Source organism: Ictalurus furcatus, chromosome 25, assembly GCF_023375685.1.
Source record: "Ictalurus furcatus strain D&B chromosome 25, Billie_1.0, whole genome shotgun sequence".
Classification (NCBI taxonomy): domain Eukaryota; kingdom Metazoa; phylum Chordata; class Actinopteri; order Siluriformes; family Ictaluridae; genus Ictalurus; species Ictalurus furcatus.
In genome coordinates, this window is record NC_071279.1 from 17861501 (window position 1) to 17933589 (window position 72089).

At 42.7% G+C, this 72089-nt stretch overlaps 2 protein-coding genes across 2 annotated transcripts in view; both read right to left on the reverse strand.

Annotated features, from left to right (window-relative positions):
* Positions 1-2277: 2277 nt before the first annotated feature.
* On the reverse strand, positions 2278-49115 carry mthfd1l (methylenetetrahydrofolate dehydrogenase (NADP+ dependent) 1 like). Its single transcript, XM_053613722.1, has 28 exons — positions 48367-49115; positions 43886-43970; positions 42975-43025; positions 42795-42848; positions 42426-42550; positions 41213-41313; positions 40365-40501; positions 39646-39757; positions 39279-39349; positions 38906-39003; positions 38340-38513; positions 36472-36608; positions 36323-36369; positions 35719-35826; positions 34720-34794; positions 32148-32250; positions 29448-29524; positions 28349-28489; positions 28159-28227; positions 23740-23851; positions 18818-18957; positions 18302-18343; positions 16127-16227; positions 15561-15738; positions 12418-12525; positions 12052-12204; positions 3089-3214; positions 2278-2993 (listed from the first exon to the last, which is right to left on the reverse strand). Exons 1-27 carry the CDS (start codon positions 48600-48602, stop codon positions 3125-3127), a joined length of 2925 nt encoding a protein of 974 aa, XP_053469697.1. The 5' UTR covers positions 48603-49115; the 3' UTR covers positions 2278-2993; positions 3089-3124.
* A 12408-nt stretch (positions 49116-61523) lies between these two features.
* gpr176 (G protein-coupled receptor 176) overlaps positions 61524-72089 on the reverse strand; it is a 15322-nt gene continuing 4756 nt past the window's right edge. Inside the window, exons 2-3 of the mRNA XM_053613730.1 lie at positions 63503-63755; positions 61524-63122 (exon numbers count right to left, since the gene is read on the reverse strand). Coding sequence (XP_053469705.1) covers positions 61988-63122; positions 63503-63755 — 1388 coding nt within the window. The 3' untranslated portion in view covers positions 61524-61987. The remainder of the gene's footprint in view (positions 63123-63502; positions 63756-72089) is intronic.

Sequence of the window (72089 nt, forward strand, 5' to 3'; positions counted from 1 at the left end):
GATGAATTCTCTACAACGGCAGCTCTGACAGTAGTTTATATTTATATTTACGGGCTTGTTCTTAGAAACAACTCATTCACACGGACCGAACACGTGAGATCACTGATAAGGAGATGTTTACATATCACGAGGTAAAGCTGTAACTTTCAGCTTTCCGACGATCTTCGGGACAGGAGTTTTTCCTTATTAACTTCAAGAAAGAGAAGAAAAAAGAAAGAAAGAAAGAAAGAAAAAAAAACGATCGCAAAGTGATAACAGGAAGCGACTTGTTTCGCGAACATTAAATGTAACTGTAAATGGATAAAAAGTAAGGGACACTAATGATAAATTACGTTCGCAGATTGCTGGTATACGAGGAATGAAACACTTCGGGACATGCTGTTATAGGAAAATAATCAACTTCAAGGCGGTGACCGTAACTCTACACCACACCACGCCGTCGTTGATTAGTTTCCTATAACACCCCCCCCCCCCCCCCCCCCCCCCCCGCTAAGTGTATATAATGCTAAGTCTAGAATTATACCCAAGTGTACCCCAAGCCTCACCCAGAAGGAAGTCTAAAAAATGTAGGGCCCCCCCCCCCCTCAAAGAACACGAAAAAGTTAACACACACACACACACACACACACTTGTTAGAACCACTTCCTACAGCCATATTATTTTTCCACACTGTACAACTTCTCCGAAATGAACGAAACCCCCGCTCGCCTCGCCCGTCCTCCTCCTCCTCCTCCTCCTCCTCCTCTTCACGTCGATGAATCGCGGCTCTCCAGTAGCACAGCAGGAAGTTCAGGATGTGGGTTTCGTGCTTGCGGAAACAAAAAGTCTGTGCTAGAGCGGAGGACGGTTCCGCCGGTCAGCTCATTACAGCCGAGTGCGGCGACGGAAGCAGCGGGTGCCTGCTGAAAAGGTGTGAAAAGGTGTGTGTCTGCTCTCCTGCGTGGGGTTTTTAAAAGGTGTGTGTCTGCTCTCCTGCGTGGGGTTTTTAAAAGGTGTGTGTCTGCTCTCCTGCGTGGGGTTTTTAAAAGGTGTGTGTCTGCTCTCCTGCGTGGGGTTTTTAAAAGGTGTGTGTCTGCTCTCCTGCGTGGGGTTTTTAAAAGGTGTGTGTCTGCTCTCCTGCGTGGGGTTTTTAAAAGGTGTGTGTCTGCTCTCCTGCGTGGGGTTTCAAGAGGAATCAGGATTTCTCCTCAAACAACCAACAGACCTCAGCGCTTTCTTTTTTTTAAGAAACTGAGATCGTGCCACCCCCCCGCCCCCGAACCCCCACTCCTTTCACGTTGAGTGAGGTGTTCTTGTTCGGTGTGTAAACAGTCGGTTAGTCATCACGTGTACTTTTCACTCAACACGTACGTCTAATCACACTTCTCTTACACCAACGTGATAAGTGAATGAAGTTCCTCTTGGCTTGTTTGTGTAACCCACTGAGCTTCAGAATAAGCACGTAAACCCCGTACTGTAATTAATATGAACCGAAACGAACTTCTATTGGACGGTGCGGTCAGTCAGTCCGCTGTTTAACCGATTATGACGCAGAGTCTGTACAGGACTGTGCGAGTTTTTTTTTTTTTTTTACGTGATCGTTGCGGCCAAATTCTGCTCGATTTTGCGGCGGATTTTTTTCTAAATCCGGCGTGTTTTTCGTGCGGAAAATGACTTTAATATACTTCAATAGCGATCGCAAGAAATAGTTTCGCACGGTGTTTCGCAGCGATGTTTGTTGGTAAACGAGACCTTTAAGCTGTACTCGTGTTGAAGTCACACGCCCGAATCCGCCGTGATTGTGAAAAGCTCCTCCTCTGAACATCGCGGGGTTTGCTTGATTTTGCGTTCATTTCCACGATCGCAAAATCGAGAAATCCTGGAGACACGGATCCATTTGATTCTTTCCATATATACACAACGTTTTCAGTCTTTTCAGGACGAGGCGTCCTGTGGTGTGCCTCAAGGTTCCATTCTGGGCCCCATTTTATTTTCCCTTTATATGCTCCTCCAGCTCTGTATTGTAATTTATTCAAATCTATTTTTTTTCCCCTTACACATCTCTACACAAGTCTCGTCATTTTCTTACATCACCGGCAAATTTAAAAAAAAATGGACTTTTTTTTTCGCCCTTACACTTTATAAATTCTCTCCTGCTTGATCTGGAGAAACACCCGTCCGTTTCCTGTACCGCTCTTCCTACACAGGGTCACGGGGAGCCTGAGCTCGTCCCAGAGAACTCGGGGCACGAGGACGAAGGGACAAGCTTTAAACACACATCCCAAAAATAAAGCCAGCTCGAGCAAGTGGTTATTCCAATTTATTACATGACATACAAAAGCACGTCATGGCACGGGCAGACGTCATGGCAGCGGTTACGTAAAAAAAGGCAGTCCCGTAAATAAATAAACGTCCAGACTGAATTCAAAGAACAAAAACACAGATGATTACACATTCAGACAGGAACTCCAGTTTGTTTTGGGGGTTTTTTTTTTCCCCGGCTCTCTCAAAAGCCTATAAAATCTGATCAGCTCTATAAACTGGATTTAAAAACACAAAACCCGGTCAAAATAAACTTCATCCCAGGGTGAAATCTGAACTCGTTTACTTTCTGAACTAAACTAAAGAACGGCAAACCAAGATCGCATGGAGTTCTCGCTGTCTGGATTTCACTCCAATCTCTCTCCAAAAAAAAAAAAAAAGGATGAAAAATGATTTTTTAAAAAGGTTTAAAAAAAAAAAGAAACTGCCGTGAAGTGTGAAATCTGAAGAAAAGATTTAGTTTCTAAAGGACAAAAAGAAAGAAAGAAAAAAAGACACTAGAGTTCTCTCTGTCGTTGCAATGTTTGTATAATGAAATGAGTAAATAATGCATTAAAAATGACAGACGGTGTATAGGTGCGTCTGAGGGGACGCTCGGTTCACGATTAGCCCTGAAGGCGGGGTCGGTACGTCTGCTCCAGGCCGCTCGAACCGTCACCGTCCCCATCGCCGTCACCCTGAGACAGCTACAGCTACATGAGGAGAGACGCAGGTATAGGTGACATTAAATAAGTGAACCTACAGCATTCGGAAATGATGTTTGTAGTGTATTTCCTGCACATCTTACCTGTTCAGAGTGTGCGCGCGTGCGTCACACGGACGGTTAAAAGAGCCCCGATATCTCCTCGGTTACCGGATCGAGATCGATGTCATAGAAACAGGGTCGTGTAGGAAGACCGGGCATGGTGCTCATCTGCAGGACACAAATCAGAACATCAAGAGGGGATTTCGCATCGTACGACCTCTCGGGGATCCACACGCACGGGGCGTGGTGTGATGAATCCAGGTGACTGTTACCACCCTGAACTTCATGTTCCCGTACGAGTTTTACTCCTCCTAAACCACAGGGAGTTATTCGTTAAAAAGAACGTCACATCATAGCTTTTATCCATTTATAGTTACAGTTACAGTCCCCCCCCCACCCCTTTTAACCCCTCCTCTCTTATTTAATTAAATTAATAAAGTTTAAAAAAAAAACCACACACACACACACACACACACACACACACACACACACACACACACACCCCACCACCATGACACGATCACATGGATCTGGTGTGGACTGGAATAAAAACGGTCACCGGTGCCAGGCGCGTGTACAGCGCAGACCGAACATCGCAGCGCGATTCAAAGAACTCGCACCACAATATCGCAGTCTTCGCTAATAATCCCCTTCGTCAATTCAGACGCGTTACCTGGAACACTTTATATTTATTCATTCGTACAGGTCTGACGCAAGAAGCCTGGCGAGTCAATAACCTTTTAATGTAATTTCCTCCAGAGAGCATAAGAGCTCAAGTTGTTCCAACAAGACAAGAAAGGTCTGAAGCACACAGCGAGCCGGACTGAGGACAAGCGCTCGTTCATCATCGATTTCACTACTACGCCGCGAGAATCTATTCAGCACCACCGATAATCCCTGACTAATGAGCATCGAAAGGTCTCAGATCTCCAGATTTATGTAAATGAAGACTTTGCTTTAAGACATCTCCAAACTTCACAATCTCAAAGCAAAAAAATAAAATAAAAAAACAAAGTTTGAACCCAAATAAAAGTATATTACATGAACATGCTCATTAAAATGTTTTCGGTATTTTCTGAACCATCTTTCTAATCGTTTAATTGGACCCATTGACAATTTTGTTTATGTTATAATCCATTGTGTTCACACCGATCAGCCAGAACATTAAAACCACCTGCCTAATGTGGTGTAGGTCCCCCTCTCCCTGTACCACCAAAACAGCTCTGACCCATCAAGGCGTGGCCTCCACAAGACCTCTGAAGGCGTGCTGTGGTATCTGGCACCAAGATGTTACACACACACACACACACACACACACACACCTGGCCGTCCACATGATGTAAAAGAAAACGTGATTCATCAGACCCGGCCACTTTCTTCCGTTCCTCCATGGTCCAGTTCTGATGCTCACGTGCCCATTGTCGGCTCTTTCGGTGGTGTACAGGGGGTCAGCATGGGTTCTCTGACCGGTCTGCAGCTACGCAGCTCCATACACACCAAGCTGTGATGCTCTGTGTGTTCTGACTCCTTTCTATCAGAACCAGCGTTAACTTTTTCAGCAATTTTTACTACAGTAGATCTTCTGTGGGATCGGTCCAGACGTGCACATCAGTGAGCCTCGGGCGCCTATGACCCTGTCGCCGGGTCACCGGTTCTCCTTCCTCGGACCATTTTGTTAGGTACTAAACCACTGCATCCCGGGAAACCCCCCCCCCGCCTCCATAAGACCTGCTGTTTTAGAGACGCTCTGACCCGGTCGTCTAGCCATCACAGTTTGTCCCTTGTCAACGTCGCTCGGATCCTTACGCTTGCCCATTTTTCCTGCTTCCAACACGTCGACTTTCAGAACTGACCGATCACTTCCTGCCTAATAAACATACCCCGCCCCTCGACAGGTGCCACCGTAACGATGTAACCAATGCTATTCCCGTCACCAGTCAGAGGTTGGAATGTTAAGATCGGTGTATACGTGACATTATAAACAGTGTATTTCAGCAGAGCTCACGTGGTCCCCTGGGAAACCAACTTAAAATCAACATAAACTGGATATGCCTAGGTCACATGACGAGAGAAGGTGAAGACCAGCCATAGCATGCAGTCAAGCTTCAAAAATCAGAATCCGGCTTACTGCTTGTTTTCGTAGGAACTCGATTCTCTACATACCCACCCCCCCCACCCCCACCACCCCACCCCTTAATTTCTCAAAAACAGCTATTTTGAAGTAATTTGTCATTTTTCTAATGTGATTATAAAGACGAGATCACAATACCACAAATTAAAATCAACTGACTGGCAGCGTGGGTACAGACATGACTGTAATTCAATTTTGATTAAATAAGAAATAGAAGCTTTTGCTATGAGAAATCACGGGTCTACAAAATGAGCCTCCTCCTCCTCCTCCTCCTCCTCCTCCTCCAGGAAATCTTCCTCATTGACCAGTGATACTGTTGGTCAGCCCAAACATGATAAAGGTCATCAGATGTGTTCTTTAAATCAATCAAGGACGATGGTTTACAGAAACACTCGGGTGTGTGGTGGTCTTGGGCAGATTCGGACTTTTTCTACTGTAGGTAGTAATACGCTTCTCTTTTGGTTGTAAATCAGCCAGAAGTTCAAAACGTCGTTTTGGTGACATATACTCTCAAATAGACGGCCAAAAGTTTGTAGACACCTGACCATCGCACCCATACGTGGTTTCCACACCCATACGTGGTTCTTCACCAAACTGATTCCACGACGTTGGAAGCACGCGGTTGTATAGAACCCAGGCGAGCTCCGTGAAGACGTGGTTTGCAAAGGATGGAGAGGGAGAACTGTCCCACTCGGTCCTCAACCCCACTGAACAGCTTTTGTTTTTGCTCCCCAGACCTCCTCGCCAAAAATCAGTGTCTGATCTCACGAATGCGCTTGTGGCTGAATGAACACGAATCCCCGCAGCCACGCTCCAAAATCTAGCGCCAAGCCTTCGCGTTAAGTGATTAGATATGCTATTAGACCAACCAAAAGTGCCCAGGGCCGCCCAATTTCTCTCTCCTCAACCGAGAATCCTCTTTCATTCCCCGTCAAGTCTCTGAACGACAGGAATGACATTTATTTATTTATTTATTTATTTCTGTCTCAGCACTAACAGAAACCGAGAAGCGGAATTATCTTCAGAAAGGGTTCTCTCTCATTCCTAATGACATGGAGACCGTTTACAGGCTTATTAGTGTAAACGAGCTCGGAGAAGGGGCCGGGTTAATGACCGATTTCCTGTCAGGAGTTACAGCGTTACAACCTCCACCATTCGTCCAGGACAAGAGCGAGAGACACACGACCGAGAACCACGTCCGATCCTGGACGCTCATGCGCTTCCCCAACGGACCGGAAATCATTTGGAGCTGAAGTATGCGGGAGGAGCCCAGCATGTCGGGTCGGAGACAATGAACGTAAAGCGAAAAGTACAAATAAAACAAATGGTGGAACTCTTCGTAAACTTTGAGCTCGATGTCTAATCTGGAAGACGTAAACACGCGGAAAAGATCTTATCATGCCTGAGACAATGCGTCATTGTGGGGATACATAAATAAGGAGACGATGTTAAAATAATAAATCATTTGGCACACGAGGGCTACTAGAAAGACAGGATGGAGTAGATCTGTACTTAGAAACAGATATACAACTTTTTTAAATACAGGTCCAAGCACTGAAGGTTTGTAGGCACCCTATTGTTATTCTACCCTTTCTCCTTATTATTATTATTATTATTATTATTCTGCTTCTTAGGGTGTCTAAAGCAGGCCAAAAACGGTCTAATAAATAAAAATAAAAAGTTGGCATACTGATTGTGGAGGGTCTAAGAAACATTCTGACCAAATTTGGGCCAAGTGCTGCCAACGCTCTAGCGCCACCACTGGGTCAAATTTGGTCCTAATTTGGAAGTACATGTATGGTCATTTGAAACTTTTGAACCGGGTGTCCTAAATCTCAAAGCCAGACACCGCTGGATTCCCTGGGTCGAGACGAGCGCGACGCACCATATGACCATCGATTCCTGCCGAGTTAGATTTTCCGCCATCTTGGATATTTTCGAAAACGGCTTTTCGTCACCCCTCCAACAAACTGTGTCCAATCATCACCAAATCTGGTTCGTGTCATCTTCAGAGTAAGCCCCACAAAAGCTATCAAAAGAATTTTGAATACTCCAAACAGCGATATGATAACAGGCCGACGTACCTGGCGGCGAAGCCGTCCGAAAATAAAAACAACTCTGTGTAAATTACAGTGAGTAAACTCGATGTCCATCTCCAGCCATTTAAATCTAATTAAAGAGGTCTGTTTTGTAACAGAATAACACTTTATCACATTAACACTAAACGCTGGACGATTACACACACACACACACACACACACACACACACACACACACACACTGCTTACCACATGATTACTGGCAAAAAAATAAGATTTGGGAAGAAATTCTGCTCTTTAGCTCCTATCCACTAAACAGAGACGCACAAAAAGTATGAAAACATTAATAATAAGTGATTTTACGAGCTTAAATACTGCATGTAGGAAATTGTAGTTAAAAAAAACAAAAACAAAACAAGACTGAGATTAAAAAGTAGGTGAATATGATAGAAAAAAAGCTGCACTTATTAACGGGACATGACAGCTGATGTTCGAGTGAACCCAGAATCTTAAACACACTATAAAATACAGCGTTCTATAATAAACCGCTACTTCTGAAGGTCATTATTGCTTCAGGGGGGTTTTGGGGGGGGGTTTATTTGTTTGTTACTCCTCCTACAAATTGGGTCCAATCATCACCAAATCCGGTTCGTGTCATCTATAGAGTAAGCCTCACAAAAGCTACCAAAAGAATTTTGAATACTCCAAACGGTAATATAACAACAGGCCGACGTACCTGACGGCGAAGCCAACAAACAGGAAGTGAGGGTGTATCTCAACAATGACTTTATGGCAGTGACTGTAAAGTGATGGCTCTGCTTTCCTGCGTTTGCGTAGGGAACGACTGTAGCGCATGTATGAATGTGCGGCTCTGGGTGCTTGGCCCCCGAAATTGCTGCTTGCAGCTTTAATTAGAATTATTACTGCCCGTTTTTTTAAAAGTGTATGAGTTTTATAATAATACTGACAGATTTAAACTCATTCAACCTATTTTTCGAGATTTAAACTCCAGCATTCAGTTCATGAAGCTAAATTATTTCCAGATCAAACAGATTTAATCTTATAGACTGAACCATTGTGTTATAATACTCCGAGGAACGTTAGCTGTATTTCTAAAGATCTTTCACTGCTTTTCTATGGAGGGTTTTTTTTTCTCTCTCTTTTACCAGCTTTTCGTTAAGTAAACAATCAAACGATGAAAAATATGACGAAATAATTCGATTAAATACCAGGAAATCAGGGCATGTTTTGTTTGCTATTTAACGATTTATTTTACTGTGCATGTAAAATCAAACACTATCTATTAATCCAGTGAATTAAAAAAAAAAATGTTGTTTTTTTTAAACATGAATGTGTGTGTATAGTTTTTTTTGTTGTTGTTGTTGTTGTCATGAACAGAAATTGAGGTGATGTGAAACGGGTAGAATACAATCCAAGTGTTGTCGGTGATTCGGGCGTGTCCCTGGACGTCTGTTCTAGTGTACAGAGATGGAAGCGGAGGTCCTCGAGTCGCTCATTGTTCTCCGTCTCGACCCTCCCTCACATATCTGAGGCATGACATCATCATCATCATCCACTTCCTAAAGCTTGGGCCTCGCTTCTCTCTCTCTCTCTCTCTCTCTCTCTCTCTCTGATACACACAAACACTATACTGCCCCACACACTACTATGCTTTTTAAATATATATAAATAAATAAATAAAACACAGTTACCTTCCTAACCTTACTGTATAGAAAACAACGTGTAAATTACAGTGAGTAAAGCTCCATGTCCATTTCCAGCCATTTAAATCTAATTAAAGAGGTCCGTTTTGTAACAGAATTACACTTTATCACATTAACACTAAACGCTGGATGATTACACACACACACAATGCTTACCACATGATTACTGGCACACACACACACAAAAAAAAAAGATTCGGGAAATAATTCGAGTTGTTTTCTTTAGCTCCTATCCACTAAACAGAGACGCACAAAAAGTATGAAAACGTTAATAATAAGTGATTTTACGAGCTTAAATACTGCATACAGGAAATTGTAGTTTAATACAATTTTTAAAAATAAACTAACAAAAAACAAACAAAAACAAGAGTGGGTTTAAAAAGTAGGTGAATATGATAGAAAAAAAGCTGCACTTATTAACGGGACATGACAGCTGATGGTCGAGTGAACCCAGAATCTTAAACACACTATAAAATACAGCGTTCTATAATAAACCGCTACTTCTGAAGGTCGTTATTGCTTCAGGGGGTTTTTTGGGGTTTTTTTTTTTTAAAGCAGTGCATTTCGTCATGCAGAATCTGGATTTCAAAACTCCTATTCTATTTCCGCAAAACATTTACAGTTGAAAGCAGTATCTGTGAGCGAGTCCTAACCTCCTGGCAGAGGCAAGCAGGTTAATGGCTAAATTATTCTGGTATTGGGGGCAGCGGTGGCTTGACGGTTAAGGCTCTGGGTTACTGATCAGAAGGTCGGGGGTTCAAGCCCCTGCGCTGCCAGGCTGCCACTGTTGGACCCTTAACCCTCTCTGCTCCAGGGGGCGCTGTATCATGGCTGACCCTGCGCTCTGACCCCAACTTCCTGACATGCTGGGGTATGTGAAGAAAAGAATTTCACTCTGCTGTAATGTATACGTGACCAGTAAAGACTCGTTATCATTATCATCACTTCACAAAAGCTACTATCACCCCTTCTTCCTAATACCAATCTGCTCTTATGACGGATAATATTGTGGAAAGCTGTTTTGAACAGTCGGTAAAATATATTTTATTTAAAAGTATAAATAAAGCTGGCTTCAAACTCAAGAGTCAGTGACAGCATTTAAAAGGTGCAGTGGTCACTTTTTATCGATTCTAATTAGTACAAATAAGGTAAAAAATGATTTAGAAATGATTTTAAAAATAACAGTTTAAGCCATTGTTTCAGAGCAAGCGTACTGCGTGGCTGGGGGGGAAAAAAAACGTTGGGAAACGTGTCTTCCTGTCCGGGATGTACGTTGGTATTCAGATCGGCATCTTGATGGTCATTTTACAGACACGCCCCTTGACGCCGCTTCACGTTCTCGTCAATCATTACGAGAGGTTACACGTCGCAGTTGAACGTCCGAGCACGCTTCAGAGTGATGTCCCGAAAGTCCGTGCTAACGCTAAGTCTAGCTACACGGCCGTACATTGTGGAGGCGGAGCTTTGTGTACGTGGGTGGAACCCCGAACAGAAGGACGGAGACCCCCGAGGCCTTTCAGCTGCGGTTGGGTAAACAGGAGGGAGATGGAGCTCACAGGAGCTCAGGAGAGCAGTGAACAGATATATTAAAATGTTATAAACGTACACACTCGAAGGTCACGGGATTCGAACCGTACAGAGAAAATACAGAACACTGTTTTCACAAGCGTTGCTGATCCTTTCAGCCTCCTGACCCTTAATACGGCTTAATAAAGCTTCATTACAAAGTCATAACCTGAAGGCTGAAGCTGGACCGGTCCGTGTGCTAGTCGAGGCCAGGTAATATCTCTCCTATCAGCAGCAAAAACACACAAGCTCAGGAAAGTTCAATTCCAGATCACAAGCACAACCTGGAACCTGGAACCAATTAACAAGAGCAACAATAACAACCGACTTCGGTTACTGACCAATAAAAAGAGCCGAATGAGAGCACCGTTCTGATAACATGGACATTTTTAAAAGGCGGGATGAAGGACAGGGGGAAGAAAAAAAAAACACTGAATAATGGAGTCTAAAAACATTATCATTCAAAATCATCAGTTCGAAGTGCTGAAAATTTATATTGGGCTTACTTTACTGGAAAAGAAAAACAGATCTGATTGGTTAGAAGGTGCCGTCACTTTAAAGTACACCTATTATGGTTTTTCTAATACTACCTGCTATAGAGCTGTGTGCGAATGTAAAAAAGTCTGCAAAGTTTCAACGATCAAAGCGCACGACAAACGGAGTAATCGACTCCCAAAAGAAGGAATCGATTCCGAACAGCTGAGTCGAGTCGTTACTGATTCCAGACTTTACTTCCTGTACTAATCTACGTAGGTTTGTAACAAAAAGCCCCGCCTCTGGTCTTCATCGCCTGCTCGCTGACAGCGGTAGACCAATCACGACAGACTGGGACGTATGACCGATCAGAGCAGAGTATGCTCTCTGAAAGGAGGAGTTTCGAACGAATCCTTTAGAACGGATCATTTAACGAGTCGTTTGTGATACTGCGGGGAAAAAGGTAACGCTGCAGTTTAAATGACGAGCACGTTAAAGTGTTTTTTGACCTCGGATGCGTGTGAATCTATCGTATGAGAGCTTTAAAACAAAATTAGGCACGTTTCAGAACCATAATAGCTGCGCTTTAAGTTTTCCGACATCTTCAGGACAGAAGTTGCTGGTGAGGGAACGACCGTTTACAGCTGCTATAACGCAAGTGAGAATAAAAGTGAGAACTTTTTCGTTTATGTTCAACAACATTACATGTCACCACAAACAAATGAAATGGAAGATGCTTCATTCTTCAAATAAATAAAAAATAATTAAATATCGAATCAGCAAACTGACGTGGTCTAAGAGGAATGAGAAATACGAGTTGATTATCGGTGTCAGTAAAGTTCTTTCCCGTCTTCGCTCTCGGTGTCTCACGGTGAATATTTATTTGCGATCTTAGTAAATCAGGTCTTTTTGCTATAAATGACGCTTCGATTTTGTTAAACGCTCAACGGTATATTGTGGGGGGTGGGGGGGGGGGGACTTCCACGATGAAGAAAGTAAAGTAACAACAAACTAGTTGTAAAAAAATATACAAAAATAAACAACTGCTCAGCTATAGAGTCGGATACTCACTGTTCCAACCAGCGGATAAATAAACCCCGCCCCTACGCTGGCACGGACGTCTCTGATTGGCAGGATGAAGCCGGTGGGCACGCCCTTTTTCTCTGGCATGTGAGAGAGAGACAGGTGGGTTTTGGCCATGCAGATGGGTAGCGCGTCAAAGCCCTGTGAAACAACACAATTGATTTCATTACTGAAATGAACACCGCTGACGCCGAATCGGAGTAGGAATTAGCATCGCGGAGTGTATAGGAATTACGAAGTAACTTTTAAATAAAAACATTTTTCTGCGTTCCTTTCATAAAATATACATTTTTTTTTTTTGTTTTCGCTTTACTCTCTAAAGAAATCGCGATTACTTTCTGGAACTCATCTCACCTGTCGCGTGTAATACTCGATTTTAGCTCGTGCTTCAGACGATACCTCGATGTCATCGGCGCCGTAAACCTTCTGCGCGATAGTGCGGATTTTCTCCACGATGGGGGTCTGCGAGGGGGGAGAAAAACACAACAAAACAAGCGTTTATTAGAAACAGTATCCGATATCATGCTCGTTCGCTCATTCTTGTAAAAACACCGACATCCAATGCTACCCGATATGTAACTCCAGTCTAACGCACGTCGCGGTGCTAAGGAACAGATAACGGAATGATTCCGATCCGGATTTGGATTTCGGGATTAATGACACCGATCGGAGCAAAGCGGGCCGCGAACCGCCTCTTCCTACAATAGCGGTCACCTGGTAAACAACATGTATAACGGAGAGTACAGAGCGAGATTAGCGAGCGTCGTCGTTCCCAGCAAGCGTGGAATATTTGCGAGTGTGGAGGAGTGAACTGCGCGTGACGAGAGACGCCGCTTCACTTCAGCGAGCACTGAGACACGTGCACGGGAGGCCATTCGGGGCGAAACACAATGACTTGAAACGCTACTACTACTTGTGCTTACTTATTAGCACTTGTGTATATATACACAATATATATGTATATGTATACACACACACACACACAATAGTAAAAGTTCACGCCTCCTTTTGAAAGCCGGGGCCCGTCGAAAAAAAAATACGAGTCCCCGAGTTGTGATTACAACATCGCCGTGGCGTTCGAGTGCACGTCGTGATGACGCCATTCCCGTCAGGACACTGCTCTCCTCGCTCGCTCCGTTAATGACTGCCAGGAGTTCATTACTAGCAGCACGGTGACAGAAACAAACCAAAAACAGAGGTAAATAAAAGGTTCCGTGAAGCCCCGCCCCTGAGCGATTAACACGCTTCGTTATCAGGATCGGCATCGACGCGTATCAAAAACACAACACGGTCTCATACACAGATAAATAAATAAATAAATAAATAAATAAACAAATAAAGGATGTATCTCTGATTAGAAACACTCCATGCGCTGAGAATATCTAATCTCTCCAACAGCACACATCTTTCTCCGCTCGTATCTCGGCGCTCCCTCAGGCCAGACGTGTACAGCGTGTGGAATGTAAATCGGCTCGCGGGGACGAGCAGCAGACGGACGTGAAACGCTGCGTTTAATGAGATCTCTTAATCACTGTCACGACTTCCCCAAGCCCCGGAGTCTAACTGAAACCAGCTGACTGTTTCACAGTCGGCCGCAGAGGTTCCGTCCTGACCCGACAGGTGGACGCGAGTCTGCCGTACGGCTCGTTTAACAGCTCGCTAATCAAACTGGCTAATGCTTTTATTTACATAATATTACACTTAGCATGTTTGCTAACTTGCTAGTGAACCTGGCTACCGGTATTAGTTACATAACATCGTTAACATGTTCGCTAACTCTTTAACAAAGATGCTAACTACCCTGGTTACTGATTTTCATTGGCAGTGCCTGCTGTTAAACAACTTTCTAACATGTTTCACTTACACTAATATAATAGTTAGCGTTGCGGCTAACTCGCTAGCCAACCTGGCTAATGGTTTAATTTACACAACATAAATGGGTCTTAGCTAACTTTGCAGCTAATTTGCTTACTGTAAAAACAAACAAACAAACAAAAAAAAACCCTGTTTACACAACTTGGTTAGCATTGATGCTAACCTATAGGACACCAGTTGCTGGTTTTAATTACAGCATATACAGTTCCTACTGTTAGCTAACATTCTAAAAACCTGGCTACTTGTTTTAGTTAAACAGCACGACTGTTAGCACAAATGCTAACTCACTAGCGAACATGGTTGGACAATAATTACACGATATAATTGTTCACCAGGTATTACCTTACGTTCGATCGAATCTAGCTGCACAACACAACAGTTAGCGTGTTTGTTAACTTGCTAGCAAACCTGTCCACTTGTTTAAGTTACAATACGTCAATATTAGCATGTTCTAGCAAATTCCGGCTACCGGGTTTTAACTACATAATGTAATAGCAGTGTGCCTGGTGTTCAATGATGTTAGCTAGCATGCTCACAAACGTGGTTAATCGTTTTAATAAACCGTTACAAGAGTCGGCTGTGAGCTAGCTTGCTAGCACGTGGTAGTAATTATTACGGTTAGTAATGAATAGCTTGTTACAGAGTGACCAGAATGTTCCAGAATGACCTTTTAACGTGTGATTTTTACGCAACAAACGAAACACGTTCATTTTTAGCAGCTAAACTGCTATTTATTTAAAAACCGTTAAAGTGACGATCGAGCGGACGCGACGTGTTCGGAGACGGCGGTCAAGCTTCGGTGCTTAAACCGGGAACGGGAAAACCCCCCGACGTTCCCGAACACCACGAGACTTCAATCTGAGTGCGAGCGCTAAATCGCATTACAGCACAAACACGTTTAAAAATAAAAAATAAAAAAACAAAACGATTAAAGCTAGCTGATTATACAAGCAGATATAATATAAATTCCCTGATCCTTGTAAATCCAGTTGATTTAATAGCCACCGTGTGTTCGATATGATGCACGTCCAGACACTCCTGACCTTCTCTCATTTCTCCCGGAATTGTGACTTGTAGGAAAAGTGGCTTGTGAAAGGAAAAGTTGAACCTGCAGCTGTATGCAGAGGCGAGATGATGGAGGTGTGAGCGTGAGAGCGCTACACGAATAAAGCGACTAAAGGTAGAGATGAAGCCACGGATAAAACCCTCCGCACCACTATCAGCAGGTACAATGGCATTGTGGGTAACGTCGGAAAACGTTCACCCAAGTGTTAATGAAAGAAAAGTAAAAGCATCGCGTATTGATTAGAAAGGAGTTGATACGGGTGAATTTGCCCTTTAAGTTTTTCAGAAGGACGCGATTAGGATACGCCCCGCCGAAACGCCCCGCCGACGGTGCTGAGATTTCACACGCCTCCTCGACGGGACGATAACCGTTTAACACGTACCACACAACTGAAGTCGCGCCAGCGTGCTACATATTCGACATTTTCTCTCGCGCGACCGTGAAACCGGATCAGCTGATGTTGTGTTAGAGCAGATATCTTTAGACCAGAACTATTAATACACAGGAAATAAAAAACAAAACAAAACAAACAAAAAAAAACACACAGTAGCTTCACCTGAAGGCTGTACAGGAAGTGGAAATCGCTCTTCTGTGCTGTTGCTTCCCTCACGGTGTGCGCCAGCTCCACGGTGCCACGTCCGCCCCGCCCCCAGTGATGACACGGCACGGCCGCCGACGCCCCTGAAGCCTCGGCCGTACGACACACCAGCTCGATCTCGGCCGCCGTGTCGGTCCTTCAAGAACGACAAAATGATGTAAGGATGCGATTCTGGATTCCGATATGTTGGACGCCGATTACTTTCCTACGATAGCACAATCCTACCGAATCATCCGAAGACTAATTTTAAGGCATCCTAAGCCACAATTTATTTATATGAGTAATTATTGAAAGCGTTTTAATAATAATAAAACAGGATGTTAAAACTTCACCATGGCAAAAACGATCAATAACAGTGACAATTCAAGCGGTCAGAGCGCCCCCTTGTAGACCTTCATAACACATTCATAAAGCAATACTGGAGGATTTAACCATGTTCACGCCAAATCCTGTGAGACGACAGGATATTTTATTACGTGTATTGCTTAATAAAAAAACGCCCAGTTAGGATTAAGGGTCCTTACTTAAAGGCGTTGAGAGCCACCACCACGGGGACTCCAAACAGACGAGCGATCTGGATCTGTTTCTTCAGATTGCTGCAGCCTTCCGAGACCAACTTTAGATTCTGAACAAGAAAAGACAGACGTTTCGAAAATAAATAAATGAATGAATAAATAAATAAATAAATAAATAAGGAAATATCTTGCAGCTCCAGTGTAAAACTAAAATAAATATAGCATGATGTCAAAATAGCATGATGTATCAAATATGATTCAACAAGAGCAGCACATTTTTATTTTATTTTTACATGCTATCGTTTAAAGGGTTAAAAAGCTCGATTCAGATCCCAAATAGTTGTAGTGTAATCAACTATATTGGGAATAATGGAGGAAATGGCGGTTGTTTTTCTTTCTTTCTATTTGGCTGAACCACCAGTTTAACCCATTTATGCTCGGTTTTAAGGTGATGTTAATACTCTTGGAGTAGACCGTCCTCCGTCTGGAGTGAAGGAGAGACAGATCTGCGATTTGAATAACAGCAGAACCAGGATTAACTACTAATCTTCTTCCATATGACGTCCTGAACCAAGCGCGCCGATGGAATTCCTCGATGAGGTTCTCCAGGAGTCAAGGGGTTTTAGATCTTCTGCGTGAACCATGTGCAGCCCCACCCCGGAGCGAATTCAGGCTAAAGGGGCAGTCGGGGACAGAACCCATAGCTGGGTCTTGTGACCACCGGGCCGCCACCACCCACTGTCCACTTCTAACCAAGCGCCTTCATCAAAAGAGGAGTCCAGTGAAGGACAGATGTCCTGTGCTGGTGTTTGGAAAGGGTCACCTCCTCCTCCCACGGGGCCTTCCGGGAGGAACTTCCTGCTCTGTTTAACAGCTCGAGTGTCGTTCGATGCACAGAGCCAGACGGGGTCCTCCAGAGCCCAGGATCCCGGCATGGTGCCTTCTGCTTCTTGTTAAAGAACCGTACAATTAGCTTAAGCGCTCAAGTTATTTGCTCAGCTGAGGCTGTTTTAGGGAGGCTGATAGAAAGCAGACGCAGCATCTCTCGGCCGTTACAGCTCCCGCCGGGCTGCGGCCTCCACCTTCAACAAAACCAGGTTATATTTGCGCTGTTAATTCAATCACATCAAACCACGTTAGGGAGGACAAGCGCAAGGGAGGTCTGGAGGGGGTCAAACAGTCATTTACACGATTCGGGCCAATTCTTTATTATTCTCAAGGAACCTCCTGCTGGCGACGAAAAGGGCTCGTCTTTCTGTGTCCACCTCAATAGTTCCTTGTCAGCAGCACCAAGCAGTTCCTGAAGCAGGAACTAACAGATTTGCTGCAGAGTCAGTCCAGGAGCTAAAAATCAGCCCCGGGTCCTCTGGTGGAAAAACATAGCTAAAGTTCCTGAAGATTCTCTCCAGGGAACCTCTGCCTAGAGTTGCTGGGGGGAAAAAATCAAAAAAGTTCCTCCATGGAAACATGGTGAGAGTTCCTGAAAAACGTTTCACTGGTTCCTGAAAAAGATTCCTCCAGTGGAAACTGTAGAAAAGTGTCCATGAAGACCAGGAGTAAAGGCCCGGTTTCTCCAGTAAAACAAAACTGAGTAGAGTTCCTTTTAAAAACTCCTCAGGTTCCTGTAACGGTTCCTCCAATAAAAAAGTAGCTGTAGTGGTTAGCGTGTTCGCCTCACGCCTCCAGGGTCGGGGGTTCGATTCCCGTCGTGGCTCTGTGTGTGTGGAGAACAGCATGTTCTCCCCGTGCCACGGGGGTTTCCTCCGGGTACTCCGGTTTCCTCCCCCAGTACTAGACACGCCTCCTTCCGTTTCGGGATTCAAATCCGGCTTTAAACCCAACCTCTACACGCCGGCATGCGATCGGGATCGACAGCCGTCACACCTAACGCAAGAGGCGCTATTTCTTCTACAATTTTATTCGATATACATCACTTAGGTTGACGCACGCCGTTTTAAACGTGTTTTATGAATACATCTTGAGCAGAAGATCTCTGTATATCAGTGTGTTTTCTGATGGACGTCAACAGGACTGTCCTTGCGAGCGTGTCAGCAGATGCCGTCTCGGATTTTAATCACGCGATCATCACGCTGACATGGACGTGCTAAATAAATACCGCCACCATGATGACTAAATACCTCAAATTCTCACAGGATTCAAAGTATGACACGATGAAGTGTTTACCTCCTCGGTGTATTCTTTTGGGAGCGGCACTCCTGCTGTTACCTGTGGGGGGAAAAAAACAAAACAAAACCACGACATTTTAGCTACCGAGAACAAATCTGGACCACGCCTACGATCAGGACTGGTGTAGGAATATGCTGTACATAATGACTTGCATTAGGAAAACATTTCTCCACAGACTCATTACAAACGAGTCTACAGAGCTACAGTACTCGAGCCTAACGAAAATTCATTCAAACAGGAAGTGCGCAGCGGATTCGAATCAATGATGTCGCTCAGCGAATGTTTGTTTATTATTTACCAGAGTGGGAATTTTGAAACCCGAAGCCTTGGTTACTCCACGTGAGCTTCTGCAAGTGGTCCTTCGAAGCTTAACAGAACAGTTTCCTTGCTTTGAACTGATACACAGTATTAAAACAAAAATTCATTCGAAAAGAGCGCCCCCTTGTGGAGACTCGTTAGACTGCTAGCTGAAAGTTTAGTACGCGAGCGAGTGAATGAGGTTGTCGGTCTTACATTCGGACCTCCTCCGTGCATCTTCAGAGCCCTGATGGTGGCGACCAACACCACGGCGTCAGGCGTGAGTCCGGAGGCACGGCACTTAATGTTGAAGAACTTCTCCATGCCGATGTCTGCTCCGAAACCTGCCTCCGTCACTGAGGGAGAGAGACAGAGAGAGAGACAGAGAGAGAGACAGAGAGATAGACAGAGAGATAGACAGAGAGAGACAGAGAAAAAGAGAGAGACCCAGAGAGAGACACAGAGAGAGACAGAGACAGACAAACAGAGAGACACAGAGAGAGACAGACAGAGAGAGACAGAGACACAAAGAGAGACACAAAGAGAGACAGAGACACAAAGAGACACAGACAGAGAGAAAGAGCGAGACACACAGAGAAAGACAGAGAGACACAGAGACAGACAGAGAGAAAGACAGAGAGACACAGAGAGAGACAGAGAGACACAGAGAGAGACAGAGAGAAAGAGGGAGACACAGAGAGACAGAGACAGACACAGAGAGAAAGACAGAGAGACACAGAGAGAGACAGAGAGAAAGAGGGAGACACAGAGAGACAGAGACAGACACAGAGAGAAAGACAGAGAGAGACACAGAGAGACAGAGAGAAAGAGGGAGACAGAGAGAGACAGAGAGAAAGAGGGAGACACAGAGACAAAGACAGAGACTTGAATATCTTGAATAAAGGAATAAAAGAGGACTGAGTGTGCTAAGTTTTCATTTAAAAATGATATCATGATATAAATTTAACTTTATATATTTACCCCTAGTGTGTGTGTGTATGCGCGTGTGTGTGTGTGTGTGTGCGTGTGTGTGTGTGCACATTACTGTCTCATTACTTCCGGGACTATATGAGTCCTGAATGTTTACACATCAGTGAATGCAACTTGGGTCCATGTGATTACACTCATAACCAGAGTCCGCAAAACAATTAAGAGCGAGCGAGTGAGTGAGAGTGTGTGTGTGTGTGTGTGTGTGTGTGTGTGTGTGTGGTATTTCCACATACCCACCACCCTCAGTGCCCTTTGGGTTTCCTGCACTATTTCCCAGGCTCTGAAGTGAGATGGGAATGTAGTAGAGGGGCAGGAATTCGGGAACTCGTGTTTTTATTTCCACAGAAGAGCTCTGGCATACTTTGGTCCTGAGTGTGTGTGTGTGTGTGTGTGTGTGTGTGTGTGTGTATGTATGTATATGTGTGTGTGTAATGGTCAAGGTTTAGTAACATGTTTTGAACTGAAGTAACCCTTTACACTATGTCTACTCTCTGTTCTACATACCCCAGTGTTTAACATCAAATCAAAACTCAGACAAGAAATAGGAGCATTTATTTTGGCTAGACCTGTGTGTGTGTGTGTGTGTGTGTGTGTGTGTGTGTGTGTGTGTGTGTGTGTGTGTGCGCGCGAGTGTGTGCGCTGGTATGTTAAAGAGGCACAGAGGGAGAAATTCTTCATCTACGCTCAGTTTATTAAGACGTTCGATGATGAAATGAAACACACAAACCCCCGAGCGACTAAACCCCGCTCTTATAAAGCTTCTCCTTATCTAGAAAGGAGGGCTGAATTCTTGGCCTTGACCACAACAGCTGGCTCTGTGTGTGTGTGTGTGTGTGTGTGTGTGTGTGTGTGTGACAGAGCAAAAATCACTAACTCCCCAGCGAAACGTTTTAAGAGAAAGTCCTCTTGTTTCGGCATCACGTCGTCCAAAATGGAGGCTCGCCGCAGGACTCGGCGCCGAGTCACGCAGTTAACAAAGCAGAAAATACGCCGCTTTTACAGGAACTTCCCCCAATGTACTCTCAGCACAGTCCAGAGGATGTTTATAAACGCCATCCCGCTTTGCTCTCCGTTCACACCACCATCGAAAGCTCGACTGTACATCTCGACCATTTGTGTGTGTGTGTGTGTGTGTGTGTGTGTGTGTGTGTGTGTGTGTGTTTATACTGAATCCCAAACACCTGTATGCATTTATTTATCTATTAATTTTCTTTTTACTCACTCTGTACACTTTTTTCTGAGTTTTCTGAGGGACTCGAATAATACTTAGCGAGTAAACCAAAGCAGAAATATATTTGCATACGTATTTGACCGTAATGTTCGCCATCAGTTATGCATTTATTATTCAGAGCAAAAACAACAACAACAACAACAACAACAACAACAACAACAAATAATAAAGTTTAGGAAATGTATGTGCATTAAAGGTCGCTTTGCTCGGTATTCAATACTAAAATTTTCCGAACAGTTGCTGCGTTTGAAACATGACATCATATCACTCCATCCATCATCATTATTATTATTATTATCATTGTTATTATCATTGTTATTATCATTGTGATGGACGGGAATGAACACCGTCGGCGTAGTGAAGATAATCAGCGTGGAGACGAGGAAGACGTAGATGACGTTAACGTTCTAACCCACAGGTTTTCATCGTTTTCCTCTAACGTGGCATGTCCGGGACCTCTTTAACCCTCTCTACAAGAGCAATCAGCTGTTATTTTCATTTCTTAAACAAATAAATACGCAGTAGTATCCATTTACGGCTGCAGTTAACGGCGTAGAACGTCCACGAAACAAGTGACTTCCTGTTCTTTCTTACTGACGTCATACAGCAGCAGCTAGAACACGTCGTCCCCTCAGACAGCTTCTAGTTCTCTCGCAAAGGTAACAATACCAAACAAAAACAAAAACAAAACTCCAAAATATTACCGTACGTTGCACTATTACGGAAATTGTTCGTTTTACATATTCAAAATAGGGCAACAATAACAACAACAACAACAAAGCACAATAAAGTGTTCTATATTTAACGCAGATGTACACGCGCACACACACACACACACACTCCCTCACACTCACACACTCCCTCACACTCCCTCACACTCCCTCACACTCCCTCACACTCCCTCACACTCTCCCTCCCTCACACACACTCACACTAACCCTAACGCTTGCTCGTTAAGGACGAATGTGTACGTTTAATAATGAATATCCCGAACGTAGTTATTTCTGCAAAGCTAATCTGGGACAAAGTCCGTGTTAAAAGCGCTACACAAATAAAAGCGAAGCGAATTTGCGGTGAGTGTTACTGGAGTCGCTCTGTGCCTGACGGACATGGTGTTATTACCCGATGTAGTAAATATACAGAGCGAGTAACAACGTCTTTTTGGGATTCAGCATGAATGATTTACAGACGGTTTACGAGTGTTTACCCGGGTCTCGATCTGAATATTGAGCGAGTCTCGATCTGAGGAAGACGATATTATGAGTAAATAAAAATTTAAAAAAACGACCCACGACTTGTTTGGAGGGTTTTCTTTTTGTTTTTTTGTATAGGCTCATGAATATTCAAATATATAGCCCATTAAATCCATTTTTTTTCAATATTTATTACTGCAATGTATTACGTCTGTGTAAAAGTCTGATTGGCATTTGATGTATCAAGGAAAAATTGTGATTGATTAAAAAAAATAAAAATAAATTACACCCCCCCCCCATTATTTTTATTATTATTATTATTATTATTATTATTATTATTTTCCCATCACCAATAATGGAACACTAATACGCAACGAGAGCGCTCCGAGTGTCTGTTACTCCAAATCCCTCCGACTTCTCTCTAAAGCTGCTCTGTAAAGTCAGAATCGGCTGTTCACACTTTCCTCTCCTCCTAATCCGCCTTCAAAAACAACATACCTGAGCGTCGGGTAACGCACACGCGCTCCTTTATCTCCATCTTCACTGTTATTCTGCGAAACCCGAACTCAAGTCCCCGCATTCCTGCTGTCCGTCAAAGCCCGCGGCGCGAGAAACGCCTGCGCTCCGGAAACCTCTAAAGCAGCTCAGTTTGCACCGTTCGCCCACTGACTCCGAACGCGCTCGATCGGCCGAGACGTACCGTATTTCGCCGTCTGGAGTTTCCTTCCGCAGGTTTCCGCTGGAGCTACGAGGCTAAAACAAACGCGTCATCCGCCGGCCATTCGCACAGGAATAAATATATGAATAAATAATTTAACCGCGATACGTCTACGAGAAACGATCGCAATATACGCGTGGTGACGTACATAAGCTTCGCCAACAACTTGCCAGCAGAACAGCGGCGGCACGTTTATTTATTTATTTATTAATGTACCGTCATGTATGTAAAAATATATTTCTTTAAACTGAAAAGGATTTTAAAAAAAATAAAAGAAAAGAAATTCTAATTATTCATAAAATAAAAGTCCTACCACCAAATCTGTTTTTTTAAATCAAATTGTAATTGCTTTTTTTATTTATTTGTTTACGTTAACGGTACTTGTGATATCTCAGACAGGTGTATCGCGACGTCGATAATTAATCACGATGTCGATATTATAGCCATGTCGTAGATGACCAGCACTGTCATCTATAAACAAAAATAAACAAACAAACAAATAAATCAATAAAAACCTCACCACGTAGCTGAACGCTGGATTGTTATACGGACGGCCATCTTGGATTTCGGACAATCGGATTTATTTGGCCTCTGGTAGCGCGCCATCGTCTAGGCTAGTACGACACCGTTAATCTTCAGTCCGAACCGTGATGGTGTCTGATAGACGACTACAAACCAAGAGTCCATGTTTAGAGAGTGTATACACGGAGCACGGTCGATTATACCGAGATAAACCGAGAATCATCTACCAGAAGAGTAAGACGCGTTCGAGTAAATACGGCTACAGACAGGCTTCATGGTGTCACGTTGGTTATAATAAATTCCTGATGAGAAATATTAGCTAACTTTCCCGTTTTTCACTTGCTCGGACGTTATTATTATTATGATGATTATTATTTTGTTTGTTTTTTCCCCAGCCATGGCTGCACTGAGATCTTTATCTTTCCTTTGTGTGTTTGCTTCATCTGTGTCCGAGTTCACGCGAGTGTTGTGAACTTTCCCTCACCCACGTAGCCGTCCTCTCCGACCAGTTTGAGAGCCAGCTGGTCCGCCAGCACTGACGAGTTTCCGTGGGCGATGTTGGCGAACGGTCCGGCGTGCACGAACACCGGCGTGCCCTGAAACACAAAAAAAAACACATCACGGAGCTCGACCGGCACGACGGCGAAAACACACGCGGAGACACAATAAATATGTTTACAGTTCAAGGTCTGCGACGCGTTTAGGGATTGTGGTGCAGAGGCTAGTTGATCTATTATGAGTATAGAGGACTATATACAGACTAAAGGACTAAAGCGCCGCTGCATCACTAGAGACGAAGTGAAGGCTAAATCCCACTGCGCCACCATCAGCTGGTAGAACGGCACTGTGGGTAACGGGGGACACCGTTAACCGATAAAACTTTTAGAATTACATTATAAAAGAAATCTTGGACGCCGCTGAAGATCGTGTGTTAATTATAACAGGCTGTTCAGAGTGGACTCCCCCCCCCTCACCCTTTAACTGTTTGAGCATCCGTGTTGCTCAATCGTCCAGATGTAGAGCCTGAAAACATGGAAAACTTCATTCCATCCTATCAGCCAGTCGCAGCCCGAACATCTGGGATTTGAACCAAGAGCCCTGTGGTTCAGAGTTCACTTCCACAAAGCAGCAGGTCACCGAGAGCACGGCGCGTGCAGAGAGGACAGGAAGGACGAGGAGAGGACAGGAGGATGGAAAAGCAAGCAGACGGGTGGTGAAGTCACACGAATTAAGGAAGGGGACCGAAAATCGGGGTGAGGAGTTCTCGTCGTTCCAGGATGGAGACACAAGCGTACGTCATTTGAATTTAATAAACATCCCCCCCCCCCCGGTAATTAAAAAAGTGCAGAGAAGTGTCATTGTGGTTTATTTTTAAAAAAGAAAAAAGAAACTGGGAGGCAAAAATTCTACTGGAAAAATCGTCGCTGGACGAGGAACAAGCAAGTAAGGGTTATTACATCCTAAAAAATCAGAGCGAATCAGGTTTAAATATGCAAATACAGGACTTTGAAGAAGATTGCTTATATTGTGTTGTTACACCGGATTACCAGAAGAAAGGGGCAGGGCATATAGGGCTGGCGGTGTTTTTCAATTTATACAATTCTAAATAAAATCCAGTTTCAACAAGGGGAGGGGAACGTAGCATTCAGGCTTTTCCAATTTACATGTTCATTAAAAAAAAATTCCAGGTTTGGCAAGGGGCGGGGCATGTAGCATTCGGGCGTTTCCAATTTACATATTCATTTTTTAAAATCCAGTTTTGACAAGGGGCGGGGCATGTAGGATTCGGGCTTTTTTAATTTACATATTCATTTTTAAAAATCCAGTTTTGACAAGGGGCGGGGCATGTAGCATTCGGGCGTTTCCAATTTACATATTCATTTTAAAAATCCAGTTTTGACAAGGGGCGGGGCATGTAGGATTCTGCTTTCTTAATTTACATATTCATTTTTAAAAATCCAGTTTTGACAAGGGGCGGGGCATGTAGGATTCGGGCTTTTTAAATTTACATATTCATTTTTAAAAATCCAGTTTTGACAAGGGGCGGGGCATGTAGCATTCGGGCGTTTCCAATTTACATATTCATTTTAAAAATCCAGTTTTGACAAGGGGCGGGGCATGTAGGATTCGGGCTTTTTAAATTTACATATTCATTTTTAAAAATCCAGTTTTGACAAGGGGCGGGGCATGTAGCATTTGGGCGTTTCCAATTTACATATTCATTTTAAAAATCCAGTTTTGACAAGGGGCGGGGCGTGTAGGATTCGGCTTTCTTAATTTACATATTCATTTTAAAAATCCAGTTTTGACAAGGGGCGGGGCGTGTAGGATTCGGCTTTCTTAATTTACATATTAATTTTAAAAATCCAGTTTTGACAAGGGGCGGGGCGTGTAGGAGTCGGGCTTTTTTAAAATTTACATATTCATTTTTAAAAATCCAGTTTTGACAAGGGGCGGGGCATGTAGGATTGTGGAAGTCTTCAATTTCCATTAAAATCAGATTCTCTTGAAAATAGTGCAGGGCAGGTACTCTTGATAGCATTTTCGATATGTATATTTATGAAATCCAGAATATTTTGATTACAGGTGGGGCATATAGGTCTGACGGAGTTTCCCCAGTTGCATATTTAAACCAAACAAGCAAAAAAAAAAGGATTTTCTCGCTCTGTGGGCGTGGATCATGGGCGGGTTTCTAATTCTAGAAAAGATCACAGACTTCCTAATAGATTTAAGGGTATTTGCTATTTGCATATCCATATATATATATATATATAGTCGAAATATGGTAAGACATGATGAGGTGTGCAGATTTGGGGGTGTTTCTGATTTGTGTACGCATAGCATGTATATAAGAGGGATGTTTCACATTTGCATATTCATAAAATCTCGATTTCTATGTTATGGGTGGGTGGGTGGGTGGAGCTGAAGTATGTTCCCAGTTCTAGAATATTCTAAGGATTCCAATGCAATATTTTTGTGGCAGTTGTTTTCCCAAATGAAATATTCACAGGCGTGTGAGGAGTGAAGTGTGAAGGTTTAGGGGTGTTTTACAATCTGCATATTTCGAATGCAGATTCGACGAGGGGCGGGGCCTGTATACTCACGGACAAATCGAATCCAAATTTTGTCCTGATGGTGGAGGAGTGTGTGTGGTTCTTAACGCTGTCATATAAAACGTTATTTATTTATTTTATTCAGGAAAACGTTGTCTTTCTTTTGGCAGCGTTTGGAGTTCAGCATAAGGACGCCGTTTTCTCACGTACCCTTTTGGGCGGCGGGGTCACATGGGTCCTTTTTCAATTTTAATTCAGAATTTTGCTTAAAGAACGTGAAATCTTCGGGCATGCGAAGCAAACAAACAAACAAGCAAACGAAACAAATAAAGATCAAAGATTTCTATTAAAATGACCAGCTGGAAAAGCGAGTACAGGAAGTTAAGACAACAAAACAGCATGTTAAACAGGAAATAAAGTTAGGCCACCTCTGCTCTGCGAGGAGAAAAGACGAGAACGCACAGTCAGAGAAAACAGGAAGACGGAGACGAGCAGATGCTATCGCTGTTCACTGGTAAAAAAAAAAAAAGCCACAGTGTACACACATCCTCACACTTATCTTTCAGCACTCTCTCTCTCATACACACACACACACACACACACACACACACACAATCTCTTTTTCCTTTCTGTCCATCACACACACACACGGATCCATCTCGGAAAACACGGGTGCCATAACATACACTCCAATCCCCAACACGCCAAGCAAACAAAATATTCCCATGATCCTCTGCTGCCTGGTTCATCCTGATACATGATTCCACTCAGGAAAGATTGGACTGAAGGGTTTCCTCTCTGAATACACACACACACACACCCCCCGCCCCCCCCCCCCCCCAAAACATTTCACTTACACCACAGCGCTGTTGAGTTCTGGATTCTGATTGGCCAGAAGGTGTTGATTAGTTTTCTACTGTATAACAGCAGCTCTGACGGTAGCGCAGCTCTCGTTTCTATAGTGACGGCTCATTACAAGGTCTTCTCTGTAAGAAGGTGTTTGTTTAACATTATTTACGGAAGGAGTCTCCGGTGTCGGCGCTTTATAAACGAGGACGTCCCTGAACACGCGCGATGAAGAAATCACTTCGGGACGTGCCGTTATAGGAAAATAAAATCGGCGGTAATGGAAGGTAACCCCGCGCCTTCACACCACCCCGGCGTTGATTACTTTCCTATAACAGCACACCACTCGAGCGTTTCAATCCGCACATCGCATTTCACATCACGCTTCAACTTTCTAATATCTATTATCATATAGAAGTTTCCGGAATTATCCTCGACACGCCTTTCTATGGGCGGGGTTTACCACGTCGCCACGTCATAACCTATACGGTGAGCATCTATAGTGGATAGCGAATACACCCGAGACCAGCAGAGGGTCGGCCTTGTGTGTGCGTAGCCGATGAAACGTCAAACTAAGTAATCAACTCCGACGTAAAATTCGAGCTTGATTTATAATTCGTTTCAAACGCAGCGTTTAAAAGAGCAGCTCGGGTCACTACAGACAAATTCTTTTTGCAAAGTTAATTTCCAGTCCTCCTGTACGATATGGACGGTGAGACACACTCGCACAGCTGTAAGACAAAAGCCAGATGTGTGTCCAAGTGCGTGCGTGCGCGCTTGTGTGTGTGTGCGTGTGTGTGTGTGTGTGTGTTCTGTATTCCCATCACTCATATAACTTCAGCGCCAATGAGACTATCAGGTTTTGCATTCTCTTTCAAAACCGCACCTTTACGGGTCATACTAGTGTTCCCTGTGTGTGTGTGTGTGTGTGTGTGTGTGTGTGTGTGTGTGTGTGTGTGTGTGTGTGTGAACGTAAAGACAGAGACAGAAAAGGAAAGTCAAACCTCGAGCGTCTGCATCAGGGTGGGTTTGATGGCATCTTTCATCAGCACAGCCAGAGCTCCAGTCACACCCTACAGCAAAAACCGAGGATGAAGAACGGCCAAAATATACTGTACATGAGACAAAAATCACACACACACACACACACACACACACACACACACACACACACACAAAATCCCCTTCACATACGAGATCATCAGCTGTTACTGGCTGCCCTTTCCTGCTGCTGCCCACCACCATGCGGCCCAGACGGCTCTTCATATCAGCCAGACCGTCAGTCAGAGCCAGAATCGCCATGATCTCACTCGCCACCGCGATATCGAACTGAGTCTGAGAGAGAAAAACAAAAGCACGCACACACACACACACACACACACACACACACACACACAGGCTGATGAGGGAACAACTGATTATACCTGCGATAACGTCAGTGAGAACAGGATCGGACTTGTTTCTCAGACATTAAAAGTGACTACAATCAGACAAATTAATTAATTAATTGATTGATTAAAAGTCTGATCAGATGCAGGTGGGGTAACAGTCACTCCGCTTCATCATGCCGTTGATTATTTTACCAAAACGGCACGACTGCAAGAGTTTTATTCCTTATTGATAAAACCCCGAGAAGTCGCGAGACGCACGTTCGCAAGCGGGTTGCCAGGTTCAGTCCTCTTTATCGCATGCGGTAAACGAGCTCGCCTCGGATAAACAATCAGACTCGTAAAGCGATCGGACCACCTTAACGGCGACGACTCCGGGAACGTGACCGTTATCAAAGTTTAACTGTGACTAGGTATTAATCTTTTTTTAGTTTGTTTTTAAGACTGTTAAACAGACGTTGTTTCGATTCAAACATCTTCATCTTACCAAATTAGGAGACTGTCATTTCTAAACGCACGGATTCTGCCAAATTGTAACGGAACGTAAAGATACACTCTCAAAACGCGCGCGTGTGTGTGTGTGTTGGTGGTTCAGGCGACTTCAATGGAGAGTTGCTAAATGTAAGCATGTGCTTGGCCAGAGACAAGTGTTTGCAAGCAGACTGCAGCCCCTTCCCCTCCCCCCTCCATTTTAAACATTTGCTTTCACTCAGGCTGGATCCCATTGAAGCGTGCACTGTTTATTTGTGGGATTTGGCGTAGGAGCCATTACTTCTGACAGCCGCTGACACGCCGCCAAGAGAGCGAGAACTGGCCGAGCGAGAGAGAGTGACCCTGCTGTACGCGTCGCACCGAATTCAAGACGTTTCGCAGGGACAGGGTGGAGTCGTGGCGCGAACACGTACCTGCCGGCTGTGTCCTCTCTCGGTGCTCGCCTGGCCGACCGTGACCTTCCTCAGGAAACGATCGTTGGTGTCCACCACTGCGGAAACCAGATGTGAAAAATGGGCTTGGAACGTTGACAAAGTTCAACGAGAATACACGTCAACATAGCGCTGGAGAGCTACTGTACGATATTGTCGGGGGAGGGGGGGAAAAAAAGCAACTTCAGACGTCCAATTTGGTGGTCACTTTGGGAAGTTTCCTGTCATCTAGCACAAAGTGGTGGTTCTCAAAGTCATGTCCACAAACCACATGGAGGTCTAGGATTTCATCATTTAAAAAAAAAATTAAATAAAATAGACTTTACAATTGTGGAACTCAACCACTACCCAAGTGATTACAGTTGTTATAAATATGTTATTACACTTATAAACCTAACAGACTGAGTGCTTAAAAGGTTTAATAACAATAATATAACTCATTATTGAAGCGAGTGTGTGTATGTTGGGGGTGGGGGTGGGGGGTAATTGTCAATTTAGGGGGATCAACCCCAATTAGTCGCCATCAGAAGCCACACAATCAGTTGAATGGTGCTGACCTGTGTCACATGACCTCAGTATCTCAAACGGACGTCCTGCAGAGACAAAACACTCTTACTTTTCATAAATGAATGCCAGAAGAATATGGCACATCTCTGACTACCTTAAGGAGGCCTTAAACCAAAAGCTGGTAAATATCTAAGGAGGGCGTTAGTCAGAGAAGCGACCAAGATGGCACGGGTAACGCTAAACCTGATGCTACCACCACCATGCTTCAGTGGGATGGGATTCAGCACTGTGCCGAAGCAATAGTATGGACTACGTTGTGTAGAGTCATGAGATTTTATTAAAAACTAAAGTGGTGTGTGTGTGTGTGTGAGAGAGAGATGCATTCATTTAACAACAATCAATAAACGACCTTACAAATCACATAGGAACGGCCGCCTCGGCGCCTTCCTTCGTATCTGCATCGTCGTTATTCACTGGAAATGAACGACCTCTGGCTGTTTTTGTTGCACTGCATCATTGCTGGTGCGAACAGAGAGTTAGTGATTGAAAGCGATGCTATCTTTACTGATAACATCAACAAAATGCCTTACACTCGAGCGGTGCAGACGAACATTAAGTGTCTTGCGCAGATGTCCCGACAACGAGCTGTTTAGCGATACTAGGACTTGAACTCATGACCTACACCATCACTACACAAGCCCAAAGACAGCTTAGATACATTTCAGAGACGGCACGTGAATTCCAAGCGCGGCGTTAAAACAGATGTGGTGGTGTAGCATTTCAATCACGCTTGTGAAAGACTCCCTTCTGAGCGATGGCGTGGAAAGGCAGTATCAAAAAGCTTCGAGTCAAGTCTGTCCGCTTGGCGGCCATCTTGGAAAACCCCTCAGGCTGTTATTTTCAGTCACTCAAGACTATCTGCTCGAATGGGGAGTGAGCTATAAAACAGGAAACGGATTGAAAACGATATCGATCCCTACGATATCGTTTCTCCGTGCCGCTATCGTTATAGTTGTGGTGTGGACCCTGCGATTTTTACAACTTTTTAAATCTTTATCGTGATAGTAGATAGGTGTGAACGGGCCTTAGGAACCGGATAGGCCACGCTTTTTCTATTAATGCCTTGACCAAAAAGGTGATTGGCTCTTTTTTTAGTGGAATGGTGGGACTTATCATAGTTCGAAAGAGCGTATTAAAATAAACCTGATTTGCAGCTGCACTGCCGTCAGGGCTGACCAATCAGAATGGAGAATTCAGCAGCACTGTGATTATACGCTAAAGACAACAGGTGGTGCCTGGTCCAGCTGCGTCCCGCAGCTTAAACCAAGCAGACCGTAAATCCGGTAAGCGCTAAGCGGGCGTAGTTGATCGTAAATACACCACTTCTCCAGCAGATGTGGCGATTCTGCACGTGTTCATCATCAACCATTAGAAGGGAAGAAAAATAAAAAGTTCTCCATGCACTTCTTCCTCGATTGTTTTGTAAAAGCAGGATTTGGAGGCTTTAGGGACATTTCTGACGCGAGGCGATCACCTATACTACGCCGCTGAGCCGTATTTTCCGGATTAATCCGTTCTCTTAGAGCTGGAATCAATCAGGTCAAGCCCACAGCTCTCCAAAGCTCTCCTGAGCAAAGCTGGTGGATTTGAGGTTCACTTTCTTGGAAATCTTCAGTTCTTTACAATGCGCAAAGGGGGGCCCTCGGGGAACGGGAAGGGGTCGGTTATTGCTCGGGTACTCGGGCACAAAGCGAGAGGATGACGAAAGAACATTCCAATGTCCATATATACAGGACCAGCGAGTGTAAGACGCGCCAGCTGCCATCTTCAGACTCCAAGGAGGCCAGATCAGAGATCTAATATCGGGGTCACTTATTTGGGGGGATTATCAGGAGACCTCGACTGGGTGACGCTCAGGAGTGTACCATTCAAACGATATTTCATGAGGATGCACATGTTTGTATTTACCGTGAAGGTCCTGGTATACAGGGTGTGAAAAAGTAAAAAAAAGGATTCTGCTCAATTTGAAATTTATTCATGAAGTTCATCCTGGAGAAAAGAAAAACCTATTCCTATCTATTATTCCTAACTGCCAGTGCTTAGTTTTTTCATTTCAAGGATTTAATTTCAAAGCTGTTCGTGGACGCTGTCTGAGACAAGAGCGACTGTTCCTACCTCGCTGCCAAGTGACCTTTGCGGGGTCAAGGTCGAGCCGGACGAAGGCGTGGACCTCCTCAGGTGTGAGGGTGCCGGGGTCGGATTTGTTGATTCCGAGATGCTGGGATGAAGGAAGAAAGGAGAAATAAACAGAGGGATTTTTTAAAGATATTTGTCTAATACTGCAACATTTCAATCATGAAATAGTTCAGATTCAGATCAAATTTACAGGTTGTTTTTTTCCAAAAATATTTTTATTGAGAAAGAAAACATACTTCCTGTCACATAGCAACAATACCATTCTCATTTTTCGTTATACTTATATATATATACACACACACACACACACACACATGCACACAGACAAAGTGTAGAAAAGAAAAACAACATCAAAGAGTACAATCAAACAAACAGCGTTGGAAGGGGGCGGGGCCTAAGCGTGCATGGGTTGTCCAACATGGCCGCACTCCTATATGCTGAGGCAGAAATTTTTTTTTTGGAATGTTTGGGTGACATAGACTTTGATTAGCTGCATCAGCCTTGTAGATCATAGATCATAGATGTACATCACACTTTGGGCACCAGACATGTCTCAGATGATCAAGATTTATTCAAGAGGGAAACTGTACTAACTTCAATTCTTTGGGACAGTTCTCATACTGTTCAGAAATAACATGAGATGATTCACTTAAAGCAGTCAGATAATTCAATTAAAAGATACTCAAGAGTTGGTTAAGGAACCACGAGATGATTCGGTTAAAGCGCCACGAGACGATTCGGTTAAAAGCGCCACAAGACAGTCCGGTTAAAAGCGTCACGAGACGGTCCGGTTACAGCGCCACGAGACGGTCCTGTTACAGCGCCACGAGATGGTCCGGTTAAAAGCGTCACGAGACGGTCCGGTTACAGCGCCACGAAACGGTCCTGTTACAGCGCCACAAGACGATCCGGTTAAAAGCGCCACGAGACGATCCGGTTAAAGCGCCACGAGACGATCCGGTTAAAAGCGCCACGAGATGATTCGGTTAAAGCACCAATATCATAAATCTAGCTTTGTTTTAAAATGTCGTTACTGGAGAATACCTTCAGAACACACACCCATGTTGTATTATGAGAAATCAGACCACATTTCATTTCTCGCTCTTGATCTCTGGCTCTCGCTTTCCGAGAACTGGCCAAATCTCAGCCGAATCTAAATAAGCTCTGTGTTCTTGTGTATTTTCCTAAGCCTCTTGTCTGTGCCATCGACCTCATGATGCTAAATACCTTTACGGAGAGTAAGAGAGGAAGGCAACGTGCAAAGTGAACCGAACACAAGCAAATGTAGAGCGTCAGTGTGAAGCAAACCCTCGTGATTGGAGTCTTAGAGTTGGGTTATTAGGACTCCTAGTGGAGGAGCAGAGAACTGCACTTACTGTGTGCTCTCTCTCAAGATAAACTAAAGCCTTGCAGAATGTCTGCTGTTTGAGGTGAAAGTGCCCGAGTCTTCAAATAATGCTACAGATTCATCAGCAGAGTTCATTGGGACATTTAGGGTCATCATTTACCTCAGGCAAGAACTGATTCAGGCCTGGGAAGTCACGGAAAATGCTGGAACATACTCGTTCATGCTTAAAAAAAACGGCATAAAACCTGGGACACTTGTGAAGCTTTGTCTATTGTTGGCTGGTACTGTAGACACTTATGGATGTGCACTGTCCAGCTTCTAAAACTATCTAGTTAGAAGCGGTTTGATTTACACGTTGACGTACTCCAGTTTGGACTAGCTTCACTGGCTAATTAGCAAAGCAATCTAGTTTTACTAGCTACGTACACATGGGTACCAGAGGCAACGACGATCTCGGTTACTTCCTTCCAAGCTTTATTTTATTTCCTAATGCGTATATACGCGTTTAACGAAAGGTTATACGTGATCGGATAAGACGAAAACCCTGTTTATACGTTTTTCTTCCAAACCGTGAACGGGAACGAATTGCAGGGAGGAACTAAAGTTGTGAGTGGGGAACTGAAGAACGGATAGACCACACGCTCACAAAGGATTGGTCCGAGGAATAACCAATTTGCACCGAATTGATAAATTATACAGAAAATAAACGATCGAGATGACGCGTTCCCTTCCGAGTCTTGCCGTTTCTTCCTTGTGTTTTCCAGAAAGTTTTCCCTCGACCGCTCTCACACCTCTGGCTTTCTCATCCGGGATCTAAACCTACATCCGAATTCCCGGCAAGCTGCTTCGTGACGCAATATTTCACGAGGTAAAGCGGGGAAGAAAATTAAGCAAATAACAAAGTCAGGTTATTTAGAGTTGGGTTATTAGGACTCCTAGTGGAGGAGCAGAGTACTGCACTTACTGTATGCTCTTTCAAGATAAACTAAAGCCTTGGAGAATGTCTGCTGTTTGAGTTTACACAACAGTAAACTGTCAAGCGCTAACAGGCCATTGTTCCAAAATTGAGAAATAAAGGGTTAAGTTAGAGGGACAAACGAGCAAAGTGCAGGAGAACAGATTGGGGGAAAGGAAAGAAGAAAAAAAAAAACACAGAGATTAGGTTATCTGTATGGATCGTGAAAATGAAATGTCTGGACTCACCCTGAGTCGCCCCAGCTGGATGGCAGAGAAGCGTCTCACTCCATTAACGGATGGCACGAGTCTGTTATACAGGGCCTGAGAGAGAGAGAGAGAGAGAGAGAGAGATTGCGGGTTCAAGTGTTCGTTCAGGACTTTCAAGTCCCCATGAAATCAAAATGGAGGTTTTGTGGTGTTAGGTATGAAAAGGTCCGCCTTAAAGTTTTCTATAAGCTAGTGCTGCTCCAAAACAACGACAAAATTCACATTGTTCGAAATGTACACTCTCTCTACCACCGATACGGATCGACAGTTTCCATGACATCATTCTGCACTTCAGCTTCTCATCAGATTTCCTGCCCAATCAAACGCTCTCGAGAATCTGAAGCGTCCCGCCTCCGACGTTATAAAAATCCCGTCGAGTACGGTTTAGCCCCAGGGGGCTGCGAGGTAAGCTGAACATTATTGACTATTTCAAAAGGGGGAGGAGCCACTCCGTATGTCCCGCCCTGACTTCCTGTTTCAGTGGAAATCACGTCAGCACATCGAAGAACTCTGCGCGTTTCAAGGCACGTCACGAGGACTCGGTGCTGACACTGGAGACTCCTTCCATAAATGTTAAATAATCTCCTCACATGGTTTGTTAAATAAGAGCATCAAAGTACTACTATCAGTGCTGCTGTTCTAGAGAATTAACCAACACCTTCTGACCAATCAGATTCCAGAATCCAGCCGTTTAAGGAATGCGGGTTTACTCGGTGCTAAACTGGAAGCTATAGACGTCCGTTACTTTACTTCAGCACCAAACTGGGAAGCTAAAAAAAAAAAAACCATCAGAAACTTCGGAACGCGTCTTAGCCGATCTCCTAAATCTGAGAAAGCTGAACGTGTATACATTTCATTTGCAGTCTCTTTGAATAAAAGTGCTAAACGGTTCAACAATCACTTGGACATCTGAAGTGTCCTTTCAGAGATCTTCACACACATCATATATCATATCATATCATCGTGCTACATGAGTACCTTATCAGTCTGGGTGGCTTCGTGCAGGATTCGGGCATCCACGGCTGCTGCCACCAGGTTATTCGCCGCCGTTATGGCGTGAATGTCACCGGTCAAGTGGAGATTAAACTGAGGGCAGAGAAACACATCTGGATTTAGCTGAATCTGTACATTCCTGTCCTGACCTCTGTTCTTACACACTCACTGAACCTTAAAATGTTGAAATCTTGATCGATCCACAGCGCAAATATATTAGACGTATAACGATGCAACATCTGGATCTGTTCGCTGCTATGAATATCCGTAGCTGTATTCGGGTTTTTAAACCTGAAGTGGGTGGGGCTTAACATAAAAGTTTTTTTTTTTGTTTTTTTTTAAATAAAGATTTGTTCGGGACTCCCTGAATTTTCGCCTTAATTTAGTCTTATCGTACGGCAGCTGCCAATCGGTGAGGGTGAAGGCTGACGCGTTCTTGCTTCGAGACACGTGAAGCCAGCCTTTCACACCGCTGAACGCACCCGGCTATCGGAAAGCGCTCTCCGCCCTCTTCCGCATACATGAGCTCATGTACATACGTACGAAGCTCTGTGTAGTTCTCAAACACTCCACGCATGAGATTTCTCACCTCCTCCATAGGGATGACCTGAGCGTATCCTCCACCTGCTGCTCCACCTAGACAGAGAATTAACCTCATGGATCAATATACAGAGATATAATTACAAAAACAGCTGGAGCATAACACACACACACACACACACACACACACCCACACACCTTTGACTCCGAACGTAGGACCCTGAGACGGCTGTCTGAGGCAGGCAAAGGAGTTGAGTTTGAGATGAGCAGAGAGAGCCTGGACCAGACCGATCGTCACTGTGCTCTTCCCTTCACCAAGGGGAGTCGGCGTGATGCTACAACACACACACACACACACACACATCTAGACACATTCCTCATGAAAAGGCCAAATTATTTCACTACAATAATGTTTATATTATACAGTCCCCTCTGAAAGTACTGGAACAGCAAGGCCAATTCTTTGGTTTTTGCTATACACGACACTGAAGACATGCGGGTTTGAGATCTGAAGATGGATACGAGATGATATTTACTTCTAGATGTGCTAAACAACTTCGACCCTGGCACATTTTGTTTGAGCCCACCCACTGTTCAAGAGTCAAAAATATTGGAACGTGACTGACAGGTGTTTCTTGTTGCCCGGGTGTGCCCTGTCAGATTGACCGTTTAAACAATGAACAGCTCTGATCTACTCTTTAATCTCCTCTTGATATCTGCCGTTAGTTTCAGCTGTGAAGACTGCATTTGTTGTTAAAAAGGATAAACCACCATGAAGATCAGAGAGCTGCCTATGGGAGAAAAGCGAGCCATTTTGGAGCTGAGAAAAAAGGGAAAGTCAATGAGAGGCATCGCAGAAACTTCGGGCGTGGCCGATACGACAATTTGGAATGTCCTGAAAAAGAAATAAACCACCGGTGTACTGAGGAACAGACACCGAACGGGTCGGATAAGGAAAAGGGGTGAAGGTGTCACAATCCACCGTTCGAAGAAGACTTCGAGAGCAGAAATATAGCGGTCATACCACAAGATACAAACCGCTCATCAGCAGTGAGAGTCAGGAAGATCAGACTGGAATCTGCAAAGAAATACTGAGATGATCCACAAAAGTTCAGGAACCAAGATGAACCTCTACCAAAGTGATGGAAAGGCCAAAGTGTGGAGAAAGAAAGGATCTGCTCATGATCCAAAACATACACGCTCCTCTGTGAAGCATGGTGGAGGTAGCGTCATGGCTTGGGCTTGCATGGCTGCTTCTGGAACATTCTCACTAGAGGAGAAACTGAAGCTTCTCCTCCGGGTAGATATTTTATTGAATCTGCCAGGAATATTTGTCAAATATTACACGCAGTGTTCTGACCTGAAATTGCAGACCACCTTTAATATAGATTTTTAAAAAAGGTAGGAATTACCCATCGTCCCTTTAAAATACATTTAAAAAAAAAAAAAAAGGAGGAACTGCAGACTGCACCTTTAATTTAAACCAAGAAAGTAGGAATTGCCCATCGCACCTTTAATACACACCCAAAAAGTAGGAATTGCCCATCGCACCTTTAAAACACACCCAAAAAGTAGGAATTGCCCATCGCACCTTTAATACACACCCAAAAAGTAGGAATTGCCCATCGCACCTTTAATACACACCCAAAAAGTAGGAATTGCCCATCGCACCTTTAATACACACCCAAAAAGTAGGAATTGTCCATCGCACCTTTAATACACACCCAAAAAGTAGGAATTGTCCATCGCACCTTTAATACACACCCAAAAATTAGGAATTGCCCATCGCACCTTTAATACACACCCAAAAAGTAGGAAATGCCCATCGCACCTTTAATACACACCCAAAAATTAGGAATTGCCCATCGCACCTTTAATACACACCCAAAAAGTAGGAATTGCCCATCGCACCTTTAATACACACCCAAAAATTAGGAATTGCCCATCGCACCTTTAATACACACCCAAAAAGTAGGAATTGCCCATCGCACCTTTAATACACACCCAAAAAGTAGGAATTGCATCAAAGTACAACAGAAAGAAGATCAGAAATAGAGCAGCCTCACCCTGCCACGAGGACGTATTTGCCGTTAGGTTGCTGCTGCAGGCGTTTGAGTACCGAGAGCCGAACCTTGGCTTTGGAGCGGCCGTACGCCTCCAATTCTTCCGGCAACAAGCCGATTTCCTCGGCCAGCTGCACTATGGGCTTCGGAGTCTGAGCCCGGGAGATCTCAATGTCACTGCGGACACAACAAACACAAAACAGATTCATGATTACTGAGCCATATGACAAAAAACAAACAAACAAAAAAACACACACACACAAAAAATCCACACTTCTTTCCCGTATTTGTCTGGTTATATAATATCGCAAGCAGAATAAGAAGGTACGCGTGGAAATTAAAATGATTCCCACTGATTTTTCACCTTGTTATCGTTCACCATATTTAAATATTCATTAAGTCTTCACATCGGTAATTTTACATTTAACAAGCAAGGAATATAAAACACTCATGCTGTTATAGGAACATTGTGTAACTATGATTTACGACACAGGGATTAGAGGAGGCAGTGAGATGAATAGAGGATCATGGGAACGAGCGGAGGCTGAGGGGCTTTACTGCACTCCTACTTGGGCACGGGAGACAGCGGCTGGAGCTTCAGGGGGCGGAGCGTCCACGGCCGATACTGCCGTCCTTCCACCCACCTCCTACTGCTTCTCACCACGTTCTGTTAGAGAAAACGTAAAAAAAAACAACAACTGTAAAAACTAAAGCCAAACCCAAATCAGTTAAGAGCATGGACATGTATTATTGTATTTAATGGTTTTGACATATAGGTGTAGTCCTGACTGCTGGCTGATTGTGCAGGGGGTATAAGCTTTGCTATAAGGACTTCTTTCCATCATCTTGTAAAAGCCAACATCAAAACATCACTATAGACATTTCTCCGGAAATTTCTCTGGAAGCTGTAATGCCAGCACAAACCAGCGGGTGGCATCTGACCTGCATCCTGAGAGCCGCACTTATACGTCCAACATCTGGCCAGGATTCAGCCTCCGGCTTCTTCTCACGGGCTGAGAACGATGTGAGACAGAGCAGACAAAAGCACTATAAGATTAGTTTTAATATACAATAAAGAAAAAACAAACAAACAAACACACACGAGAGCATGAGAGGAGTGTGCAGAAAAATGAGAAGAGTGTGAGAAACCAGAGTGAGGAGAGAGCGAGAAAAGTAGGAATTGTGCCGAGAGAGAAAAGAGTGTAACAAGAGAGTGAGAAGAGTGTGTGACAGAATGAGAAGGGCATGACGGGGGGAAAAAGAAAAAGAAAAAAAAAAACGCGTGAGAAAACGTGAGAAGAGCACACACCTGGTGTTAACGCAGGGCCACAGTTAATGGGAGTTACTCCGGGTTTGCAGCACAGGTTTGGGAGTGCGGTGTGTTCGGCTCCCATCACCACAACCACGTCAGCCTGCTTCAACTGAGGAACAATAAAGAAATAAAACTGTCTGAATATCCTCTGTGGGGAAAAAACCAGTAGAAGACCCTGCCAACAGGTCTAGACCTCCTTCTTACTCATTTGTACACCTGAAAGTTCTTTCTTTCTTTTTTTTTTTTAAAAAATGATGAAATTTCCATGATCTGCAACACTTGCAGCAAAATAAACCTTGAACATGATTTATCATTAATCTATCATACATGGCCAGAGCCGCATCTCCATGCGGTTCTCACCTGGTGTCCCACTGAAGCTAAGCAGGGTTGAGTCTGGTCAGTACCTGGATGGGAGACCTCCTGGAGGAAACTAAAGTGCTGGAAGTGATATCAGTGAGGCCAGCAGGGGGCGCTCACCCTGTGGTCTGTGTGGGCCACAATAAAGCCAGGAGGCCCAAGTGTAGTGACGGATAGTATACTGTTCAAACAGCAGGGTCTTTTGGAGGAGACGTTAAACAGAGGTCCTGATTCTCCGTGGTCGTTAAAAATCCCAGCACACTTATCATAAAAGAGTAGGGGTAGAACTCCCAGTCCTGTTTCTAATCATCCTGTACCAAACTGTATGTCTAATCTCGTATCTAATAATCACACGCTACCTGCTTCTGCAGCCTGTCTGAGCTCCAGCGGCCCGTCTGCACCTCCATACCCTCGCTCTGCAGCAGGCACTGGAGGATGGTGTTCAGTGGCCTGTCCAGACCGACCAGCACCGCCTTCTTCTCAGCCAGAGGAGCATCTGAACACAGACACATTAACATAGTCGATTGTTAGAAGGTTTTTTTTTTTTTTTGTTCGGAGATCCAGTCTTTAAATCGGAACAAACTCCTAGAACCTTAATCCGAAAAGAACGTATTTCATGTAATTTTTAATTAAAAAATAATCTCTTTTATAGTCGATCAGCCTACGAGGATAACCTACGTAGATAAGTAATGGAAGCACATCGTTACCAGTTTAGCATCACGTAAGTAACACGCTCAGTGTCTCAAACAGAGCCGTAGCTACATCAGGAAGCTGAAAACACCTTCTTTACACACACACTAGGGGGCGTGGCCAATTACTGGGCTTCTGTACAGTACTTTTGTCCTCAGACCTAATATTTCACAGTCTTGGTCGTGGCCTGGACATTTTGGCTCCCAAATCACATGATTCCACTAATGAGCTAATGGACAAGGATAAAATCGGCTAAACTGGATCAATTAAAGGAGAGAAAGAACGTTATATTGGCAAGTTACATTAGACTTCAGAAAAATTCCATATCACGCTCCAAAGACTAAAGACATTTTATCATTTTCCAAAATCAACTCCATATTTCCAAGACCTTTTTTCCTCCCAGACTGCAGAAACTGGTGTATCTGTTCAGATTCAGCAACATCAAACTATCAAACTATAAATATAATGCAGGTGTGTGTGTGTGTGTGTGTGTGCATGAGAAACACCATACACTCACCGTGTCTGCCCAGCAGCTCCAGAACTGCTCCTGTTACAGGTGAGAGAAAGCCTTCAGACAGAGCTCCTGACACCAGACGGCCCACGTTCAGATCTGAAACCCTGAAAAACACACACACACACACACACACACACACACACACACACACACACTTTACTAGGCTTTCCATATCCACTATATTATTAATTTAAGTGCAGAATTACTGAGTGTATGGATCACCATAGCAACATCACTGAGCCAATATTAATTACGTGGTTTATTGTCAGAAGAGCAACAACACGGACACAGTACTGTGTTTTGTGTGTGTGTGTGTGTGTGTGTGGTGTGCAGGTAAAGGCGATCAGCTACAGCAGTGGTTCTATAGTGGCCTTTTTGCACTGATGGATGGACTAAAGGGGGCCAATACTTTATGCAACACAACAGATGGGTTTCAATCAGGTGACATCATTTATCAAGCCGGATACGAATGAATTTGCCCGCAAGTTGTTCGAAGGTGCGCTCGTGAACTAAGGTTCACTCCTGAGTTGGTGTAAATTTAGGACTAATCTGCATAGAATTTACATAAATTTACATATTCAAACATTTGAACACGTACTACTACAGCCGTCACGGCTACATCGCTTATTTATTTCATTCTATAACAATATTATCTCCTTTCATAACATTCTGTGTGACTCTGTCGTTACATATTGAAGGGAAAGCAATTCTAAAACGAATTTAAAGAAATAAGTCTAGCCGTTTATTTAGGACAAAAGTAATGGCTCCCTACGAAAGACGGAAGAGTCGGCGTGTGACCCGACGGGCCACACGGGACCCGACGCGCCACAACAGCTGAGATTTAGCACATGCCGCGCTTAAGACGTGCTCCTTCACCTTTTAGCTGTCGCTTTGTTGTTTTCAGTTCTCTGTGAGCTTTGCCTTTTACGGAGTTCTGTAGGCGTGGCTACATGTAAATCAGCCGTGCCACGAAAACACTTGGAAATGAATCCGGCATTCGTCGACACCAACGCACGCGCGCGCGAGAAAACCGGTGAACGCTTTGTACATTTTCCGTTCGGATTGACCACGAAAACATTTCCACACGGATTTATTCGACCATGAATAAACACGGCCCAGAGATCGTACATCTGTACGGAAGGTGGAGCTGAGAAAATGGAGACGTCGAATACGTCAACACACAACACAACACCACACAACACAAGTTGTAAAATACCCGTCCACATCTTTCTCGGGATTGATGGAGTCGAGCACTCTGCGGGAGAGGGACGAAGGAGGAAGACACAGGAACACGCCGTGAACGTTCGGATCTTCGTTCAGCCTCAGCACCTCCTCTATGACCTGCACAACGGCACAGAATTAGAAGGGAACGGTTACAGTGTCTCAACGGTTACGATTGAACCTTGATGACTTTCCAAACGAGCTTGAGCACGCCTGTGTTTGTTACCATAGCAACCCACTGCGGATCTGAACAAACTCTGATTCGGTCACTTATGATTTGCCGAGTGCAGACGCTCGGGCTATAAAAAACAACCGGTTTAGAACAAATAAATCAGATTCGCCCTGCTGTGTTTCAGCGACACACCTCGTCCTGTGTGCAGCCGCTCGGCAGACAGATCTGCGTCACGTTCAGGCCGACCTGCCAGGGAAAAAACAAGCTAAATTAATCCACATGACGCTCTACAGGGTCTCCGTTATGTGCTCATGCATCAGGTATAAAAATATCTGTATTCATTTTGCGCAGCTATGATGAAATAACACACACCTTTCCCGCCATCTTCTTATTGATGTCCAGTAAAGCGTCATCTTCACCTGCCTATCTCACACACACACACACACCCCAGAACCTTGAAATATTCCACATAATAATAGTAAAAAAAAATCTGCACCTTTTGTACATTTAAAATTCAGCTCAAAGTGTTTCAGAAAAAAAACAAAAAAAACTATTAAACGATGTGATTAATTCTATGCAATTAATAAAATATAAATAATTACATATTTAAATAACGAAATATGTCCAAAAAAAAAAAAGTATAATAAAAATTTAAATAAATATAAATAATAAATATAACATCTGTGCAAATGTTGCAGTAAAAAAGTAAGACCGATAAAAAGGTCAGTTAAATGCTAAAATAAATAAAAACCCTGTTTTAACAGTGACGGGTGGAGCCTGAGGAACGTAAACTGGTAGAAAGAGTAAAAGGATGCTTCGCCTTTTCTTAGTTTCACACGTGGAATGTGGAAAAGGTGCGCGCTAGGAGATCTCGAGAATAGTTATTAGTTTGCACCAAAAAAGATGAAGAGATTTAACCCTTTCAGGGATCAGTTCTTTAGACACGTATGCAAATTCTTTCGAAATTTGACTTAAAACCGCACCAAAGTCAGTCGTATTAAGAAGTACACGGATTCCCCATGAGCATAAAAAAAAAGGCAAAAACATTACGCTTAAAATCATTTTTAACCTTCTCAGATACGTGGTTTTAAAGATTATAGGAAAAAGTTACTTAAGTTACTTAAAAAAAAAGTATCGTTCGCCGTGTCCGCTGACGATGTCGGACTCTACTGTAGTCACGGTTACGCGCTAGGAAGCGGAGGTTTAGGTGGAGGACACAGACGGGCGGAGCGATACAGACAGTATTGTACAGTACGTGTTAATACGGTTGGTGCTGTAAGAACCTGTACGATGGCCAGGGTGGGTCTGATTCCTGGGTGGGTTTTCACTACGGCAGCGAGCTCCTCTCTGCTCCTCTGGATGATCTCCCTGTTACAGAGACACACAAGAACACGTTAAGATCTTTCATCACACGCTCTCGCTGATAAATCCACACTCCTCTGTAGCGTTGTCGCGTGTGGTTAAGTCCTGGTAAGCGTGTGTCGCTTGAAAGTTTCTAAGAGGTTTGAATAACTAGTCAAAGAGGACAAGCGACAGTATCAGCGAATCACGTTACAGGCAGTATTCACATGATCGCGGCTCTGCTGACGTGGACACACGGACCCTAATCTGGAGACTGCTAATTTTCCTACTAAGGAGCTAGCTAATTTGCTTCTATTTAGACGTAGATAAATATTTTATCAAGCAAAGCAGTTTAAATAAATAAATAAATAAAAAGAGCTTTTATGTCCTGATGTTCATACCATCAAGCTTAAGCTTATTAAAGTAACATTAGGACAAACAATGCTAGTCTTTATATAGCTAACTAGCTAAATGACTTAGCTAGCTAGCTCCCTCACAGCATTATTAAAGTAACATTAGGACAAACAATGCTAGTCTTTATGTAGCTAACTAGCTAAATGACTTAGCTAGCTAGCTCCCTCACAGCATTATTAAAGTAACGTTAGGACAAACAATGCTAGTCCTTATGTAGCTAACTAGCTAAATGACTTAGCTAGCTAGCTCCCTCACAGCATTATTAAAGTAACGTTAGGACAAACAATGCTAGTCCTTATGTAGCTAACTAGCTAAATGACTTAGCTAGCTAGCTCCCTCACAGCATTATTAAAGTAACGTTAGGACAAACAATGCTAGTCCTTATGTAGCTAACTAGCTAAATGACTTAGCTAGCTAGCTCCCTCACAGCATTATTAAAGTAACGTTAGGACAAACAATGCTAGTCTTTATGTAGCTAACTAGCTAAATGACTTAGCTAGCTAGCTCCCTCACAGCATTATTAAAGTAACGTTAGGACAAACAATGCTAGTCCTTATGTAGCTAACTAGCTAAATGACTTAGCTAGCTAGCTCCCTCACAGCATTATTAAAGTAACGTTAGGACAAACAATGCTAGTCCTTATGTAGCTAACTAGCTAAATGACTTAGCTAGCTAGCTCCCTCACAGCATTATTAAAGTAACGTTAGGACAAACAATGCTAGTCTTTATGTAGCTAACTAGCTAAATGACTTAGCTAGCTAGCTCCCTCACAGCATTATTAAAGTAACGTTAGGACAAACAATGCTAGTCCTTATGTAGCTAACTAGCTAAATGACTTAGCTAGCTAGCTCCCTCACAGCATTATTAAAGTAACGTTAGGACAAACAATGCTAGTCCTTATGTAGCTAACTAGCTAAATGACTTAGCTAGCTAGCTCCCTCACAGCATTATTAAAGTAACGTTAGGACAAACAATGCTAGTCCTTATGTAGCTAACTAGCTAAATGACTTAGCTAGCTAGCTCCCTCACAGCATGATTAAAGAAACGTTAGGACAAACGATGCTAGTCCTTATGTAGCTAACTAGCTAAATGACTTAGCTAGCTAGCTCCCTCACAGCATTATTAAAGTAACGTTAGGACAAACAATGCTAGTCCTTATGTAGCTAACTAGCTAAATGACTTAGCTAGCTAGCTCCCTCACAGCATTATTAAAGAAACGTTAGGACAAACGATGCTAGTCCTTATGTAGCTAACTAGCTAAATGACTTAGCTAGCTAGCTCCCTCACAGCATTATTAAAGAAACGTTAGGACAAACAATGCTAGTCCTTATGTAGCTAACTAGCTAAATGACTTAGCTAGCTAGCTCCCTCACAGCATTCGCCCTTTACGCAGAACAGATGAAAGACAGGAGCTTCACTGTTTCATACCGAGAATTAGATAGCTCGCCGAAACCGTTTTCTACACTCAAAATAAAAACAGTCAGTCAACACGAGTGCCTGGTTTTAGGATCTTTACTTCGACGACAATGAGATGAGCTAATTTTTTGCTTGGTTTTTGCTAGTTAGCGGGTTGACATGCTAGTTCAGCCCGATTGCTAGCTAGCCAATAACGGAACTCAAAGTTTTCCAGCCCCTGTGTAAGCTGTTCTGACAGGGAAACGCTCTGCCGTCGGGTTTAAAAGGTTTCCTCCAAGAGATAACCGAAGAAGGCTTTTCATTCCTAGTCCATAGCGTTCAGGGTCGGTCCGTCCAACACGCTTAAATATTCTTTACGAAAGGTTTTCCTGAACAGCTTCGCAAATTAGACAACTTTAACTCGGAACTTTTAGTGCCAATTAAAAAACTTTTATTCATGGGATTTAAAAAAAAAACAAACAAAAAAAAAACAGAATAACGTTTTCAGTTTGCAAATACAACGATTCATACGATATCCACCAAGCATTCTTTATAAGCTAAATAATGGTCTCAAATGTGTGTGATTTCAGGTATAAAATATGTAACGAAGACAAAAAATGGGAGAAAATATCATTTCTTTACAGTTTGGGACTGTCACATGATGCAAAGAAGTAAATAGTAAATAAATAAATAAACAAACAAACAAAAAGTTTATTAAATTTTTTAAGGCATTCAGTAAAGTGTGGCACAAAAACATTTGTCATTTATTTTTCTCCAGAAATTTGGCTACAGACGTTTACGTTAATAAACTTGAGGCGATTTACACTTTATAAAACAATTAACCGTCCATGAGTGTGGACACTACGCCTACGATTATGTAGAACGTGACGTGTCTGAAGGACATGGACCCGATAATCGCTTCCCATTCCTAATCGTTAACAGATTTCTTAACAACGTCGTGATCCGACGTCCACGCTGGCGTCCACGCTGGCGTCCACGCCGGCGTCCTGGTCAGCGAGAAGAAACCACCACGAGAGAGAATAACGGGGTTAAATCTCAGAGAGAGATAAGCAAGCAGAGCCGCTCGATAACGGCGAAAATGTCAATCCCGGTTATTGTTTGCTCGTAAACCATTTTTAAAATCGCAATCATGTTGTATTGCACATCATCACCATCATCACCGTCATTTTAAAATCAACAGAAAGCAGACCTTCCTGTCACATGATACCACAAGCTACTCTTTTTATTCAAATATGACTTTTAAAATAAATATATGGCCACGTTATTTGAGATGTTTTAAATAAAAGTTACGGATGACCAACAAGGCAAAAAAAAAACAAACAACAACAACAACAACAGCAACATCCCATCATGATACACGACACAGGAAACTAAAGCGCGGTGTTACGCCGGGTCACGCCATGGCTCGCAGAGACACGTCTGCCCGCAGGCCGACGATTACGAAAGCGGAGTTTCGTAAACGTTATCATCAGTTCCTAAGAGCTAACCCTGTTACTCCAGCTCATCAGTCCATTATCAAGCTGGGGAGAAGTGTGTGTGTGTGTGTGTGTGTGTGTGTGTGTGTGTACAGAAAAATCTCAAATTGTGTAGGACACCAAAACCTCAGCAGAAAATCAGGCAGGTCTTATGGAGTCGTGATTCAATTCCACAGACGTTCCACAGACGTCTTTATAAAAGCAACATAACAGGCAAAGATTAGGCGATACTATTGATTAAGATTACTGTGACGATTTTTTTTTTTTTTTTATAAAACCAGGCCTTAAATGTATTATTAATATGATGTTTGGAATAAGCAAGTCTTCCTTTTCTAACGTGTCACAACAACAACAACAACAACAATTCCTCACGATTCTTGAAGATGTTTCAGTTAAAGATTCCTGAGAAAAATTCAGTTAGTCAAAAATGAACTCAATGCTACTTTTATTGTATTTAATAAAAAAATTTTAATGAAATAACTTTTTATTGTGACACAAACGTAAGAAGTACTTGTTTATTATTTTTAAAAAATTTTTTTTTTAGAATTTTTAAACTTTAACATAAAATCAGCTGCTTCCAAAGTTTGTAGATGTTATTATTATTATTATTATTATTATTATTTAATAATGTTGTAAAAATACACCCACAGTAATGTGTATTGCGATATTATTTATCACGATACCAATATTACATCATCCAGCTCTAATGTGAAAAAATATATATAAAAAGTAAAAGATAACGAGTGTGTGTGTGTGTGTGTGTGTGTGTGTGTGAGAGAGAGACATTTCCTACATGAATTACTTCTTGTGGTAAAAGTTTTAAAAAGCTGTGCGCGAGAGGTAACAGTCCAATCTGGCAACCCTGGCACAGTTCATGCCTCCGGATTAAATACCGGCAGCACGCGGAGCTGACTTTAGTGAAGTTTTAACCGGAAAAAAAGTGAGGAAACGCGAAGAGAAAAGACATTCCATGTCCTGTTCATGTCATGTTCATGTTCTCGTGATGGCAGTGATTAAATATCGTTGATGAGAAACGTTACCCGAGTTCTGCTTCCTGTTTCTTTTTTCCTTTGCTTTTGTTACAAGTTAGCTCGTGCGAATAAATACGTCGTTCTTACCGGATGATATTTTCGCTCGCGGACCCGCCGCTGTTGTTCTCGCGCGGTGTGTGGAAGCCGAGAGCCGGTGAAAGTTCTGAAGCTCCGGTACCACCGATGCTGCTGGACGCCGCGCGCCGAACTGGCAACCAGAACCCCGTCCTGTTCACCGGTACCGAGCTTCTCCGGGGGCTGAACGTTCTCCGTGGAGTCCCGGCTCGTGCGCACGCGTGGCGGAAAACTGGCGAGAGTTTCATGATGTCCAACAAAAAGAGAGGTCTCTGGTTCTGGAGGGAGCAGTCCGGAGCACGCGCGCACAGAGGAGCACGCTGTTATGATTCACTTAAATGAATCGGTTCTTTGGGCCGATTCTTACACAGTGTAACTACAACAGCTTTTTAATTAGTGATGGGAAGTTCGGATCATTTTACTGATTCGGATCTTTGAATCTCGTTCAGCAAAATGAACGAATCTTTTTTTCGAGTCATTTCGATCATTTCAGCAGAACATAATTAAAATCACTCTCTCTCTCTCTCTCTGTCTCTCTCTCTCTCTCTGTGTCTCTCTGTGTCTCTCTCTGTGTCTGTCTCTCTGTCTCTCTCTTACTCTGCCGCTCTCCTACCCTCTCTCTGTCTCTCTCTCTGTCTCTCTTTGTCTCTCTCTCTCCTACTCTGCCTCTCTCCTACTTTCTCTGTCTCTCTGTCTCTCTCTCTCCTACTCTGCCTCTCTCCTACTTTCTCTGTCTATCTGTCTCTGTCTCCCTCTCTCCTACTCTGCCTCTCTCCTACTTTCTCTGTCCCTCTCTCTGTCTCTCTCTCTCTGTCTGTCTGTCTCTCTCTCTCTGTCTGTCTCTCTGTCTGTCTCTCTGTCTCTCTCTGTCTGTCTCTCTGTCTCTCTCTGTCTCTTACTCTGCCTCTCTCCTACCCTCTATGTCTCTCTCTCTGTCTCTCTCTGTCTCTCTCTCTGTCTCTGTCTCTCTTTGTCTCTCTCTCTCTCCTACTCTGCCTCTCTCCTACTCTCTCTGTCTCTGTCTCTCTTTGTCTCTCTCTCTAATGACAGAAACATTACAGGGGTTGTGTTATCGTGTTTGGTATTCGGAGGAAACACGGCATGAACCCTGTAACGCATTACAGACTTGAAACACTTTTAAAATAATTTTTAAAAAAACATTTTAAAATCACACACATTAATTCGTTGCGTGATTAGTTTTGTTGTCGAGCTGTTTTATAGTTATTAGATTTTAGCCTCTGGTCTATTATCAGCACAAACAACAACCTCGCTGGCAAACAGGGATTTTTATCCGCGTAATAATAGCTTGCCAAGCCGGCTAATCCGGTTTAAATGAACACACTGTCCAAAAATGAAATTTACGCAAATTTCATTTGAACCCCAAGCTACATTTGGTGTCTTCTTTTCTATTTTTGCAGTTTAAATCGTGTAAAGATGTCGCTTCGGTCAGTCATACCTTCTGTATAAACAGTTTGGTTATGTAAAACAATACGCCCTATCGAATCGAATCGAATCGAATCGAATCTGAATCACTTCTACAATTCTACTTTCGGACTTTGGGCCACACGTCCTCACACATCCTCGCCGGCATGGAGTGACATCATTATTGAGTACTGAGGAAGAAAGTGATTGGTCTGAAGATGGCGCTGTGAGAGTTCTGTTCGTTTTGTAGATAACGCTGAGTCAGAAAGCACATCAGGAGGTCCGTTTGAGAAGCGGAACAATGTGTGATGATTAAGTGCGTCGTCACACCTGTAGCGTTCAGTCAGTTTGTACAGAACCCTGTCGCTCGGTTCTGCCGTTCTGTTTATGCAGGTGAGAACGCAGCGATCACGCGAGGTGGTCTCGGTCAACGCTTCTCCAATGAGGAACGTGATTCAACTCTGAATCAACTCAACTGCAGGAAGTGAATCAAACATCCATCCATCCATCCAATTTCCCCATACCGCTTATCCTACGCAGGGTCACAGGGAGCCTGGAGGCTATCCAAGGGAACTTGGGGCAAAAGGCGGGGGACACCCTGGATGGGGTACCAACCCATTGCAGGGCACAATCACACACACACACACACATTCACACACTACGGACAATTTTTTTGTTTTTGGACTTGGGGAGGAAACCGGAGTACCCAGAGGAAACCCCTGAAGCTCAGGGAGAACAATATGTGTGAAAGCGTCCTCAGATATATCGCACGATGCTATCTGGTGTCTATACACGTCACTTTTTGTGTGTGACATTAGCCTCGTACCTTTAAAGCAAAGCTGCAGAAGCAAACTTCATAAACTAGACGTTACGTTTAGGGCAAAAACGATTCATTCTAAAATGATCGATTTTCTACTGAACTATCTCTTCAGCTTCTACCAACACCATTATATTCGGTATTTGTGTCTTTGACAGTTCTGTGTAATCAGGGCTGCAAATCGATTCACTTGATTCACTGAAGAGAACTGAATCGTTCAAGCCTTCACCGTTCTGTCCAGTCCAGGGATTTAAATACATAAAAACCTACGCGTCAAATGTGTTATTTTGAAATGTATCTGTGTATAAAGGTTGCATTATAAAGGAACGTGTATATCTGTGTGTTAGAGTAATAAACTCCACATGATTCTGCTGTGAATCGTTCAGCTGATATGAGTCCAGTTTAATTGGAGACACAATGTAGAGCCGTGGTCTAGTCACATTTTAATCATAAGCCTCGTGTGTGTGTGTGTGTGTGTGTGTGTGTGAGAACATGAGAGCGTACTCAGAGGAGCTAGGCGAGTGTTTCCACCAGGATATACTGGACTTTCAATGCTGCTTCCAAGGACTTTAGTATAAATACATGTTCATTTTGATTCATATGTTGTTTATTTCCGACATTATGCGAACGAAGAGACGCAAATTCTCCTCGATGAAAATCAGTACATTTTAAAATACCAGTGTTCTGGTCACAAAGGCAAAGTTTGAGGGGAATACTAGCCACTGTGAAGGCATAAGTAGTTTAAATGAACGTTTACTACCCAGGAACAAAAATCTTACATAGTGTCATGTGTCCATGAATCTCATCTCCAGGTCTGATTTAGTAAATACATACCTTCTCACGTGAGTTGAATTCAGACTGAACACTACACGAGGACAAGATTAGAAGATGGTGATGGGAAAAATTGCTAGTGCCCTCTGCTGGACACTTCTATAATCACACATCTTTTGTACTTAATCAGGTGAGAGAAATCACATCCTCCATCCATCATTCAGCTATGAGAGAGAGAGAAATTCTGTACATTTTAAACACAATTAAGTTATATTTTATTTGCGCAGGGTAAAGGGTTTGAGACATCATCATCATCATCATCATCATCATCATCATCGTCAGCTGCGATGGAAAAAAAAATCCTACAGTTACACACAATTACTAGAAATGAATTCGTTCTAATTAATGAATTAACATGTACTAAATGAATTCATGTAAATATGCTGCCAAAACAAAGTGTACGTTTTACTCACATATTTTGCAAGTGCTTACAAAACTACAAAAAAAAGAAGAAGTAATGTTCACTCCAGTGGTTTGCTTATTAATGTGGGGGCGTGGTTTTAGAGCTCTATTTGCATATGCGGAAACTGATTTGAATTCTGAGGCTCTGGGTGGGTTGTTTTCCGGACTTCTTGTTTTGTACGGGTTTTAAGGCCTAAAGCTTTTCTTATCATGAAATATTTTGAACGGTCAAAGTGTTCCGAAATTTCATGCGAATATCAAGAGAATACTAAGAGACTTTTTTATATACTGTACATACTACACATTTTTTAAAAAAATGTGCAAAAATGTATTTGATTGATTTTTTAAAAATTTGACTCATGTTTTAAATTCCCAATGCAGAAGGCGTTGATTAATTTCCTATAACAGCAGCCTTGACAGTAGTGCAGCTGCAAATCGCAGCTTTATATTAATATGCATGTTTTAATACGTGAATACGTTCAAGCTCATTCACGTGTTCACAAGTGCTCAAGCTTTCAAGGCGTTTACGCTTTGCGGTTTCTCAGTGACGTGACAGTCTGAATTTTTTTTTTGTCTTATTAACTTCGGGAGAGAGGATAGAATTGAACAGAATTGGAACTGGAAGTGTGTAACACAGCAAACAGAAACGAGGACAGATGAGCGATGGTAGTGAGGAGCACGTTGCCATGGAGATTCATTTTCTTTCTCCATTCATCAGTAAATGTGCTGTCTCTTTCTCGGTCTCGGTCTCTCTCTCCCTTACACACACGTGCTCACACTCATTCACACTCTCTCTGTCTTTCATACACAGTGCGAGAGACTTGAGAGTGCTCTTGATTGCAGCTCTCAGGCTTTAGGATAGCTATCATTACACAGTTGATCTCTCGTGTGGCCTGACCCATCAATCCCTTACATAACACAATATCAGGAGAATTAAACCCCAAATCACTTTTATAAATAACGACCCTGTCGTTTAGCTCTGACTGCATCAAATATTTTTGAGATGTAATTTGCTTAGACTCAAGCAAGAAGAGTTCAATCAAACCAAAAGACCAAGAACCTCCCTTTCTCTCTCTTTCTCTCTCTCTCTCTCTGTGCGAGCACTAAATGAAAGCTCTAAGGGCATCGAGATGGGCGATTCAAAAGAACTACATGTGCTCACTGTCTGATTTTAAATGGCTAGGAGTCTGTTTATGTTAGGGTGGAGTGAGGGGCTATTACTTTTGAAAGCTAAAACCCTGGATAGACACAAGCACCATTATACATAAGCCCAAACTTCCTTCTTCTTTGTATTACTGATTATTAAACCCCAATGGTGATCATGTTCATGTAGATAGCATGTAACTGAACGACATCACCATCTGTTACCATAATACATGCGCTGGTGAAACATGTGACTGGTGTTAGGAGAAAATTCTGGAAGACGCCATGTCTGTGTGTCTTTCTATAAACGTAAGCATGGCGCAGTCTAATCCAAGCTTCTCCTTCTCTTTATAATAATAACAGTAGTAGTAATAGCAGTGACATTAGTAACAGTAGTAATGGTAGTAGTAGAAACAGTAGCATTATTAGTAGTAACAGTATTATCATTAATTATAATGATAGTTATAACAGTAGTAGAGGCATTACTAACAGTATTAGTAGTAATAGTAGAAGTATTGGTAGTAATAGCAGTAGTACTAGTATTAGTAGTAGTAGTAGTAGTTAGAGTAGTAGTAGTAATAATAGCAGTAGTAATAGTAGTAGTAGTAGTAGTAGTAGTAGTTAGAGTAGTAGTAGTAGTAGTAGCAGTAGTATTAGTATTAGTAGTAATATTAGTAGTAGTAGTAGTAGTAGTTAGAGTACTAGTAGTAGTATAAGTATTAGTAGTAATAGTAGTAGTAGTAATAGTAGTAGTAGTAGTTAGAGTAGTAGTAGTAATAGCAGTAGTAGTAGTAGTAGTAGCAGTAGTATAAGTATTAGTAGTAATAGTAGTAGTAGTAATAGTAGTAGTAGTAATATCAGTAGTAGTAGTAGTTAGAGTAGTAGTAGTAATAGCAGTAGTAGTAGTAGTAGTAGTAATATCAGTAGTAGTAGTAGTTAGAGTAGTAGTAGTAATAGCAGTAGTAGTAGTAGTTAGAATAGTAGTAGTAATAGCAGTAGTAGTAGTAATAGCAGTAGTATTAGTAGTAATAGTAGTAATTAGAGTAGTAGTAGTAATAGCAGTAGTTATAGTAGTAGTAGTAGTAGTTAGAGTAGTAGTAATAATAGTAGTAGTACCATAGCAGTAGTAGCAGTAGTAGTTAGAGTAGTAGTAGTAGTAGTAGTTAGAATAGTAGTAGTAGTAGTAGTTAGAATAGTAGTAGTAATAGCAGTAGTAGTAGTAATAGCAGTAGTATTAGTAGTAATAGTAGTAATTAGAGTAGTAGTAGTAATAGCAGTAGTTATAGTAGTAGTAGTAGTAGTTAGAGTAGTAGTAATAATAGTAGTAGTACCATAGCAGTAGTAGCAGTAGTAGTTAGAGTAGTAGTAGTAGTAGTAGTTAGAGTAGTAGTAGTAGTAGTAGTTAGAATAGTAGTAGTAGCAATAGTAGTAGTAGTAGTTAGAGTAGTAGTAATAATAGTAGCAGTACCATAGCAGTAGTAGCAGTAGTAGTTAGAGTAGTAGTAGTAGTAGTAGTTAGAATAGTAGTAGTAGTAGTAGTTAGAATAGTAGTAGTAGCAATAGTAGTAGTAGTAGTTAGAGTAGTAGTAATAATAGTAGTAGTACCATAGCAGTAGTAGCAGTAGTAGTTAGAGTAGTAGTAGTAGTAGTAGTAGTAGTTAGAGTAGTAGTAGTAATAGAAGTAGTAGTAGTAGTAGTAGTAATAGTAGCAGTAGTAGTAGCAGTAGTAATAGTAGGCGTATTAGTAGTGGTAGTAACACATCATGTGATTCTTTAATCACAATTTTATTGGCTACCAGCTGCTATGTTGAAGATTAGCCAATCAGGATTGAGCATTGTCCCTGTTTCTGTTTGAAAGCTGATAGGCAGCTATCTACACTCTGGAGCTTAGGGATATGGAGATAACAGTCAATGGAGTACCAGAGTCCACTTCCTGTTACTGTTGTTAATATGGTAACTTAAATAATTAAACAACAAATTCTGATAGTCACCACCACTTCTACTTCGGTCTAACATCCACCCAAAATCCATAATCGCATAGCACTTATCAACTGTACAGATCACACAATGTCCTTATTTTAATGTGTTTTTATCTAAGCTTAATCTCATTCAATGCATCGTTGTTTAGTTATTGTTATGTGACTTTATGGAAGTATTGCAAAGCACATACATTCTGGCTTACACATACTTACTGGATTTGCTTTTATCCACCTACAGTACATGAATCACATTTAAACTGCTTTGCTGTAATCAGGCTTGGGTCATTAGAGCAACAGAACAAGTAAGAGGCACATACACAGACACACATGTGCTCAGTATTATTTAAAAAATAAAATAAAATCTATGATTTTCCAACATGTGCTACCTTTCCCAGCAAATGAAATGCAGTTACAGAATAATAAGACCACCAGGTTCAAGCTGCCGCGCTTCAAGTCCCTGTAAAATGGGTAGTGTGAAGAATCCGCAGTCTTTAAAGGGTATTTAAAGGCTGTACTGAATGTGTTTAAAATAAGGAAGCCAATAAAAGCTCTGAATTAAGTATTGCATTATGCATGACGCTGGCTTTGATGAAGCTCATCAGTTACTAAGCAACCTCATCGCTAATTAAACAAACCTTTCCGCTTTTGGCACCGAGGCACTCCAACTTAACACACGGTCCCAAGCTCTTACTTCAGAAAGTGAAAATCTACTTCAATATAGACAAATCACAGCACTTCAATAAAAAAAGACAAACATTAAACCATACAAATATATTTAGACAAAGATAAATATATAAAATTCGAACAATTTGGTTCATGGTAATGTTTTATCTCATTTTTACTATTGTCTGTTTTTATTTTGTTTTCTATTTTTACTTTCCTTACTCTGTTCAGTGAAATTCTTTTCTTCACATACCCCAGCATGTCAGGAAGTTGGGGTCAGAGCGCAGGGTCAGCCATGATACAGCGCCCCCTGGAGCAGAGAGCATTAAGGGCCTTGCTCAAGGGCCCAACAGTGGCAGCCTGGCAGTGCTGGGGCTTGAACCCCCGACCTTCTGATCAGTAACCCAGAGCCTTAACCACCAAGCCACCACTGCCCACTATGATACTTTAATTTAGGCGTACTTGTAAGTAACTTCTCTGTCAGGAAAATAAACAGACCCTTTAAGACTAGCATCTCAATGGCAGTAATTAAGACTCTCAGCAAGCTGTTCACACAGCTCTGTCACAAGGTCAGGGCTTTTGAAGCCTTCTGATTTAATGAATATGAGCTAATGCTGGGGAAGCTTGGCACTGAATGCTAATGATCTTTGCTCTCGTTATAGCTGTACATCAAGGACAGGAATGTGTTCTTGCAAGCTGTGGTGTATTACTTGTAGGGGTACCAATAATTGTTAACAAATGGTTTTGTTGAACGTTGCGCCCCCCACATGTTTTGTATATTCATTTTGTTTATTGATTTGTGCTCTTTTTTATGAAGGGTGCCAAAAATTCTGTTGTCGATGGTATAGAACCATCGTGTGCAGAGACATTAATGTCCTATGAGACTGCACACCAGGGTTCGGGGGGGGGAGGGGTTGCAGGTGTAAGAGCCAGATTAAGTTTTTATTTACTTTTTAAAAAATAATGTAGGGGTTGAAATTTTTGGGGTTAGTTACATGCTCACGATGGGTCTTTAGCTGTTTTTTGAAGACAGTGAGAGATTCCGCGGTCCGGATTGAGGTCGGAAGTTCATCCACCGCTGAGGAACGGTTAGTGTGAAGGTTCTGGAAAGGGACCTCATGCGTCACTGAGTAGGTACTATACCAGTCATCGGTCGTTAACCGATCGCAGATTGCGTGAGGGAACGTAAGCCTTCAGGAGAGTGTTGAGGTAGGGGTTGAGGTTCCAGACAAGGTCTTGTACATGAGCATGAAGGCCTTGAATTTGATCCGGGCGGCTAGAGGAAGCCAGTGGAGGGAGATGAAGAGGGGTGTGACGTGGGTCCTTTTGGGCTGGTTGAAGAAAAGGCTTTCTGTTGCGTTCTGAACCATCTGAAGGGGTTTGATGGCGCTCCAGTTTTGAGATAACAAGAGCCTGGACAGTAGTTGTGTAGCCTGTTCGGTGAGGTAGGGTCTGATTTTCTTTATGTTGTACAGAATGAACATACAGGATCGTGCAGTTATTGAGATGTGGCCTGTGAAGGTAAAGTTGTCATCAAAAATCATCTCAAGGTTCCTGGCCGTCCTGGTTGGCTTGAGTGTGGTTGAGCCGAGCTGTACAGTGAGGTTGTGGTTGATTGAGGGGCAGTCTGGGATGCCGAGAAGCTCAGATTTTGCCAAGTTGAGCTTAAAGTGGTGTTCCCTCATCCAGTTTGAGATGTCAGACAGTCAGGCAGAAATTCGTGCAGAGACAGATGGATCATCAGGCTGGAAGGACGAATAGAGCTGGGTGTCATCAGCATAGCAATGGTATGAGAAGCCATGAGACTCAATCACCTGCCCCAGAGATGTAGTATAAATAGAAAAGAGCAGTGGACCCAGAACTGACCCCTGAGGATCCCCAGTTGTGAGCTGCTGAGTTTCAGTTACCTTGAAGGAAGCGCGGAACCGTTCCGGTGATACCTAAGCCGGAGATAGTTGACAGGAGGATCTGATGATTCACAGTGTTGAAAGCAGCAGAGAGGTAGATTAGGAAGAGGAAAGATGATCTAGAGGTTGCTCTTGCTAGTCGTAAGGCTTCAGTGATGGAAAGCAGAGCAGTCTCCGTGGAGTGACTGCTCTTGAAGCCAGACTGCTTGGTGTCCAAGAGTTTGTTCTGTGTGAGAAAAGTGGAGAGTTGATTAAAAACAGCTCTTTCAAGGATTTTGGAAAGAAAAGGGAGGAGGGAAACAGGTCTGTAGTTGTCAAGCACAGCAAGGTTAAGTGATGGTTTTTTAAGCAGCGACGTAACCCGGGCTTGCTCAAATGAGGTAAGGCATGTGCGAGTAGAGAGGGATGTCCATCCATCTTCAACCGCTTACTCCTTTTCAGGGTCATGGGGGAACCTGGAGCCTATCCCAGGGATCATCGGGCACAAGGCGGGGTACACCCTGGACAGGGTGCCAGTCCATCGCAGGGCACAATCACACACACACTCACACACCCATTCATACACTACGGACACTTTAGGCCAATGGTAGGCCAATCAGCCTACCATGCATGTCTTTGGACTGGGGGAGGAAACCGGAGTACCCGGAGGAAACCCCCGCAGCACGGGGAGAACATGCAAACTCCGCACACCCAGAGCCGCGGGAATCGAATCGTGACCCTGGCGGTGTGAGGCGAGCGTGCTAACCACTAAGCCACCGTGCGTAGAGAGGGATGTGTTAAAGATAAACTGATGACACATGTTAGTGTGTAAAAGAGAGGAGGACAAGGTGGAGAGAGGGAGAAAGTGATACTTAACAGCGTGAGTGGTGTCTTCTCGGTGGACTCGTGCAGGTAGACTCGCAGGTCTTTACACGAGCTCGGGCTTCACACGAAGAGGGCTTCATGTGAGGGCTGACGTTTCCGCCTCAGCGTTTCCTAGTTCTCAAGTACTGTGGTGGGGGTGCTTCACAGCTGAGCATGCCTCTTTTATTAGCAAAACAAAGTGTAATCGTGTGAACGAGCGATTCCTGACCGAAACCGAATGTGAATATGTGAATTAGCTCTAATCTAGCAACGTGTAAACAACTCCTAGCAACAAGGAAGTGCAGTTACAGCTTCTATCTGACAGCCGATGCTAAAACTAGTTTCAACTAAAAATCAAGAAAAAACACTTACCAGCTACTGTTCACCCTAAGCGAATCATTTAAAAAAAAAATTACTGAGTCGATTCAATGAATCAAATTCAACCAATTCAATTTTGTTCATCCAAATTTGTGTCACATAAAATTTCACCTGTGCACAGATGACTCACGGTTAAGCAATTAAGCAATCTATGTACAACCTAGTTAAACAACACTCAATACTAAAAGCATTGCCCTTTTTGATTCTGAATCTTTATCAAATGCAATGAGCTTACCCACTTTGATTCACGTTTATGAATTTAAAATGCTAGCTTGTGTGATAAACGGCGAAAAAAAAACAATCCCAGTTTGTGACATGCGGTTACATCAAATGTAAGCTACACAAAACGAATCTTTTACAACTACGAATCTTTTACAACTACGAATCTTTTACACTACGGATCTTTTACAACTACGAATCTTTTACAACTACGCATCTTTTACAACTACGAATCTTTTACAACTACGCATCTATTTAGAACTACGCATCTTTTACAATTATGAATCTTTTACAACTACGAATCTTTTACAACTACGGATCTTTTACAACTACGCATCTTTTACAACTAACATGGCAACCGTTTACCTTTTAAATCGTACATGTCTGGCTATGAATACAATAAAACGACGATAAAAATATATATATTCCCTAACACTTTTGACTAGAATAGATTAAACCTATACAGCGTGTATATATGAACTTGTACGTGAGGAGAATAAACGTGTACTTCTCTGTCCATTTGTCTTTAAATGTTCCGTTTCCGTCATCAAGTCGTTAAATCGAGCCATGTCGTCAGTCCGATAATCAAACCAGTGAGGAGAAATAAAATCAAATCTATAAATGTATGTGTGCTGCCACACAAAAACACAAAAACCCCATCAGCGTCTCGTTCTAACGACAAAGGATGATGGGAGAGCTATTTCCGTACAACATTACCCAGCATAGCAAGGACTAAATAAGAAAGCACGGTTTATTATTTCTACCCAGAGCTGAATACGTTCAGTAATTCAACACTTTCATATCAGGACATCATTGTGATTCCTTGCCTTCCTCGACTCGGCATACATGATTCACAAGGAGGAATTCTGGGCTGTAAAGGAAAAACCCATGACATCTGCTATCTTATCTCTCTGCTCCAGAAAAGTCAGCTCGCATCTGCGTCTACTGATATGACATGGGTAAGGAACAAGGTTTGGACTGGCTGGTGTCTGGCTCTGCATCCGTGTCCTCACACAAAACGAAGCGTCATTCACTGAACAGTATTAGCAAGCTGTGCACATGACTTATCCAGAGAACACACCAGATTATTGATTTCAAAGAAGGTTAATGACAAGCCTGGGGCAATGTGCAACATGGAGAACCACGTGGTGCTGTGTCGAGCCTCCGATATGTCTCCTCTTTATATCTACACTCACTTTAATCTCATTCTTGCAATTATGCGGTCATACATATACAGTATACAGGTCAAGAGCTTCAGTTCATATCAGACAACAGAATGGAGGAAAAACATCGTTGGTTGTTGGTGCCAGAAAAGCAGGTTTGAGTATTTCCGAAACAGCTGAAAAACCTCGCTTGATCTTTCCCCCATCTTTACCTGTCCAGATTCAGTGGCCATGATAGCCTCGGATTCCTTTTCTCGGCTTACAGGATCGATACCCAATGTGGCCTTCTGTTGTTGGAGCCTACGCTCCTCAACATTCAACATGTTTTTCCATTCCGAGATGCTTTTCTGCTAACCACGGCTGTAAAGAGTGGTCATTTGAGTTACCGTAGCCTTCTTGTCAGCTTGAACCAGTCTGGTCATTCTCCTCTGAGCTCTCCCTTCAACAAGGCAGTCTCACTGGATGTTTTGGGTTTGTTTTTGTTTGTTTTTCCACACCATTCTGTGTAAACTCTAGAGCCTGTTGTGTGTGAAAATCCCAGGAGATCGGTGTTTTCTCTTCAGAAATACTCAAACCAGCCAATAACCATGCCATGCAAACCTTGATGAAAGCTGTTAGGAATCTTGATGTAGCTTTGGATTCCAGTTCATCATTTCTCATCAATTAACACCTATTAAGTAACACCTATAAAACTGCATTTTATCATTTGAGAAGCATCGCCAGAATGAGCCTTTATTGGTCAGATATACGGTAGAGCACAGTGAAAATTGTTTTCTTCGCATACCCGAGCCTGTCAGGAAGTTGGGGTCAGAGCGCAGGGTCAGCCATGATACAGCGCCCCCTGGAGCAGAGAGGGTTAAGGGCCTTGCTCAAGGGCCCAACAGTGGCAGCTTGGCAGTGCTCTGGCTCGAACCCCCGACTTTCCGATCAGTAACCCAGAGCCTTAACCGCCAAGCCACAGAATAAGGCTTGTGCTAACCGTACATGATGCTGAAAAACTCCTTCGTGGTTTAACAACATCTAGACTGGAGCACATTGCTTGGCTGGCTGTCCTATCGCCTCTTTAAGTAAATTCCTCACCGGGGAAAAAGATCAGAGCACATTACCTCGTTTGTATTTCAAGCTATATTGCTTATTACGTTTGATTTATTAAGTAGTATTTATTGTGGTGCCTGACGGCTAAGTAATTCAGTTATTGGGATTAAAGGTGTAGTCTGCGGATAAAGCTAGCTGTTTCGTAAATCGGATTTTAAATAAACACCACCGCGCTACATTTTTACTCCCAAAACCATGGCGCTAAAACAGCTTTGATGCTAGCAAACGTGAATGCTAATGCCAGAGGCGGAGTTTTATGAATTGACAGGCATCAAAGGCAGCACTTTGTCCTGATTGGTTCGACGTCGGTGATCCACGTTGTGTGTTTGTTCATGTGTTTGCAGAGTCTGAGGTGTAAGAGACCAGGGTTTCATCTGTGATTGACAAGCGTGAGGCGCTAAATATTACGCAACTTTTCTGTTAAGTCCCGTTTAAATGTGAATTCCACGTCTTATCAGAAATCGCACATTCAGACTCGTCTTTAATGCAATGTAACCGTTTTCAGGTCGTTTTTTTATTTCCAAATACAGTGAGCTTAATTCTATACAATTCATTAGAAATTCTGTCATTTCTGTAAAAGAGCAACTCATTCCCTTAACAGTTTTCTGGAGCCTGAGATTAGCTAACGTCTAGCTACATACAGCACAATCAAAAGATCCCTCTCCTGCTGGCAAAGAATGGCATTTTGTTTAAAAAACAAATCGAGGTTGTTGTTTTTTTTTTATTACTTTACATTTTATATAGATTTGTTCATGGTGCTTGGCGAGGGTCTCAGGGGTCCACAGTGGGGAAGGTGCTGACTTTGTTGTTCCTGCTGATGCGCCTCTCGGGTCGCGCTCTGGACTGTTTGGTCTGGATCAGCTCCTCTGGAGTGTTACCCAACGGAGGCAGCAGTCTTTTCTTGCTGTGTCTGGTTTCAGGAAGCCACTGTGGGGGCAGCTCGAATGGACCGAACCCGAACTGGGAGGCATCTTCAGGGTCAGTCGGTGTGGCAGGAGCTACCTGTGAGGATGAGTATGCACAGTATTGAATAGGGGAATGTTTTGGCAGAGCTAAACCCTCTTCCTTCCCTCCTTCTCCTGCCATTCCTACTGAAGCTGCAGCCCCTTGTTCAGGTCTGGGCTGGAAATTGGCTACCGCTGCGATTTCGTTCACCTCTTCTTCGTCCTCCTCTTCGTTTGGCCTGAAGATCTGGCGTTGGCCAATGTTGAACATTTCAAGCAGCTGGCTGCCTGAGCGGGCGAGCACTTCCCCACCCAGCGCTCCAGCCTCGGGTGCTGTTCCAACACCAATCGAGTTGTTCCTCCGGCTGTAGCGACGCTGCATGTGTGCCAGCGCGTCCAGCAGGCGGCGCCGTGCCGACCGGTTCACCATCACTAAAAACAGCGGGTTGGTGAATAGAGACACTTTAGGCAGCCAGATGGCAGTTAGATGCAGCCACTGCGAGGCCTGGCCAATGTTTGGAAGTGCCCAGTATGCCAACAGCACGATGTACGGCGCGCTACAGAGCACAAAGGCCAGGACGATTGCAAGCAATGTGGCGTGAAGCTCAGCCTCACGCTGAGACACATACGGGATGGAGACGCTGCTTTGCGGTGTCCGCAGCGCCGCGATGATCACCTTCTTCTTCTGACTGGTGCTCAGCGCCCGCCGGATCAGTGCCATGGCTACAAACACAGCCACTAGGGGTAAGATCACAGTAGTCACATTGTAGAGCACCATGTAAACAAGGTGACCTAAAGAGTACCCTTCAGAGCAGGTGGAGGTGGCGTAGACGTCGGTGACGTTACTGACAGCGAATACGGGAATGCTAGCCACGAGAGCGTGAACCCATACGTATGTGATCAAGTCTCTGGATTTGGCGTCTGATATTTTTCTCTCAAGTGGATACAGCACGGAATAGTACCTACAAGGAAGGGAAAATATTCAGTTTCAGAAAAATCAGCTTATGGTTTTAAAGACAACCTGAAGGCACAGAAACACCTACACTTTTACGATATCTGGTTTGTCCTTTATTTTTTATGAGGGTAAAAGTGTAGAGACGTTGCTAGGTAATTCTATTCTACATAACTGTCCGTTCAAAATATATTCAAGATTTCATTGCAACCTTCGCATGTAAGACTATTGTAAGAAAATCTATTGGTAGGGGAGAAAAAAACCTCCCTCTGGAATCCAGAATTATAAATGATTCAGTGAATGAAAGAGTGCGATGGTAAGGTGTGTTGCTATGGCAGTGTAATCCCGAGCCTGAGGCTGAGCAGGAGACGAGAGTGCGAGCGAGCTGACCTGTCCAGAGCGATGGCAGCAAAGCTGAGCACAGTGACCGAACAGAAGAGCCTGTGCAGGAACTTGATGGTTCGACAGATCATTGGCGTGTGGATCCAGAGGCAGCAGCGAGGGCTGGCGTTCAGGAGCACGTCGAACGGCACGCACACCAGGCTGGCGCAGATTCCCGAGCAGGCCAGGGTCTTAATGAAGCGTCCGGTGACTGTCTTGAAGACGTTGGTGCAGCAGGTGCACCACAGCACGGCCGCATTGCCTGGGAGGAAAAGCCGAGAGAGAGAGAGAGAGAGAGAGAGAGAGAGAGGTGGAATAAACAACAAGCTGCAACGAGACGTGTACAGTACTGTACCTTATATACTGATACACAGTCCTCTCTGAAAGTATTGGAACAGCAAAGCCAATTCTATTGTTTTCACTTCACATTGAAGACTTTTGGGTTTCAGATTAAAAGATGAATATAAATGGGGAAATGAAAATCATGATCTGGAGCAGCTGTGCATTTTCGGACAAAAGAACGGACCATACAGAGGACTAGTTCCCTGTTTGGTGAATCGACCCGGACGGTCAGGGGCAAATAGGTCGTAAAAGCGCTGTGGTATACAGCTTTATGACCATGAGAACCCAAAGTGAGAAAGTGATTCGACTCTGAATCGACTCGACTGTAGGAAGTGAATCAAACAGGGGTTGCAGCATCTTTTTGTAGATAAACCGAGCTGATAAACCGAGTCAAAGCACAGAGCTGTAGAGCCTCAGAAATGCCACCTGTCCTGTAGATTGGTACCAGTGAACAAAAAAGAGAAAATAAGCGGTGGATCAGCAGACTTGTACTTACCTACATGTAGCACGACTCACACTGTTCACACTGAAATGTTTCAGGTTTCGCTTTTAACTTTTTAAAGCAAAAGAGCAAGAGCCTTTTTTCCCCTCACTCAACAGGATATTAATGAGAAATCCCAGAATGCAATGCAGCTTTACGACGCTAGTCTAGCGTAAAAAAGCAAAAACCTTATCCAATACCAACTGGGCCTGTGTGAAAATGTATTTGCCCCCGTAGTTACAAATTTGCCAAATCTATGAAACTGCATTGATAACGGGGTTCAGCTGGACTAGACGCACCCAGGTCTGATTACTGCGAACCCTGTTCAATCACATCAACACTTAAATAGAACTTTTTCAGCAGCATGAAGTTGGTTAAAAGGTCTTACGGAGTAACACACTACGCCAAAGTTGAAAGAAATTCTAGAAATGATGAGGAAGAAGGTGAATGAAGTACATCAGTCTGGGAAGGGTTACAAAGCTATTTCAGAGGCTCTGGGACTCCAAAGAACCACAGCGAGAGCCGCTATCTCCAAATGGAAAAACTCTGCACAGTAGTGAACCTTCCCAGACGTGACCGACCTTCCACAATTCCTCCGAATCATCCAGGAAGTCACAAAAGAGCCAAGGGCAACATCTAAAGAACTACAGGACTCTCTCGCATCAATAAAGGTCACTGTTCATGACTCCACTATCAGAAAGACTCTGGGCACAAATGACATCCATGGAAGAGTGGCGAGGTGAAAACCACTGCTAACCCAGAGGAACATGAAGGCTCATCTGAATCTTACCAAAACACACCTTGATGTTCCTCAAACCTTCTGGGAGAATGTTCTGTGGATTGATGAGTTGAAAGTGGAACTGTTTGGAAGACAGGAGTCTCGTTACATCTGGCGTAAACCGAACACAGAATTGCACAAAAATAACATCATACCTACGGTCAAGCATGGTGGTGGCAGTGTGATGGTGTGGGGATGCTTTCCTGCTTCAGGGCCTGGGAAACTTGCAATAACTGAGGGAAACATGAATTCTGCTCTCTACCAGAAAATCCTGAAGGAGAATATCCGGTCTTCAGTCTGTAAATTGAAACTCAAGCGCGACTGGATTACGCAGCAAGACAACGATCCAAAGCCTAGGAGTAAGTCCTAGTCCTAGAAGTAAGTGAAAGACTGATCTCCAGTTATCGGAAGCGTCTGGTTGCAGTTATTGCCGCTAAAGGTGACACAACCAGATTTGAAGTTTAAGGGGGCAATTAGTTTTTCACACGGGTGATAGGTAACAACTTCTTTTTTTTCCCCCCCCCGCTTCAATAAAATAAATAAATAAATAAAAACTGTATTGTGTGTTTACTCAGGCGGCCTTTGTTTTATGGTGTATTAAGTTTGAAGATCTAAAACTATTTAGTATGAGACACACACACACACACACACACACACACACACAACCTGCTTCCACTAACTGTATCTTTCTTTTTTGCATTTTCCCTCAGGAACGCTCCCATCCTTTCATCTCCCGCCATTACCGTGCACCTGTAATTGGACAGACGCTGTAGTGCTATTACATGTCACCCTGACACCGCCTGACATTTTCTCTGCTTTTCTCTCAGGAGGCCACCTGAGAACACCAAGACCATTATCTTCTCCTCTACCCCCGTTCTGTCTCGTTTCAGCCGCAGACGAAATACAACATTATCGCAATTTCTGCTATTTTCTCTATCCCGGAATCGAATTATAAAGCCCGTCTCGTCTGGGTACGAGAAAAGCACTGTATAAATAAAATAATACTAATATAACATGATTATTTATAAGAAGTGTTGCGTTTTCTACCTTCTGAAAAGATAGAGCAGAAAAGTCAGAGCAAAAGATGACTCATACTGCAAAAAGCCCCAGGCTAATAAATCTTTATACAGTTGTGTGTGTGTGTGTGTGTGTGTGTGTGTTTTAAAAACTCACTTGTGTAGAAAGACTTCTGAGAGAATGTATTCAAGTAGACGCACCAAACATGAGAAACCCGAGTGAGAATAAAACATCAGTTTCGGTTCTTATCTGCACCCAGACGGCACATCATGATACACCTAATAAAGAAGATTACAGCATCATTAAATCATCTGTGTGGACATCATTCAGCGTGAAACACTAAAGCCGGCGAGAATAATTATATAATAATAAAAGAGAATATTTTATACGTCGTTTTGACAAATATATATAAGCAAATATATGTTGTAAACATCTCAGTGGAAGCACGTGTTAGACTTCACCTCTGCTGCTTGGTAGCTGATGTGTAATAGGAGAGAGCTGGATAGCGTGTGGGGAACTGGGGGGAAATATATCAATATATATATTTGTTTACTATGAGTAGTTAAAAGACAAATGTATACATCATGGGTGAAAAAAAATGGCGCTTTAGAGTAAAAGATTCATTCTTTTTTTTTTTTTACAAGGTGACAGATATTACACGCTCCCCTAAATAAATCTTTTAGTCTTCCACCCTTCTTTATATATTTCTTCTCCAATTTCTATTTTAATTCTTCATTATAGGTTATGTAAGCACGGATTGATATTATACTGTATGTTTATACGCATTTCCTGTAATAATAATAATAATAATAATAATAATAATAAAAGAACAACAGCCTTCTAACGCAAGGCATCTAGTTGTGAGTTTGACCCATACACGGTCACGATTCTGAACAGGAGTGATGTTGAGGAAGAACGAACTGAAAAATATGTGTTTGGTAAAAGCCCGTGATGAATTCAATACTAAAAGCAGGAGGGCAATGTTTCACGGGGTTGGGGGGGCAGGGGGGGGAGATTAACGTGCCTTAATGCACCAAAACATCACCAAATCCCTCACACACTCACACAATGTCATGAACATTATCCACTGCACAAAGGACAGAACAGTAATCGAAAAACAACACGATCATTTCCAGCTCTATTTTCAGCTCTACAGAAACCCATTATTAGGAAACAGCTTAACGTGGATTAACGTGTTAAAACAGCGACCTGGAAACGCCACGATTCTCCCACGCTTTATTCATCAGAGCTACTGTTTACTATCCAAAACGATGCCACAACCAACTGCATTTAAAGCACATAGGTTAACGTCACGATCATTCCCCATTAGAAAGTAAAAACAACTCATTATTCTCCCACACTTTACTGATCGTAACTACCGTGCACCGTCAAAAGACCGGTCGTGGAAGTTTAATATAAAGCCCAGTCTCCTGTAAAGCTTGTCTTACGCTGAAAAAAAGGGCAAAAAAGTTGTTGACTTGTCGCAAGTGAAAAAAAAAGTGGCACAACGTATAGGATAAGAAGTAAAAAAAATGATTCCGTCGAGAAAAGTTTTTAAAAAATTGTGCCAACTTGTAGCAGTTTCTTTTTTTTTTTTTAGATTTGCTCAAATGAAAAAAATTCAGTTGAGAAAAATTTATATTTCAAAAAAAAATCGATCAAGTTGTTACAGGCAATTCTTTTTTTAGTTTCCCCAACTTGAAACAAAACGTTACAACATACCAAAAGTATTTTTTTTTAAAAGTTTAGAAAAACTAAAACATTTGTGTCTACTTGTAGCAGGTTTTTTTTTTTTACTTTCACTCAAATGAAAAAAAAAGTAACGTTACAACATATAAAAAGCAACTTTTTCAGTTGAGAAAAACAAAACCTAAAAACAACAACTCAACACAAGGTTTTCATCCAAGGTTCTTTTTTTCTCCGATGTATTTCAAACTTGGTAATTTAGAAATTTGCCCAACTTAGAATTTTTTTTTTTTTAGTTTTGTCCAACAACATTTTTTTTATACCGTATAAAAAGTATTATTTTTCAGTTAAGAAAAACGAAAAAAAAACAACAACAACAACAACAACAACTTGACAATTTTTTTTGGAGCCAAGGTTCGTTTTTTTTCCCCCACTGCATTTCAGACTTCGTATTTTAGAAATTTGGCACTTCTGTTCATTTCTTTATTTGAGAAAAACTAAAACATCTGTGTCAACTTGTTCCAGGTAATTATCTTAGTTTTGCGCAACTGAAAAAAACCCCCAAATGTGTCACAACACAGAAGGTCAGCTGAGTAAAATTTCATTCAAAAAGAATGTGAAATCTAAAAAAAAAAGAAAAAAAAACCTGTTACAAACTGTTACTAGGTCAGTGTTTTAACACATTAAGCCGTGTTAAAAATGATTAAATGAATGATGAAATGAAAATGATTGTGCATTCCCCATTGGTGGAAAGAGTACTGCTTCTGTAGTAATAATTCAGTACGTAAAAGTGAGCAGTCATCAAGAGAATGACTCGAATAAGATCAAATAAGTCCTCTGGTGAAAAACTTCTTTCATGAGTTTACTAAATTTCAGTTTATAAAGTAAGATAATGTTATAGCTGGCTAACTAAGTTACTAAGTTAGCTAAGTTAACTAAGTTAGCCAAATACCGTTGGCGTTTCAGTGGCTTGCCAGGTTCATTAGCTAGCTAGCTATATCATTTTAATTCTTACATGTTTCTAGTTACATCGTGCGCTCTCTCTACTGAACATCACAGCTGTCTTACTGTAAAAAATGAAAGCTCTAGCTACAGTAGCTAGTCTAGCTCACTGAGCTAGCTAATGGCTCGCCTGTAACTGTTTCCGCAGGTTTTTGGCTCATATCACTTCCACATCATTATCACTCTGTTTCCTCTGAAGCTTTTAAATATGAAGATAACTGATACGTAGGGTCAGGGATGCTCATCTTCCTTCACTGTTGCTGCTAAGTATCTGCTGTCTGAAGTTCAGACATTCTCGAGACTTTATCTTGCTTAAGTCTCAAAATTGAATATTTAAATTTTATACATAATGTCTTTTCATTGGCTTACGGTCTATTGGGGTTAAACGTTAAATTATTATTATTATTATTATTATTACTCTGTAACAATGATGAAAAAGAAATGTAGTGAAGTTGAATTATTTTTTTAAAACTCAAGTACTATGACTTAATTATACAGAAAAAAAGGACCGTTACCGTGAACATTCCGTTTAAGTACTGTGACGAGAGCACATGTAGTGTGATGGAAGAGAAATTATTATGATGGTAACAGGTGTGACCTGTATAGTGTATATAAAATCGACTCATTGCTATTGTTATTGTCAGAACCGCCGTTTTTTACGCCACTGCCTAGAAACCAGAATCAATAGAAGTGTCAGAGAAGCGACTGGGCAAACATTCATCATCACAGCACCAAGCAATCATAACCTGCTTAAATAATGACCGGGCCAAACGGTTACACTCAGCCCTCTGATTTGTTCTGCAGTATCGACAAAACATAATACAAACCATCCCTTTTTATCTCTATCAATCTTCACAATATTTCTTACAACTGAAATTGTTCGGTACATCGTAGACACACTATCTGCACTTACGCTTTCCCTTCTTTTTCTTTGCAGAAATTCTGTTTACTAGCTTTAAAACTTGATATCGGCAATATTGTTAAACTAACGAAAAAACCCTTGCAACCCGTGGACTTACTTTTTTACAAACGTGTACTGTACCAAAGCGATGCCAATTTGGTGTAAAATTTCTCCGTCTGGGGATTAAGAAAGTATTATCTCATCTTATCTTATCTTATCTCATCTTATCTTATCTTATGAAGTGGAACCTCGACACGAAAAGATCTTCTTATCTTATCTTAAAAACGCCAATCTGGCAACCCTGAACGTTAACGAAGAACGAAACATTTTTCACGTAATTATTTTTCGCGTACATTAACGACGTTAACGTGGCACATTGAAAATGTGATAAACAGGTCGCTGAGAAAATGCTGATGCAAATAAAGATCTCTGATACTGAAATCTACGACAACAACAACAACAACAAAAAATCGAGCTAGTTTGCTAGCTATTAGCTATTCGGACACCGGGGCCCTCTTTACTAGGTTTGAATACATATAAACATACTGTCTTACACAAATTTTCCATTTGTGTAATCTCAGATTCGAATGCTACACATTTCCATGCAGGTGTACTTCAAGCGGCATTTTTTTTTAAACTGTAAAACAAACAAACGAATAAATAAACAAGTGAAATGGCTGTAATTAGCTTATCAAAATCCGAAAAACCAAACAAAGTAAGGATCACACAGGGGATTAAAATTCTTTTTTTCTTTTCATTTTTAACACAATTAAGCCACTGTTTACAAAAGAGCAAAGACCCCAAAGGGCAGATTAGCGCAGGGTGTGAATGCTAATCGTGTAAACGTGACAGCCTCAGGAAGGAACCCGGAACATATCTATTCGATTACGAAGCTCGACGCTGGAGACGGAAACGAAGGCGAGATGTCGGATATAGATGGTCCACAGAGGAAAACATTCCCGTCTCCGGTGTTCACCGCTTTCGTTTGTTTCCGCTCGGACAGATCGAGCGCTCGTTCGACACCCAGGCTTTTTCGCCGCGTTGCTAAATAACATGAGCAAAGAGTGAAAAGGAGCTTAAAGAGAGACGTAAGAGGACGTAAAACCCTGCACGGTGTGTTTATGGGTTTCTAATCCGCCCTGGTGGCTAGCTTTGAAATCGGCACTGATGTGAAACGTTGCCCTGACCGCGCCGCGTTCTCCTAAATGATCTGGCTAAACACGTGATGACTGAATAAGAATGAAAAACACTGCCCGTGGTATTCCTTTTACACCGCAGCAGTTTCCCAACTATTACAACATCATATTTATTTGATAAGAATGCTATATCATACGTTTTATCCATTTAAAGTTACATTTATGGTTCCTGTTCTCACTTACGCCATAGCAGCTATAAACAGTCGATCCCTCGCCAGCTTCTCTGTTGTTCTCTTAAAAGCTGACAAGACAAAAATAATAATAATAATAATAATAATAATAATAATAATAATAATAACAATCGCACCTTTGGAAAATCAACTCAGAAAACTACAAGTTACAAAGCGCTGACACTGGAGACTCCTTCCTCCTTCCATAACTGTTAAATAAACATCTCCTCACACAAAACGTCACCACATCAACGATTACACAACGTTTATAACCCCTTTATATCGAGCATCTTCCTGTGAATGAGCCGTTACTATAGAAACGATAAATACGACAAGGAGCGCGTTGATATAAAGCTGAGATTTGCAGAGCCGCTGTTATAGAGAACTAATCAACACCTTCTGACCAATCAGAACGGAGAACTCAACAGCGCTGCGGTAATTAGAATGAATAATGTGCGAGAGATATTAAGGCCACTCTTAATTATTCACGCTTGGAGGGGGGGGTTTTTTGTGTGTGTTTTTTTTTTTAAATCACAGCTGAAAGTGTTTTTCTTGGCCATCTGTTCAGCCCACGTTATTTTCGGCTCGTTACGGAAAACATGCTCGTAAATCATTTTTTCTGCAATTACTCACCAATTACAGCCAAATCCCCAGCGATGAATTAACCCTCGCTGCGTTCATCTGGGTTCGGCTGGACGTAAATCAACACATCAGGTATTCAGTCAACGTTAAACAGGGCTGAGAGTCTATTTTTAAGAAAATCTGTGTATAACGCACTTCCTGTTTCAGCTGTAACAGACTTCTCAATGCGTCATATTACGACCTCGACAGTTCTTTTGTTTTTGTTATAGACAGTCTGATACAATATGATCGGATATGTTTCCTCTGAGATTTGATCCACACTATTTTTTCTTTTGCCGGTATCGGTCAGAGACCGACGCTGGGTACTGCGGTGAATCTAATTAAAATCCATGAACATCAACCGATCGAATTCAAAATGACATTATATTTTCATCCCGAACT

Bases quoted from the DNA above. Each gene is read 5' to 3' on its own strand.
- mthfd1l (XM_053613722.1), bottom strand. From the start codon at position 48,602: ATGAAACTCTCGCCAGTTTTCCGCCACGCGTGCGCACGAGCCGGGACT. The intron at 42,849-42,974 runs GTGTGTGTTATT...TTTCCCTGGCAG, and splicing joins ATAAGAAGATGGCGGGAAAG to GTCGGCCTGAACGTGACGCA. The intron at 41,314-42,425 runs GTATTTTACAAC...TGTGTTTTTCAG, and splicing joins CCCGAGAAAGATGTGGACGG to GGTTTCAGATCTGAACGTGG.